A 72,089-nucleotide genomic window follows, 5' to 3' on the forward strand; every position below is an offset into this window, starting at 1 on the left:
TGGGTAAGAGGGTAGAGAATTCTGAGGATGCTGTTTCAGATAGGGTGATTAATATCTCCAAAACATAGCACAGTGCTTTGCATATGGTAGGGACTCAATATATGTTGAGTGAGTAAATTAACAATGAAAGATAGATAAGGAGAAAGAAATAAAGCATGGAAAAAAAGGAAGACTATTTCAAATCTCAAAACAGAACACAGGAAAGAGGGTACATTTCACTTACCAAGTGAGACTATGTTTCCTAAATTCTTCAGCATCATATCCCTGCACAGAGTCCTCTGGGAGGAGTAAAATTAACTCCATTCCTCCTCTTTAAAATACGAAGCCTTATCCTCAAACTTAACCCTGTCCTAAAACAGTAGGGACATAGCTTAATTACATAACAGAGGACAAAAGCTTCTATATTAATGAACAGTGGATGGTCAGGAAAGAGGTCACAGTCTCTAAATGTGCCTCATTCACAGAGGGAAAAGCCTACAGGAAGAGGCAGCACAGTGGAAAAATGCATACTCCTCAGTAGAGAGGCTTACCTTGTAGTGTTAATTTTCCCAGCTATGTCACACGGACACATTAGAACCAACGACAGTGAATGCACTTGGCTAACATAGAAATATCACTGTTAGGAAGACACCTAGGGAATAATCCATACATAGTCAACTCTGTAACAGGATGAAACTAGGTACCTAAGAGATAGAGCTGGGTCATGAGGACTCTGCAAGAAAGAGAGGCTGCAGAAAATAACAGGGCAAATTGTGGCTTCAAGGCTGGACTTGAGGAAAGGCAGAAGGAAAATTTGCTCACCTGGTGTCTGGCTTTCTGGAGCTCAGTAGCCTTCATTGTTACCAGTGCTCTTTTCAGAAGAAAGAAGGAAACTGCGGAGTAGGAAGAGCTGAAGTAGATAAAAACACACAATGAATAAAATCAGTGCTTCACTGAAGTTCCATGAATGGGCTTTTCTCTGTGCCAGTGCTGATTAGACATCACCAACAATGTCTGGACTTGAGATTCCTTTACCCCTCTAGCACTGGGGAATAATTTCTGATATAAATCCCACACAACCCCAAAGCTCCTCTTTGTATCTGGGATATGTGGAAGGCAGGTGGAGCCAGCATTGTTCATTTGGAGAAGCACTAGCCCTGTCTGGTCTTTATCTTTAAAACCTTGCTTCATCCAAGGGTAATTTGTCCTCCACTGATCAAAAACCCTATGGCCGAAGATGGCGGCATGAGTAGAGCAGCGGAAATCTCCTCCCCAAACCACATATATCTATGAAAATATAAAAAAGACAACACTTCTCAGCTATGGAGGTACTCTTTTCTGATAATATTCCTTTCTCTTAATTAAAAAAAAAAAAAAAGCAGTTACTGTGTGCTGACCTCCAATGAGTTCTGCACAGTGGTATAGAGGGCATGTCAAAGTGTGGGCAAAGGGTCTGTTTGTTTCTACGCAGAAGATCAAGGCCTAGCTTGGATACCCAGAAAATGAACTAAGATACGATATGAGGAGGAGCTTCCGGCATCAGCACTCTCTGGAGGACTCGTGCCGGGGGATGATCATCAAAAAGCCTCCACAGGGATCCGGACGATGCTGCGGTTGTGGCTGCATCCAGCCCACCGTCTCCTGGACTTGCCATAAGAAGGAGGAGGGAGATGTCTAGGCTGGCATGTGCATACAGTGAGACAACGAATTTGACTGGATCTGTACTGTTGGAACTCAACCAGGAGTTGGGAGGGGTGCAAGTTGTAGCACCCCAAAATCTCATGACTATAGACTATCTATGGTTAAAAGAACATATGGGATGTGAACAGATCCCAGAAATGGGCTGCTTTAATTTGTCTGATGGTTCAAGTACAGTTGGAAAATATCCATCATATCATAGATAAATTTTCACAAATGCCTAGGGTGCCTAAATGGTTTTCTTGGCTTCACTGGAGATGGCTGGTAATTATAGATTTGCTTTGTTTATGTCACCGTATTCCTATTATGTTAATATGTGTGTGCAAATTAGTTAGTAGTTTAAAACCTATACATACTTAAGGTACTATACAAGAAGATATGTCAAAGAAATAATCAATCCTCCCAAGTTTCCTTCATATGCTGCATCTATAGCTTTTCTTCTTCCTTCCTAATTACAAACCTTAAATAGAATTCGTGCCTCATATCGAATTTACCGAGTATCATAATTCCTCCAGGTGGTAAAGATACCTCGAGACAAGTGCTGGGCATAGAAGCCACAGGGCATAAATCTGCAAAGAAGTAAAAAGCTAACCTTTGCAAACAATATGGCTTCTCTCTCACTTACCAACTTTACATTTCCCTGTATGGCCCCGGAAGATGACTGGTTAGCCAGAGACGGGTAAGATTCCTCAAGGGAGGAACAACCTAAGACAGGCACAGTCGCAGGGGGGCCATCAGGTGAGAATTTGGGGATCAACAGAGGTGAGGCTCAGAACCTCACCCCCCCTGCCTGCTTTGAGAGAAATCTTCTGCATCCGTGGATGTCTTGCTGCCCTTGTCTAGCCTGGATTAATACTTAGTCCATAGGCACACACCTGATCATCTGATCATCTACATTTGCCTTCTTACAGCACTAAACTATGTTTTCTACCTTTATCTTGCATCTACCTACCACTTCAGCATTTTATTAAAAATAAAAATAATAATAATAATAGGAGAAATGTGGGATCAACATATAAATCAAGTACAAAAATCAAATGAATATTCATATTTGACCTGATGGTTTATAGGTCATATTGCATGATCAAAACCGAAAGTTTCTGTGATGAATGCCCTTGTACTGTTCACCATGTAAGAATTTATTCACTCTGTAAGAATTCGTTCACCATGTAAGAACTTGTTCGTTATGCTTCAGAAGATTGGAGACTGACGAGAATTAGGCTTGAGATGGATTAATGATTGTACATTGAGTATTGACCCCCCTATACTGAATTTTATTGTTGTTAACAACCATTTGATCAATAAATATGAGAGATGCCCTCTCAAAAAAAAAAAAAAAAAAAAAAGACAACACTTCCTAAAATAGAGACCACAGGACACAGGACAACATCCAGGCCACATCCACACCTGCGAGAAACCAGCACCTCACAAACGGGGTAAGATACAAGACCCAGCCCCATGGGACCCGAGAGCCGCTCCCCCCAACACCCAGCAGGAGGAGAGGAGTTGGACCGGGGAGGAAGAGGGAGCCCAGGACTGCTGAACACCCAGTCACAGTCATCTGCACCAGAGCGCAGGCACAGTGCATGTGTGGGGTCCTGGATACTAGGGAAACAGGACGGCAGGACCGGTGAGTGGGTGCTTGAGGACGATGCCGGAGAACAAAGAAACAGGACCGGCCATTTTTTTTTCCTCTTTTTTTTTGGTGTGTGCTTTTTGAAGTCTTAAAGGGACAGGGAGCCCAATACTAGGGAAACAGGACAGCAAGACCGGTGACCGGGTGCCTGAGGCAGGTGCCTGAGGACAAAGAAAATCGTGCGTTTCTAATTTTTTAATTATTTAATTTTCATTGTTGTTGTTATTGTTGTTGTTTTGATTTGGCGAGTGCATTTGGAAGTTTTAAAGGGACAGGGCAGGACACTTAGTCCAGAGGCAGGGAATCTGGGGATCTCTGGGCACTCTAAACCCCTGGGCAGCAGGGAGCATGGAGGCCCCTTACGGAGATAAATAGCCTCTTAGCCACACCACTCCAATGGGGCTCCACCAATTTGGAGCAACAGCCTGAGCCAGGCCATGCCCAGAGCAACAGTGGAGATAAACTCCATAGCAGCCGGGCAGGAAACAGAAGCCCTGTCTGCGAGCCCCTGTCTACGCGAAGCTGCCCAGCACAAGCCAATAGAGGTCGCTGTTCTCCCAGGAGAAGAAGGCCACAAACAAACAAGAAGGAAAGCTCTTCCAGCCATCACTCATACCAGCTCTGCAAACTATCTATATCACCATGAAAAGGAAAAATTACAGGCAGACAAAGATCACAGAGTCAACACCTGAGAAGGAGACAGACCTAAACAGTCTTCCTGAAAAAGAATTCAAAATAAAAATCATGAATATGCTGTGGGAGCTGCAGAGAAAAATGCAAGAGCAATGGGATGAAGTCCGGAGGGAGATCATAGATGCCAGAAAGGAGATTACAGAAGTGAAACAAACCCTGGAAGGATTTATAAGCAGAATGGATAAGATGCAAGAGGCCATTGATGGAATAGAAACCAGAGAACAGGAACGTATAGAAGCTGACATAGAGAGATAAAAGGATCTCCAGTTATGAAACAATGCTAAGAGAACTGTGTGACCAATCCAAAGGAAGAATATCCATATTATAGGGGTACCAGAAGAAGAAGAGAGAGGAAAAGGGAAAGAAAGTGTCTTTGAAGAAATAATTGCTGAAAACTTCCCCAAACTGGGGGAGGAAATAATCGAACAGACCACGGAAATACACAGAACCCCCAACAGAAAGGATCCAAGGAGGACAACACCAAGACACATAATAATTAAAACAGCAAGGATCAAGGACAAGGAAAGAGTTTTAAAGGCAGCTAGAGAGAAAAAGGTCACCTATAAAGGAAAACCCATCAGGCTAACATCAGACTTCTCGACAGAAACCCTACAGACCAGAAGAGAATGGCATGATATATTTAATACAATGAAACAGAAGGGCCTTGAACCAAGGATACTGTATCCAGCACGACTATCATTTAAATATGATGGTAGGATTAAACAATTCGAAGACAAGCAAAAGCTGAGGGAATTTGCTTCCCACAAACCACCTCTACAGGGCATCTTACAGGGACTGCTCTAGATGGGAGTGCTCCTAAAAAGAGCACAGAAAAAAACACCCAAAATATGAAGAAAGGCAGAGGAGGAATAAGAAGAGAGAGAAGAAAAGAATCTCCAGACAGTGTAGCTCAATAAGCAAGCTAAGTTAGGCAGTAAGATACTAAAGAGGCTAACCTTGAACCTTTGGTAACTACAAATTTAAAGACTGCAATGGCAATAAGTACATATCTCTCAATAGTCACCCTAAATGTAAATGGACTGAATGCACCAATCAAAAGACAGAGTGTAATACACTGGATAAAAAAGCAAGACCCATCTATATGCTGCTTACAAGAAACTCACCTCAAACACAAACACATATACAGACTAAAAATCAAGGGAAGGAAAAACATATTTCAGGCAAACAACAGTGAGAAGAAAGCAGGGGTTGCAGTACTAATATCAGACAAAATAGACTTCAAAACAAAGAAAATAACAAGAGATAAAGAAGGACACTACATAATGATAAAGGGCTCAGTCCAACAAGAGGACATAACCATTCTAAATATATATGCACCCAATACAGGAGCACCAGCATATGTGAAGCAAATACTAACAGAACTAAAGAGGGAAATAGACTGCAATGCATTCATTTTAGGAGACTTCAACACACCAATCACCCCACAGGATAGAACCACCGGGCAGAAAATAAGTAAGGACACAGGGGCACTGAACAACACACTTGAACAGATGGACCTAATAGACATTTATAGAACTCTACATCCAAAAGCAACAGCAAATATATTTTTCTCAACTGCACATGGAATATTCTACAGAATAGACCACATACTAGCTCACAAAAAGAGCCTCAGTAAATTCCAAAGTATTGAAATTCTACCAACCAATTTTTCAGAACACAAAGGTTATAAAACTAGAAATAAATTCTATAAAGAAAACAAAAAGGCTCACAAACACATGGAGGCTTAACAACATGCATCTAAATAATCAATGGATCAATGAACAAATCAAAATAGAGATCAAGGAATATATAGAAACAAATGACAACCACACAAAGCCCCAACTTCTGTGGGACGCAGCGAAAGCAGTCTTAAGAGGAAAGTATATAGCGATCCAGGCACACTTGAAGAAGGAAGAACAATCCCAAATGAATAGTCGAACATCACAATTATCAAAACTGGAAAAAGAAGAGCAAATGAGGCCTAAAGTCAGCAGAAGGAGGGACATAATAAAGATCAGAGAAGAAATAAACAAAATTGAGAAGAAAAACAATAGCAAAAGTCAATGAAACCAAGAGCTGGTTCTTTGAGAAAATAAACAAAATAGATAAGCCTCTGGCTAAACTTATTATGAGAAAAAAAGAATCAACACAACTCAACAGAATCAGAAATGAGAACGTTAAAATCACCAGAGACTCCACAGAAATAGAAAGAATTACTAAAGACTACTATGAAAACCTACATGCCAAGAAGCTGGAAAACCTAGAAAAAATGGGCAACTTCCTAGAAAAACACAACCTTCCAAGACTGACCAAGGAAGAAACACAAAAGTTAAACAAAACAATTATGAGCAAAGAAATTGAAACGGTAATCAAAAAACTACCCAGAAACAAAACCCCCGGGCCGGACGGATTTACCTCAGAATTTTATCAGACACACAGACAAGACATAATACCCATTCTCCTTGAAGTGTTCCAAAAAATAGGAGACGAGGGAATACTCCCAAACTCATTCTATGAAGCCAACATCACCCTAATACCAAAACCAGGCAAAGACCCCACCAAAAAAGAAAATTACAGACCAATATCCCTGATGAATGTAGATGCAAAAATACTTAATAAAATATTAGCACACATAATTCAACAGTATATCAAAAGGATCATACACCATGACCAAGTGGTATTCATCACAGGGATGCCAGGATGTTACAACATTCGAAAATCCATCAACATCATCCCCCACATCAACAAAAAGAAAGACAAAAATCACATGATCATCTCCATAGACGCTGAAAAAGCATTTGACAAAATTCAACATCCATTCATGATAAAAACTCTCAGCAAAGTGGGAATGGAGGGCAAGTACCTCAACATAATAAAGGCCATATATCATAAACACACAGCCAACATTATAATGAACAGCGAGAAGCTGAAAGCTTTTCCTCTGAGATCAGGAACTAGACAGGGATGCCCACTCTCCCCACTGCTATTTAATATAGTACTGGAGGTCCTAGCCATGGCAATCAGACAAAACAGAAATACAAGGAATCCAGATTGGTAAAGAAGAAGTTAAACTGTCACTATTTGCAGATGACATGATATTGTACATAGAAAACCCTAAACACTCCACTCCAAAACTACCAGAACTGATATCAGAATACAGCAAAGTTGCAGGATACAAAATTAACACACAGAAATCTGTAGCTTTCCTATACACTAACAATGAACCAATAGAAAGAGAAATCAGGAAAACAATTCCATTCACAAGTGCATCAAAAAGAATAAAATACCTATGAATAAATCTAACCAAAGAAGTGAATGACCTATACTGTGAAAACTACAAGTCACTCTTAAGAGAAATTAAAGGGGACACTAACAAATGGAAACTCATCCCATGCTCGTGGTTAGGAAGAATCAATATCGTCAAAATGGCCATCCTGCATAAAGCAATATAGAGATTTGATTGAATCCCTATCAAATTACCAGCAACATTCTTCAATGAACTGCAACAAATAATTCGAAAATTCATATGGAAACACCAAAAATCCCGAATACACAAAGCAATCCTGAGAAAGAAGAATAAAGTAGAGGGGATCTCACCCCCAACTTCAAGCACTGCTACAAAGCCATAGTAATCAAGACAATTTGGTACTGGCACAAGAACAGAGCCACAGACCAGTGGAACAGATTAGAGACTCCAGATATTAACCCAAATATATATGGTCAATTAATATTTGATAAAGGAGCCATGGACATACAATGGTGAAATGACAGTCTCTTCAACAGATGGTGCTGGCAAAACTAGACAGCTACATGTAGGAGAATGAAACTGGACCATTGTCTAACCCCATACTCATAAGTAAATTCAAAATGGATCAAAGACGTGAATGTAAGTCATGAAACCATAAAACTCTTAGAAAAAAACATAAGCAAAAACCGTTTAGACATAAACATGAGTGACCTCTTCTTGAACATATCTCCCTGGCAAGGAAAAGAGCAGCAAAAATGAACAAGTGGGACTATATTAAACTGAAAAGCTTCTGTACAGCAAAAGACACCATCAATAGAACAAAAAGGAACCCTACAGTATGGGAGAATATATTTGTAATGACAGATCCGATAAAGGCTTGACGTCCAAAATATATAAAGAGCTCACATGCCTCTACAAACAAAAAACAAATAATCCAATTAAAAAATGGGCAGAGGAACTGAACAGACAGTTCTCCAAAAAAGAAATAATGATGGACAACAGACACATGAAAAGATGCTCCACATCGCTAATTATCAGAGAAATGCAAATTAAAACTACAATGAGGTATCACCTCACACCAGTAAGGATGGCTGCCATCCAAAAGACAAACAACAACAAATGTTGGCGAGGCTGTGGAGAAAGGGGAACCCTCCTACACTGCTGGTGGGAATGTAAATGAGTTCAACCATTGTGGAAAGCAGTATGGAGGTTCATCAAAATGCTCAAAACAGAATTACCATTTGACCCAGTAATTCCACTCCTAGGAATTTACCCTAAGAATGCAGCAATCAAGTTTGATAAAGACAGATGCACCCTCATGTTTATCACAGCACTATTTACAATAGCCAATAAGTGGAAGCAACCTAAATGAGCATCGGTAGATGAATGGATAAAGAAGATGTGCTACATATACACAATGGAATACTACTCAGCCATAAGAAGAGGGCAAATCCTACCATTTGCAGCAACATGGATGGAGCTGCAGGGTATTATGCTCAGTGAAATAAGCGAAGTGGAGAAAGAGAAATACCAAATGATTTTACTCATCTGTGGAGTGTAAGAACAAAGGAAAAACTGAAAGAACAAAACAGCAGCAGAATCACAGAACCCAAGAATGGACTAACAGGTACCAAAGGGAAAGGGACTGGGGAGAATGGGTGGGTAGGGTGGGATAAGGGGGGGGAGAGAAAGGGCGTTATTAGGATTAGCATGCATGGGGGGGGTGGGAGAAAGGGGAGGGCTGTACAACACAGAGAAGACAAGTAGTGATTCTACAACATTTTCCTCTGCTGATGGACAGTGACTGTAAAGTGGTTTATAGGGGGGAACTAGTATAGGGGAGAGCCTAGTAAACATAATATTCTTCATGTAAGTGTAGATTAATGATAAAAAAAGAAAGAAAGAAAAGGAGGATTACTCCCTGATAGGGTAAAACTAACTGTAAATCAATGATTAATGCATGCTTTAAATATCCTTAATTTTGATCACTTAAAGAGTGTCAGATGATCGGCTATGGATGTACACTTTTCTGATAATATTCCTTTCTCTTAAAAAAAAAGAAAAGCATTTCCTGTGAGTTCTACACAATGGTATAAAGGGCATATCAAAGTGTGGGCAAAGGGTCTGTTTGTATTTATACAGAGGATCAAAGCCTAATTTGGCTACCCAGAAAATCAACTAAGATACGATATGAAGAACTTCCAACATTAGCACTCTCTGGAAGAGTGATCATCAGAAAACCTCAACAAAGATCCAGGCGATGCTGAAGTCGTAGCTGCATTCATCCCACTGGTTCCTGGACTTGCCATTGGAATGAAGAAGGAGATATCTAAGCTGGCCTGTGCATACAGTAAAACAGCAAATTTGACTGGATCTATACTTTTGGAACTCAACCAAGAATTAGGAGAAGTGCAAGTTGTAGCACTCCAAAATCTTACAAGTACAGACTATCTACTGTTAAAAGAACATATGGTATGTGAAAAGTCCCCAGGAATGGGTTGTTTTAATTTGTCTGATTTCTCTCAGACTGCTCAAGCTCAGTTGGACAATATCCACCATATCATAGATAAGTTTTTACAAATGCCTAGGGTGCCTAAGTGGTTTTCTTGGTTTCACTGGAGATGGCTGGTAATTATAGGTTTGCTTTGGTTATGTAACTGTATTCCTATTATGTTAATGTGTGTATGCAATTTAATTAGTAGTTTAAAACCTATACATGCTTAAGTTACTCTACAAGAAGATATGTCAAAAAAATAATCAATCTTCCCATGTTATCTTCCATCTGCTACTCCTATAGCTTTTCTTCTTCCTTCCTAATTACAACCCTGAAATAGAATTCGTGCCTCATATCAAATTTACCGAGTATCATAATTCTTCCAAGTGGTAAATATACCTCAAGACAAATACTGGGCATAAAAGCCACAGGGCATATATCTTCAAAGTAGTAAAAAACTAAACTTTTCAAACAATATTGCCTCTCTCTCACTTATCAACTTTACATTTCCCTGTATGGCCCCGGAAGATGACTGGTTAGCCAGAAATGGTTAAGATTCCTCAAGGAAGGAACAACCTAAGACAGGCACAGTCACAGGGGGGCCATCAGGTGAGAATTTGGGGATCAACAGAGGTGAGGCTTAGAAGCTTACCCTCCCCTGTTTTGAGAGAAATCTTCTGTATCCGTGTATGTTTTATTGCCCTTGTCTAGCTCGGATTAACACTTAGTCTACATGCACACACCTGATCATCTAAATTTGCTCTCTTACAGCACTAAAGTATGTTTTCTACCTTTATCTTGCATCTATCTACCACTTCAGCATTTTATTAAAAAGAAATAATAATAGTAATAATAATAATAAGGGAGAAATGTGGGATTCACATATAAATCAAGTATAAAAATCAAACAAATATTCATATTTGACCTAATTCTTTATAGTTCATAATGTGTGATCAAAACTGAAAGTTTCTGTGATGACTGCCCTTGTACTGTTCACCATGTAAGTACTTATTCACTATGTAAGAACTTTTTCACAATGTAAGAACTTGTTCGTTATGCTTCAGAAGATTGGAGACTGATGAGAATTAGGCTTGGGGTGGATTGATGATTGTATATTGAGCATTGAGTCCCCTATACAGAATTTTATTGTTGTTAACAACCATTTGATCAATAAATATAATGGATGCCCTCTCAAAAAAAAATACAAACCCTAGGGCCATTTTAAGCCAATTGATTCAACATAAATTGAGCACCTACTTAAATTCAGATCAAGGATAAAAGACAAAAGACTCAGTCCCATCCTCAAAGAGATCACAATCTAATGCAGAGATCTCAGCTTCTTATGTACAGAAATGCTATGCCCTACTTCTAGACATCTTAATTCAATTAGTCTAGGGTAGGGACTATGTATACTCATATTTTAAAATCTTCACAGGTGATTTTAATTTAGAACCAGGATTGAAAACTATTGGTCTTGTGCTGTGGTTCTTCAAGTGTGGTCACCAAAGCAGCAGCATCAGTATCATATGAGAACCTGATTAAAAAATGCAAATTCGGACCACCTCTCAAAATATTGAATGAGAAACTATAAAGAGGAGCTCAGAAATATGTATTTTAATTAGTCCTCCAAATGATTCTGATGGACACTTAAGTTTATATTACATTGCTATATTGACTTTTTTTAAAATTAGGACCCACAGTAAAAAGTACATTTTACATTATAAAGCAGTAAATATATACATTATGAATTTAAAATTTCATAAAACAAAACCTAACTTCACTACATGCAATGCACCAATACTTACTATGCTATTCCATTATATTCTAATTTTTAAAAATAAGTCTTAGTGGTAGGTCAACATCATTCACAGTGGATTTGGTGGGAAGGAAAGGACTCGACTCGGTGTCGCAGGGAAGTCAGATACAATGAGATGAGAGACCAAAGTCAAGAACAAAGTAAATTTTAATACACTCTGCATAGTGTAACAGAGCAGGCCTGCCTAAGATAAGACAGGCAGGCCTGAATGCCCTTTCTGAAGCTTCTTTTCTGTGGTTTTTGGCAGGGCAGAGAGGTCCTTAATTGACAGCTGTCAGCTCTCTAGGCTTGTTCTGATTGGTGAAGTGGGGACAGGGGCTGTGCTGTGCCTATGCCTCTAATAATTTCTTATCTCGGGGATGCTGGACATTTTCTGAGTCACTCTTGGACCCTGTGGCTTCATCTGATGAACTCTTTGGGTCATTTCTGGCTTTCTGGTCCTATTTAATCAATTCCCTGAATCATTTTTGGGAGGGCCCTTTCTCCTTTACATCCCGCTCATTTCTGTCTCTCTGCCTAACAGATTGAGTACCTCAGTGAACATATTCTTCCATAGAAACAACGAAATTCCTATCAAAATAACTAAAATCCGTAATTTCAGAACTCTGAAAATAAGCCAACCCCACAGAACAAATAAAAAATTCATCTATCCAAGAGAAACTACTGAACTTCAGTAAGGCAGCAGGAACTGTGTTGTTTTAACTTTAGGCTATTCCCATGTTCTCTCCCTTTGCAGATCAAGAAAGAAACTAAATAAACAGCAGCAAGAAAGATGAAAATAAAGTAAAGAAAAACAAGCACTGGAAAATGGGGGTCTGACACCATAACTGTTACAATATGTTTTCTAAAATATCCAGTTTTCAACAAAAAAGTTATATACAAGTTATAAGAATATAGTAATTTATCCTCAATTTACCACATGGTCCCAAGCACATAAGCCCATGAGAATTATGCCTGGGGCTTGCCTGGGCTTGCCTGGGCTTGCCCCACCTAATTTCTAAACATTCTGACCCTCCCCCAAGGCAACTGGGCAGCCACTTTCTCTTTCAGATAACAAAATCTCTTGCGTGGGCCCATGTCTCCTGAGTCATTCTGGGTAAGGAGGGTCATGGCGAGATACCCTTTCACAAGTGTGGATAAAATGAGGGTTCCTGTGGCCAGGATTCTCACCAGGCCCTGGATGACTAGCTCACTGTACACCTGTGGGCAATACATGGCTGTTGACTCTATATAAAGAGCTCCACCCAGTGCTCTGTGCACAACATGGTGGCAGGGCTGCAAGGCAGGAGGAGAGCAGAGCAGAGGCTGGAGTGGTAGCAGTGCGGAGGACAGAAGCTCAGAGGATGGCTGTGCAAGCAGAGGGACCCAGAGGCAGAGACCAGCTTGATGCATGCAGACTCGCTCTGACTGAACGGGATTTTAGTGACTGAACTGCCACCTGGAAATAAAATTGGGTATAACCCTTGCACCCGGAGAAAATTTTGCTGTCATTTTCTTTGGTCACGTTGAATCCACAGTGAATTTGCCTGGGGCTGAAACCCATTGGCAAGACAAGTAAAGAAACATATGATATATATGGAACATAGGGGGGAAACCAACGGAAAATATGCCTAAGGGGATCTGAATGTTGAACTTAGTAGACAAAAACTTTAAATCATTTATTATTAATGTTGGAGGAGAGTTGTGTATTTTCCTCTGTCCTTGTCCCCACCACAACAAAGAATTGAAGGACAGAGACACAGTAGTGAAGCAGAGTAACAGTTTTATTTAAAGTTACTTAAAGAGAAGAAGTGCAGCAGGCAACCTCAGCAAGGAGAGGTGCCCTGAAAGGTTGGAGAAAGTTTAAGATTAGAAGTCTACACACTTAGAAAGTGCAGGTGACCTCAGAGGAGCACCCCCTGAAAGGTTGAAAAGAGAAAGTTTAAAGGTAAAAGGTTTCGCACTTAAAAATGTGGGCAACCTCAGAGAGTGGAGCACCCCAAAAGGGTTCTTCCTTTTAAGAATTCTTTAGGAATGTGTCTAAGAGCTAGGAGTGCAGACTCATTAAGTGGTCTTTGAATACTTAGAATTAACTTAACACAAGGAAATTCTTGCTCTGATTTCTCCCTGAGATTCCAGGGTTTTGGTCTGGGAGCTGAAGGGCCCCCACCAGTAAGATGGCAAACTTCCGGCTTCTCTTTGGGGTCCTCAGTTCCCGCTGGCGCCACCTGAAGCCCAATCACCTCTCGTCCCCCTCCCAATCCCAGCACCTAGCCAACAGCCACCAGCCCCGTAGAAGTGACACCTCAATCAATTCATGCCCCTTCCTATATAACCCAGCACCTTTCCCTAATAAAGCAGAATTCTCAGGTGAATTGCTGCTGTGTGTCTCTCCTTTCCTTTCATTGGTGCCGAAACCCGGGAGACAGGACACCCCAACTGGGCCCCGTCTTCACCCTGACACCAGCAGCAGCTTGACCTCATCCTCCTTTTCCGGTGCTGGCTCATCACACTCACCACTCCTCTCTGGCCTTTAGGTAAATTTTCCCCCTGGAGTGGTCCACTCTTCCCTGAGCTATCGCAGTGCCATTGACCGTGATCGTCCTGCAAGGCTCTGACGCTTGGAGACGAGGAGGGAACTCTCCCTGCCTCAGGCCTTGATGGCTGCGGCAGACCCTCAGGCCCCCCTCCAACAGCCATAAATGAGGTGACTCCTTTTCGGATGAGAACGCTCACTTTTCCCCCCCTCCTCCTTCTGTTCCATCCGCCGAAAACTGTTCTGTCTGCCAAAAATTCCTAGTGCTAGGTACCTCGTGACTCCGGCACTCTGCCTTCTTAGAGAAGTCTGGGTGACAATCCACACTTCCTAAGAAATTCCGACTCGTATACGAGTTTCCGCAGACCACCAAGGATCATCGGGGATGCCGTTTGTCTCCTTGCGGTCTGCTCCCAGTCAGAGGATCTCCTTTCATCTTCCCCTGTTTGTCTCCTTCTCTGTCCTTTAGCCATGGGAGCCTCCTCATCCCTCCCTGAAAGTTCACCTCTTGAATGCCTGCTTAAGCATCTGGCTACCCTCTCCCTGACGCCTGATATAAAACCAAAACTTCTCCGTAAATATTGCTCCCAAGATTGGCCGACATACCCCATAGACAATAACAACCAATGGCCCACAGGGGGAACTCTTGATCCTAACATCAATCGCAATCTCTTTAACTACTGCCAGTGCCTGAAAAAAATGGAAGGAGATTCCCTATATCGAAGCTTTCCACCTCCTCCTCCCCCCGCCCCCTCCCAAGTTCTCCTAGCCTGCAAGCCACCACCCCTGCAGAAGCCTCCCGTTCACTCCCTTCCCCTTCTTCTCCTACAACAGCCCTTCTCCCTTCCTCCCCCACCATCTACTCCCCCATCTCACCTCCTCTGCCTTCATCACCCGCAGATTAAGCCTGAGCCTTTCAGCCCGCCTTTAACTAGGTCCCAGGGGCCTCCTCCATCTTTGCCCTGATCACCTGTTTCTCCCCTGTTAGGGACTGCCTTTGTCTTCTCACATGTTTGTAGGGAGAATGAGAAAGCACCTTCCCCCATGTCTGAATGCAGCATGGGAAAGCACAAGCTAGAGAACAACCAGTGCAGTCCTTGGAAGTTATCTGTCCACAAAAACATATCTAGTCCTCGAAGATGAGCCAAGACTCCTCACTCTGAAAATAGAGAGACCTTGAAGATGTGTACAAACACTGCCCTGCTTTGAGCTATGCCCTTCCCCCACTTGCCGATGTGGCAGGAATGGAGAACAAACAACATTCTGTTTATGCATTCCATAAGCAATTAACTGGAGCCCTGCTGTAGCTCAGTTAGTAGAGCATGGGACTCTTACCCTCAGAGTCATGAGTTCAAGCCCAACTAGAGCAGCAGAGGTAAGCAGCTGGGCTGCTGGCTGGTGACATGTGAGTCCGATTCTATCTTTCTTTATTTTCTTTGCCGCCTTCCACACTTCAGGACCTGCTCGACTAGGCATGGCTAGACCGTGTCACTCCCCCACAGACTGAGCCAGAACCCTTCAGTCCCCCTCAGACTCGGACTCAAGGGCCTCCCAAAATTATCGACCCCCTCTTGGAGGTAGCAGGATCAAAAGGCATCGTGCACGTTCATGTCCCTTTCTCCTTAGGAGATTTAGCCCAACTAGAGAAACACCTAGGTTCCTTTTCCACTGATCCCACGACATACATCAGGGAGTATCAATGGACCCTCCAGTCTTACAGCCTCACACATCATGACATTTTCATGATCCTGGCCAATACTCTCCTCCCTGAAGAGCGTAGACGAGTTTGGGACTTCGCCAAAATGCATGCTACCGAAATCCACAGGACTGACCCCACCTATCCCCCTGGCCCCACTGCTGTCCCTGAACAAGACCCACACTGGGATTATAACACCTCCGTGGGTCTCCGCTCTCGAGATATTTTTGCCTCCTGCTTAATAGCAGGTCTGAAAAAGGCAGCTAGTAAAGTAGTCAATTTTCAAAAGCTCCAAGACATAATTCAAAAGAAAGACGAAACCCTCTCCGACTTCTTGGACAGACTCACTCAAGCCCTATTACAGTATACCAACCTGGACCCAGAAACACCTGAAGGAAGACATGTCCTTATGACATACTTCCTAGCTCAAAGCTACCCCGACATTAAAGCTAAACTCAAAAAGTTAGAACAGGGCCCCGCTACCCCACAGACTGAGATCCTAACAGTGGCCTTTAAAGTCTTTCATAACCGGGAGGTGGAGAAAGAATGCCATAAACAAAAGGCTGATCAGGCCAATTTCCAAATGTTGGCCCAGCTGATAAAACCACAACCTGGGCGCCCCTCTACAACCAAGCCCCTCTCAGGAGCTTGTTTCAAGTGTGGAAAAGAGGGACATTGGTCAAGGGCATGCCCCTCCCCCAGATCTCCTACCACCCCATGCCCCAGATGCCACAAAAAGGGCCACTGGGGGTCTGATTGCCCAACCACCCGAAGGGGAGGCTGGACGAACAACACCCATCCTAAGCCCGCTGTAGTGGGGCTGGCAGAAGAAGATTGATGGGGCCCGGGGGCTTCTCGCCCAACCATTTCCATCACCAAACAGGAGCCCAGGGTTACTTTAACAGTAGATGGTCGCCCCATCTCCTTCCTCCTAGATACAGGAGCACCTTCACAGTCTTGCAAGAATACCAGGACCCTACCATACCAGCCATTACTCCTATAGTCGGGGTAAGAGGTAAACAGATTTTCCCATTAAAACCCCACCCCTTTTATGCACAATCCAAGACAATCCCATACCTTTCTCCCACTCCTTCCTGGTTATTCCCCAGTGTCCCATCCCTTTACTAGGACGGGACATCCTTTCTCTCCTCCACGTTTCCATAACTATATCCACTCCCACAGCCCCCAGTACTCCCTTTCTGATGGCCCTCATAGCCGACGACCCCCCTCTACCCAATGAAAGCTCCGGTTCCGCCCTCATACACTCGTAAATCCCAAAGTTTGGGACATTACAAGCCCCTCCATGGCCCTATGTCCCCCTGCCTCTATCAAATTACATGACCCCTCTCAGTATATCTGTCAGGCCCAATACCCCCTAACCACTTCAGCCCTCACAGGCCTCCAATCCATCATTCAAGATCTCTGGAACAAAAATTACCTCAGACCCACTCACTCCCCCTTTAATACCCCCATATTTGCTGTTAAAAAAACCAACAGATCTTTCCGCCTTGTCCAAGACCTTCGCCTCATCAACATGGCCGTTGTCCCTATCCATCCCTTAGTTCCAAATCCGTACACCCTTTAATCGCAAATCCCTGCCTCAGCCTCCCACTTCTCAGCCCTAGATCTCAAGGACGCATTTTTCTTATCCCTCTGGACCTCTCCTCCCAAGATTTTTTGCCTTCACCTGGACGGACCCATACACAAGACATTCTGAACAACTCACTTGGATAGTTTTGCCACAAAGCTTCTGAGATAGTCCCCATATTTTAAGACAGGTCCTAGCTCAAGACCTCAAAAAGTTTCATCATGATCACTCCAAGTCCACCTTATTACAATACATGGACAATCTTCTACTCTGCAGTCCCTCGTGGGAACAGTCTCAAGTTGACACTGCCTCCCTACTTAACCTTATAGCTTCCAGAGGTTACCGAGTATCCCCCGTCAAAGCTCAAATCACTTCCCCTCCTGTCACTTACCTCAGATTCCTTCTATCTCAACAAAGAAAGTCCATTACCTTAGACAGAAAACGGCTCCTCTCTGACCTGCCTGTTCCCAAAACCAAGACAGAAATCCTTTCCTTTCTAGGCCTGGCTAGATATTTTAGAGCATAGATCCCTAACTTCTCCCTGTTGGCAAGACCCCTATACGACCTCAGCAAGGGCCCCCCTAAAGAACCATTATCCTCCTCACCCCGACACTCCTTCATTAAGCTCCGTCAACCCCTTGTGGAAGCCCCAGCTCTCCATCTTCCTGATTTGTTGAAGCCCTTCTCATTCTACATTCATGAGAGGTCCAGTCAAGCTCTAGGATTCCTAGGCCCATCCTTTGCCCCAGTAACTTATCTCTCCAAGCAATTAGACCCCACAGTTCGGAGATGGGACCCCTGCCTACGAGCATTAGCCGCTAGACAGCTCTTGCAGAAAGAAGCTAATAAACTGACATTCAGGGCACCCCTTACCATTCTGTCCCCACATCACCTAAAAGATCTCTTAACCTACAAAAGTTTACAGACTTTCCCTCCCTCCAGACTCCTGACCTTACTGTCCTATTTCCTCCAAAATCCCATTCACCCCTTTTGCCATCCATACCCGAATCATGACTTTTTCCTCCTTTACTGCTCTCTCGCTTTTTTCCTCATTCCTATTGTCTTCCGACCCCAGCCTCCTTTGTATGGTGATTCAAAGTCAGACAGACTTACACACAGCATCAAACAAAAGTTACTGCCCTCATTGCCACACCAGACTGCCCTCTGAAAAGCTGCTCTGAGCCTTTATACCTCCACTTTCCTCCCTCCACCGAAGTGTTCACTAGCAGCTACCCTTATTCTGCCTACCTCTGCTTCCTCTATGACCCAAAACAAGCCTATTGCAGGCAATGGCCAGACGTCTACAGGAGATATTCCTACTGGTCTTGCACCATTCACTACATGAGTAACTTCCAGTACCCACAGTATTAGTCCTCCAACCATTTCATGAAATATCCCAACGGCTCATTTTCCTTATCAATCCCAGATCCCTGGGACTCTCGATGGGCTGCCAGAGTCACAGCCTCAGTTTACTACAGAGGGTCCTCGACCCCCACGGTACCCTTCATATCTCTCAAAAGTATGTTCCCTCTCATTCCCAGATCTCTCAAGTTGCATCAGATATCAGACATTCCGAAAAAGTCATTATCCAAACTCTTGACGGCGCCTCTTCATCTTCTTATCCCCGCCCCTCTTCCCATTTCTCCTACTCTTAGTTACAGCTCATTCAGGACACCACCATCTTTCTCAACCACACCCTTAACACCGCCAATTGTTTCTTGTGCGCATCACTACAGCGCCCACTGCTGGCCGCCATACCCCTTAATATTTCCAACTACTCCTTCCATGCAGAAAGACAACCCCTCTGCCCCCTGGCAGACATACCCCTACGAGAACCAGAATACGCAGATAATCTCACCATCCACCACTGTGTAGGCCCAACTCCACCCTCCTCCAGCGCACTTCACTGCCTCCCAACTCCAGCACACCCTGCGTTCTCGTCACCCTAATCCCACAGCTTACACTTTACAGCATGGCAGAATTCTTTGAGGTCCAACCTCCCTTGCCCTCATGCACAAAAGGGGCTGCTTTCCTTCCCATCATGGTCGGTATATCTTTGATCACCTCAGCCACTGGGGCAGGGTTTTTGGGAGAAGCCTTGGGTCACTCTCTATGGGCAGTTAGAGATCTCAACGCCAAACTTGAGGGAGCCCTGACATCCACTGCCGATTCCCTAGCCTCTCTCCAAAGACAGGTCACTTCGCTAACTAAAGTCACCCTTCAAAACCGGCGGGCCTTAGATCTGCTTACAGCCAAGAAGGGCGGCACCTGCGTCTTCCTCCGGGAAGAGTGCTGCTATTACATCAACGAATCTGGCATTGTAGAAACTGACATTACCAAACTCACTGACCTTGCCTCCAGCCTCCACTCTGCTTCCAATTCCAACCCATTCTCTTCAATACTAACAAACCCCCTCCTCACCTGGCTCTGGCCCATTGCAGGCCCCATAATAATCATTCTTCTCGCCTGTCTCTTCTTACCCTGTATAATAAAGTTCATCAAATCCCAAGTCAGAAAAATCTCTAATCAAGCTTTCAACCAGCTTTACTCAGGAACTACCAGCTTCTGGCCACAGGAGATCCCTCACCCTCACGTGACCTCCTCACCACACGCTGAGATGGACCCCTCTCTCCGCTGGAAACTTCCTGGAAACAATGGCCGCAGACACCTGGCTCCTGACACCCATATCCTCTAGGCACCATTGGAATCAACAGGTCCTCGACCTATGGTTACAGGGAACCTTCATTGATTTCCAACCTGAAGAAGTCCACATCTACTCGTCCTTCCTGTAGGGAGTCCTATCAACCCTTTCCTCCCGATCCTCAAGCCCTCACTCCCTTCTCCACCCCCGTTCAGCAGGAAGCAGCCAGAGAGAAAGCAACGTCCACAACCCCATAGAGGAGAAAGGGGGGAATGAAGGGCCCCCACCAGTAAAATGGCAAACTTCCGGCTTCTCTTCGGGGTCCTTGGTTCCCGCCAGCGCCACCTGAAGCCCAGTCACCTCTTGCCCCCCTCCCAATCCCAGCACCTAGCCAACAGCCACCAGCCCCGTAGATGTGACACCTCTATCAACTCATGCCCCTTCCTATATAACCCAGCACTTTTCCCTAATAAAGCGGAATTCTCCGGTGAATTACTTCTGTGTGTCACTCCTTTCCTTTCAGGAGCATATCAAATAGGCAACCTGCCCAGCCTCCAAGGTGGGCTGAGTTATTATCTGTTAACTTCCTGGGTATTAAAATACGATATTTAAGATGGAATCCTCCCTGCTTTTCACAATGTTGTTTACAGGTGGGCCTGCATGCTAAATAATGTTGTTTAGGTTACAAACTACTTAATTAGGGCCAGAAGGAGAGAAAAACAGCATATAGGTAAAGGTAAAATAATAAGCTGGGCCTACATGTTTAACGCAATAAAGACATGGGCTATGCTGAGGTACCCTCCTTTATCTGGGGAATATTCAAACATTCGAGGCCAAGTTGCTCCCGGTTTTTTTAGCTTTAATTGATTAATTTTGGGTCTTTTTTAGTGGCCTTTTTGGCCTTTTTCTCTTTCCACCCCGCTCATATCTATTTTCCTGCCTAACATTAATACGTTCAAAACACATATGGATAAAGAATTTAAAGAAAGTATGATAAGTATGTCTCACTAAAATAGTGAATAACAACAAAAAGATTTTCAAAAAATAACCTGAAACGATTTAGATACAAATTCTGCAGTTAAAAGGTACAATAAATTAAACAAAAATTTCACTGAGGGACTCCACAGCAGATTTGAGCTGTCAGAAGAAAAAATCAGCAAACTCAGGATAGCTCGACTGAGACACAGTCTCAGGAAGAGAATGAAAAAAATTAAGAAAATAAAGAAAGCCTCAAAAACCTGTGATACATCAAGTGTACCAACACACACAAAATGGAAATTCAAGGGGAAGACAAAATAGGGGAGAAAGTATATTTAACGAAAAATTTCCCACATTTGATGTAAAGTGTTTATTTGCACATTACAGTATTCAATAAAAATCAAAATAGAATAAAGTGAAAGAGATACAAACCTAGATGTATCACCGATAAACTTTAGAATGCCAAAGACAATGAGACAAATTTGAAAAAGAAAGAGAAAAATGATGATATGTTAGAAATCTTCAATAAGATTAACAACTGGCTTCTCATCAAGAAAGAAAACCAGTAAGGAGAATCAGTGACACCCAAAAATTATTTGAAAAGTTAAAAAAAATTTGACAAACGTTTCAAGTAGACTGACCAAGAAACAAAAGAGAGGACAATTACTAAAATCAGGAATGAAAGAGGGACCATTGACAAACTGTTATGCAGAAAGACAATAATGAGCAGGATGGAAAGGAAAAAGGGCCCCCCAAAGATGACTCAGGGAGTTGATCCAATAGATCCAGAAAGCCAGAAATGACCCAAAAAGTTAATCAGATGAAGCCACAGGGTCCAAGAGTGACTCAGAAAATGTCCAGGGTCTCCACAGATAAGAAACATCAGAGGCACAGGCACAGCACAGCCCCTGTCCCCATTTCACCAATCATAACAAGCCTAGAGAGCTGACAGCTGTCAATCAAGGACCTCTCTGCCCTGCCAAAAACCACATAAAAGAAGCCTCAGAATGAGCATCCAGGCCTGCTTGTCTTATTTTAGGCAAGCCTGCTGTTACTCCATGCAGAGTGTATTAAAACTTACTTTGCTTTCCTAACTTTGGTCTCTCATCTCACTGTATCTGACTTCCCTGCGACACCGAGCCGAGTACTTTCCTTCTCAACAAAACCTTACAAAAATTTTAAAATATGTGTTATAAAGAGATACAATGAAGAAATGTATGCCAACAAATTATTTAAAGTATATGTAACAAACATATTACATAAAGAAACAGTGAAACTATCAAAACTAACTCAAAAATAAATACAAAATTTATATTTTGTAAAGAGACTCACTGGATTAGTAGTCAAAACACTTCTCAGAAAAAAAAAACTAGGATCAGGTGGCTTAACCTAATTCTACAAAATTGTATAAAGATAAATTAATACTAATCCTTCACAAACACTTCCAAAAAATAGAACAGGAAGAAACATTTTGCAATTCATTATAGAAGGCCGGGATTTCTCTGGTACCATAAGCAAAGATAACAAGGGGAAAAATTATAGATCAATATTCCTTATGAATATCAACATAAATAGTTCCAACTAAAGTATTTAGTAATTAGTAAAACTACTCCAGCCAGATATAAGAAAGACTGTACACCATGATCAAGTGGAATAAATACCAGGAATGAAAAGATGTTTTAACATCTAAAACTTAATTTATGCAATATATTTATAGAATAAAGGCCAAAAAAACATAATTACTTCAGTAGTTTAAAAAATCACTTTTAAAATCCAACACCTGGAGGGGGAGGAGCCAAAATGGTGACATAAGTAGAGCAGCAGAAATATCCTCCCAAAACCATTTATATTTTTGAAATACAACAAATACAACTATCCCTAAAAGAGAGACCAGAAGAAATAGGACAAAAGCCAGGCTACATATACACCTGCGAGAACCCAGCACTTCACAAAGGGGATAAGATACAAGCCGCGGCCAGGCAGAACCCAAGCGCTACTCATGCCAGCTCCCAGCAGGAGGAGAGGAGTCAGAGTGGGGAGGGAGAGGGAGCCCAGGACTGCTAAATACCCAGCCCTAGCCATCCACACTGGGAGCACAGACACACAGTGGGTGGTGTGATGGATACTAGGGAACCGGAAGAGTAAAACTTGCGAGCGGGTCCCCACAGCCCGCGCCCCTGGGACAAAGAAAAGCAAGTGCTTTTTAAAAGTCTTAAAGGGACAGGGACCACACAGTTGGACGGAAGCATCCCGAGACACTCAGCCCAGTGGCTGGGAATCCCGGGGAACATGGGGCACCCTAACCAGCTGGGCAGCAGTGCAGCTCTGAGGCCCCTCACAGAGATAAACAGCCTCCTGCCCGATCCCCCTCTGGCATAGCTCAGCCACAGTGGAGCAGCAGCCTGACAGCAGCCATAACCACAGTAACCACAGAGCTTACTCCACAGAGGCTGGCCAAGAATCAGAGACCACATTTGTGTGCAGCTTCCCAGCACAAGCTGCTAGGGATCACCATTCTCCCAGGAGAGAAAGGCCACAAACTAGGAAAAAGGGACATTCTCACAGCCAACACACATACCACCTCCCCACAACTAACTCTATCACCATGAAAAGGCAGAAGAATTTGATCCAGACCAAACTCACAGAGACAACCCCTGAGAAAGAGCTTGGAGAGATAGACGTAACCAATCTCCCTGAAAAAGAATTCAAAATAAAGGTCATAACCATGCTGATGGAGCTGCAAAGAAAAATGCAAGAGCTAACAGACAAAATAGGGAGGGAGAATACAGAAATAAAACAATCTCCAGAAGGATTTAAAAGCAGAAGGGATGAGATGCCAGAGGTCATTTATGGAATAGAAACCAGAGAACAGGAACGCATAGAAGCTGACACAGAGAGAGATAAAAGGATCTCCAGGAATGAAACAATATTAAGAGAACTGTGAGACCAATCCAAAAGGAACAATATCCGCATTATAGGGGCACCAGAAGAAGAAGAGAGAGAAAAAGAGATAGAAAGTGTATTTGAAGAAATAATTGCTGAAAACTTCCCCAAACTGGGGGAGAAAATAGTCGCTCAGACCACAGAAGTACACAGAACTCCAAACATAAGGGACCCAAGGAGGACAAAACCAAAACACATAATAATTAAAATGGCAAAGATAAAGGATAAGGACAGAGTTTTAAAGGCAGCTAGAGTGAGGAAAAAGGTCACCTAAAAAGGAAAACCCATCAGGCTATCATCAAATTTCTCAACAAAAACATTACAGGCCAGAAGAAATGGCATGATATATTTAATGCAATGAAACAGAAGGTCCTTGAACCAAGAATACTATATCCAGCACAATTATAATTTAAATATGAAGGAGGGATTTAACAATTCCCCAACAAGCAAAAATTGAGGGAATTTGCCTCCCACAAACCACCCCTACAGGGTACTTTAGAGGGACTGCTCTAGATGGGAGCACCTCTAAGGTGAAATTTATGTCACCACAGAAAATAAAATCACAGCAAAGAAAGCAGACCAATCAAATACTAACTAAAGGCAAAAAATAAAATCAACTACCCACAAAACCAGTCAAAGGAACACAAAGGATAATAAAACACCCAACATAAAAAGAATGGAAGAGGAGGAATAAGAAGGGAGAGAAATAATCATCAGACTATGTTTAAATAGCTCAATAAGTGAGTTAAGTTAAACAGTAATGTAGTAAAGAAGCTAACCTTGAACCTTTGGTAACCACGAATCTAAAGCCTACAATGGCAATAACTACATATCTTTCAATAATCACCAAAAATGTAAATGGACTGAATACACCAATTAAAAGACACAGAGTAACAGAATGGATAAAAAAGCAAGACCCACATATATGCTGCTTACTAGAGACTCACCTCAAACCCAAAGACATGCACAGAGTAAAAATCAAGGGATGGAAAAAGCTATTTCATGCAAACAACAAGGAGAAAAAGCAGGTATTGCAATACTAGTAGTTAAAATAGACTTCAAAACAAAGAAAGTAACAAGAGATAAAAGAAGGACACTACATAATGATAAAGGGGTCAGTCCAACAAGAGGATATAACCATTATAAGTATATATGCACCCAATACAGGAGCATCAATATACGTGAAACAAATACTAAGGAATTAAAGGAGGAAAAAGAATGCAATGCATAAATTTTAGGAGACTTCAACACACCACTCACTCCAAAGGATAGATCCACCAGACAGAAAATAAATAAAGACACAGAGGCACTGAACAACACACTAGAACAGATGGATATAATAGACATCTATAGAACTCTACATCCAAAAGCAACAGGATACACATTCTTCTCAAGTGCACATAGAACATTATACACAACAGACCACATACTAGGCCACAAAAAGAGCCTCAGTAAATTCAAAAAGATTGAATTCTACCAACCCAATTCTCAGAACACAAAGGTATAAAACTAGAAATAAATTGTACAAAGAAAACAAAAAGGCTCACAAACACATGGAGGTTTAACAACATGCTCCTAAATAATCAATGGATCAATAACCAAATTAAAATAGAGATCAAGCAATATATGGAAACAAATTACAACAACAATACAAACCCCCACTTCTGTGGGATGCAGCAAAAGCAGTTTTAAGAGGAAAGTATTTAGAAATCCAGGCTTATTTAAAGAAGGAAGAACATTCACAAATGAATAGTCTAAAGTCAAAATTATCAAAATTAGACAAAGAAGAACAAATGAGGCCTAAAGTCAGCAGAAGGAGTGACATAATAAAGATCAGAGAAGAAATAAATAAAACTGAGAAGAATAAAACAATAGAAAAAAATTAATGAAACCAAGAGCTGGTTCTTTGAGAAAATAAACAAAAGACATAAGCCTCCAGCCAGACTTATTAAGAGAAAAAGAGAATCAACACACACCAACAGAATCAGAAATGAGAAAGGAAAAATCACGACAGACCCCACAGAAATACCAAGAATTATTAGAGAATACTAATACTATGAAAACCTATATGCTAAGAAGCTGGAAAAACTAGAAGAAATGGACAACTTCCTAGAAAAATACAACCTTCCAGGACTGACCAAGGAAGAAACACAAAATCTAAACAAACCAATTACAAGCAAAGAAATATAATTGGTAATCAAAAAACTGCGCAAAAACAAAACCCCCGGGTCAGATGGATTTACCTTGGAATTTTATCAGACATACAGAGAAGACATAACACCCATTCTCCTTAAAGCTTTCCAAAAAATAGAAGAGGAGGGAATACTCCCAAACTCATTCTATGAAGCCAACAACATCACCCTAATACCAAAACCAGGCAAAGACCCCACTGAAAAAGAAAATTACAGACCAATATCCCTGATCAATATAGATGCAAAAATACTCAAGAAAATATTAGCAAACCGAATTCAAAAATACATCAAAAGGATCATACACCATGACCAAGTGGGACTCATCCCAGGGATGCAAGGATGTTACAACATTTGAAAATCCATCAACATCATCCACCATGTAAATAAAAGAACAAAAACCACATAATCATCTCCATATATGCTGAAAATCCATTCGACAAAATTCAACATCCATTCATAATAAAAATTCTCAACAAAATGGGCACAGAGTGCAAGTATCTCAACATAATAAAGGCCATATATGATAAACCCACAGCCAACATCATACTGAACAGTGAGAAGCTAAAAGCTTTTCCTCCAAGAATGGGTACCAAACAGGGATGCCCACTCTCCCCACTCTTATTCAATATAGTACTGGAGTTCCTCAACACAGCAATTAGACAAAACAAAGAAATACAAGGAATCCAGATTGGTAAAGAAGAAGTTAAACTGTCACTATTTGCAGATGATATGATATTGTACATAAAAAACCCTAAAGACTCCACTCCAAAACAACTAGAACTAATATCAGGATTCAGCAAAGTTGCAGGATACAAAATTAACACACAGAAATCTGTGGCTTTCCTATACACTAACAATGAACTAATAGAAAGAGAAATCAGGCAAACAATTCCATTCACAATGGCATCAAAAAGAATAGAATACCTAGGAATAAACCTAACCAAGGTAGTGAAAGACCTATACCCAAAAAATACAAGACACTCTTAAGTGAAATTAAAGAGGACTCTAACAAATGGAAACTCACCGCATGCTCTTCTAGGAAGAATTAATATCATCAAAATGCCCATCTTGCCCAAAGTAATATACATATTTCATGCAATCCCTATCAAATTACCAACAGCATTCTTCAATGAACTAGAACAAATAGTTCAAAAATTCATATGGAAACACCAAAGACCTCGAATAGCCAAATCAATCCTGGGGAGGAAAAATAAGTGGGGGGGGGATCTCGCTCCCCAAATTCAAGCTCTACTACAAAGCCATAGTAATCAAGAAAATTTGGTACTGGCACAAGAACAGAGCCACAGACCAGTGGAACAGAATAGAGACTCCAGACATTAACCCAAACATATATGGTCAATTAATATACGATAAAGGAGCCATTGACATACAATGGGAAAAAGACAGTCTTTTCAACAGATGGTGCTGGCAAAACTGGACAGCTACATGTAAGAGAATGAAACTGGATTACTGTCTAATCCCATACACAAAAGTAAATTCAAAATGCATCAAAAACCTGAATGTAAGTCATGAAACCATAAAACTCCTAGAAAAAAACACAGGCAAAAATCTCTTGGACATAAACATGAGTGACTTCTTCATGAGCATATCTCCCCGGGCAAGGGAAACAAAAGCAAAAATGAACAGGTGAGACTATATCAAGATGAAAAACTTCTGTACAGCAAAGGACACCATCAATAAAACAAAAAGATATCCTACAGTATGGGAGAATGTATTCATAAATGACAGATCCTATAAAGGCTTGATATCCAAAATATACAAAGAGCTCACATATCTCAACAAACAAAAAACAAATATTACAATTAAATGGGTAGAGGAGCTGAATAGACAGCTCTCTAAAGAAGAAATTCAGATGGCCAACAGACACATGAAAATATGCTGCACATGGTTTGTCATCAGAGAAATGCAAATTAAACCACTATGAGATATCCCCTCACACCAGTAAGGATTGCCACCATCCAAAAGACACACAACAACAAATGTTGGCGAGGTTGTGGAGAAAGAGGAACCCTCCTACACTGCTAGTGGGAATGTAAATTAGTTCAGCCATTGTTGAAAGCATTATGGACATTCCTCAAAAAACTCAAAATAGAAATACCATTTGACCCAGGAATTCCACTCCTAGGAATTTACCCTAAGAATGCAGCAGCCCAGTTTGAAAAAGACAGATGCACCCCTATGTTTATTGCAGCACTAATTACAATAGTCAAGATATGGAAGCAACCTGAGTGTCCATCAGTAGATTACTGGATAAAGAAGATGTGGTACATATACACAATGGAATACTATTTAGCCATAGGAAGAAAACAAATCCTACCATTTGCAACAACATGGATGGAGCTAGAGGGTATTATGCTCAGTGAAATAAGCCAGGTGGAGAAAGACAAGTATCAAATGATTTCACTCATATGTGGAGTATAAGTACAAAGAAAAATGAAGGAACAAAACAGCAGCAGAATCACAGAACCCAAGAATGGACTAATAGTTACCAAAGGGAAAGGGATTGGGGAGGATGGGTGGGAAGGGAGGGATAAGGGTGTGGAAAAAGAAAGGGGGCATTATAATTAGCATGTATAATGTGGAGGGGTGGCATGGGAAGGGCTGTGCAACACAGAGAAGACAAGTGGTGATTCTACAGCATCTTACTATGCTGATGGACAGTGACTCTAATGGGGTTTGTGGGGGGGGGGGACTTCGTGAAGGGGGGAGCCTAGTAAACATAATGTTGTTCATGTAATTGTAGACTAATGATAACAAAAGTTTTTTAAAAATCCAACACCTTTTCATGATAAAAAAACTGGCAACACATTTGCAACGGAAACCAACGTTCTCAACCTGATAAAAGCACCCATCTACCATATTCAAATGTGAAAGACTGGGTGTTCTCCCTCTAATGAAAAAAGATATTGATATCTGCTCTCTCCACTTCTATTGAGCATTGTATTGGAAGTTCCAGCAATGGAAATTTTCTTTTGGTTTCACACTTTAGGCAAATTGGTGTGGTGTGGTTTGGTGTGGTGTGGTTTCAGGCCTTCATTTGCCAGAGTTGAAAGTTAAGAATTTTAGCAGTCTTTATTGTAGGTGACTCATCTGGGGTGCAAGTAATCAGGTTTGCCAAACTGGCTAAATCTGGAGTGGACGGTTTCCCATCCCATTGTGGTCCTTCTAACTGAAAAAAAAAAAAGAAAGATCCTGGCTCAGCCCATTATAGAGTTAGTGTTAAATGCTTCCCAGGTGGATTCAACATCTAAAAGAAGACCAGAATTTTCCTTGAAAACAATCTGAAGTCAGTTGTAATAGTTGATAGGCTGGGGTCCTTGTTCACGAAGCCAAAGAATGAGCTTCACAAATACTCAAGGTAGGAGGGCAAGGTACAGGCTTATATTTAGAGATAAAGTGAGAGGAAAGAGCTCCTGGCTCACACCAGGAGGGGACAAGAGAGACTGGGGTGGTGTGTTGTCTAGGGGATTTATAGGCAATTGAGGACTTTTGGGAACTGAGGGCTTAGGGTGTGGACTTGTACCACCTACCCTGCCCCCAGGGTGGGCTGGGTTGTTGTCTGTTTGCTAGGGTTGTTTACAGTGAAGTCACCAGTTATGCTGAGATACCCTTGGGGAATACTCAAACATTCCAGGCCAAGTTGCTCCTGGCCTTTTGACCTTTAACTGATCTCACTGAGGATGTCTATATTCCTAGTCTATTATCTTTACCCTAGAGAATTACTGTGACCTTGACTTTGCATAATGCTGAACACAGAGTTTCAATAGGGACTTTACATTGTTACATTGCTTTGACTGTAAATATCTTGCCTTGCTTTTTCAGGAGGCGCTTACCCTACTCTGTTTAAGCCCATGGTCCCTGTCTCATAGTTATGAACAGGTTCATCACCCTTTGTGTGTAAGCTTGAATTTTATTCCAATTAACAGGCTTAGGAAAAAGCTGCTGTAATTGCTCAGTGGAGATGTGCAACCAGTGGTCTAGCATTTTGCCAAAAGTTAGGGATCTCCTTCTGTACATCCCTATCAGGATGATGCTATTGAGCCAGTTTCACCCAGTGCTTGTCCTGGCCCTCACCAACAAGCAGGTGACTTAACTGATATAAGTCTGTGAAACCAAGTTGGTACATTTGAGTAACTATGTTAAATTCTTCAGCAAACCTGTATGGATCTTAGGTCACATTTAGAAACTCCAACTAGAGTTCACAATTCAGCCTTAGTCCAGGGAACATAAGAAATCTGGGACTTTTTTGGATCCTCAGAAAACTTAATTTTAAAGGGACAGGTTTTAACAGGTTCCAGAGAGGAGGAAGCAGAGAGCAGTTTGGAGGGAAAGGGAAGTTCAGCAAAAGGATTGGAATGAGGGAGTGGAGAGTGTAGAGGAGGTGGGGCAGTACAGAGGGATAGAGGAAAGTGTCTGGGGAAGTGGGGCCTGAGCACACAGGTGGCTGCCTAGTATCTGGAGACAAAGAAGAGGAGAAAGGGGAAAAAGAGACCTCAGAACCCATTTTGGCCTCTTTCAATTGTTTGTCACAGTTAATTTAGAAGTACTATTCTGTGAAGAGGCAAACTTAGAATCTTGAAAACAGTTGGAAGCTTCAAGGCATCAATTAAAATAGGCTTCTGTTAGGCAGGAAAATAGATATGAGCAGGGTGGAAAGAGAAAAAGGCCAAAAAGTCCACTAAAAAAGACCCCAAATTAATCAATTAAAGCTCAAAAAGCCAGGAGCAACTTGGCTTGGAATGTTTGAATATTCCCCAGACAAAGGAGGGTCTCTCAGCATAGCTAATTTCATTGTGTTAATCATGCAGGCCGAGCCTTAAACAACATAGTAAAAGGCAGGAAGGATTCCACCTTAAAGACTGTATTTTAATACCCAGGAAGTTAAAAATGTAAGATTCTTAACTTACTCTTTAGCAAAAAGACAATAACTCAGCCCACCTTGGAGACTGGGCAGGCAGTCTGATATGCTCCCAGACCATGCCACAGGTATCCCAGGGAGAAATCAGAGCAAGAAGTTCCTTCTGTTAAGTTAATTCTAAGTATTCAAAGAACACTTAATGAGTCTGCACTCCCAGCCCTTAATCACATTCCTAAGGAATCCGTAAAAGGGGGAACCCTTTCGGGGTGCTCATCTCTCTGAGATCACCCGCACCTTCTAAGTATGTAACCTTTCTGTTAGGCTGCAGGCATCAGGGGAAAGGGTGAGCCTGATGGACAAGCTCAGGCCTCACCAAAGGAGGCAAAGAGACCAACAGGTTCTGGTCTCACAACATTCCAGAGCCTGATCAGATAACCCTCCCAACTACAGCCCTTCCCCCAAGCTAAAGGATTAGTGGTAACTTTCCAGTACCTGGCTAAAGGCCAATGAGAGACCCCCACATACCCTAAATGAGCCAATCCTCGTGCCACTGTACACCTTTGCTCTCCCTCCCCCTGCCTTCTTTAAAAACTTGCTGCCTGCCCTGCTGGGTGTGACTTCCCTGGCCTGTGTTTCAGACCACAGAACATCACCCAGGGGTGGCATTCAAATAAACTACCTGGCCCTTTGTTGCCTCTCTTCACCTGCTTCCTTCAGTTGAAATTTATTGGAATTTCTCTGACATATGGTGCCAAAAACCCAGAAAGGAATGTGAGCACGGAGCCCCGACTGGCCACTGGTGGCTCCTCCCCCTCCTTCCCCGACCTGGGACCTCAGCCTGCTCTCTTCTGCATGGACTATTTTCCTGTGAGTCCCTCAGTTTCCCCCAGTCTGTTTCCCTCCCTAACTCCATTTCACCTGGTCCGTTAGAAATTGTACATATGTCCAGGTGGCCCACCCTCTGCAGGCATCCGGCCTGCCCCTGGCCCTGCGGTACGGGAGACGTCCCTACCCCAGGCCCCAGGATGTCTGTGGGCATCCGGCCCACCCCTGGACCTGTAGTGGGGAAGACGTCCCTCACCCAGGCTCCCAGGACGTCTCCCCTGACTTGGCACGCTTGGGACACTGGGTGCTCCTCTCAGTAGGATTAATTGGGGAGTGATGCAGACATAGGGAACCAGCCCTCAAAAGCAGAGGCTCAGACCCCACTGTGGTGTCTCATTTCTAATTTGGCTACTCTATATTTGTCCCGGGAAGTTTGCAAATAGAAGCTAGTCTTTCTTTGCTCTGAGGCCGGGCCTCAGTATCCGTTGGACAATCAATCTCGCTGGCCCCCTGAGGTAACTTTGAATTTTAGCCTCCTCACCACCTTAATTAATTATTGCCACTGGAGCGGAGAGTAGAGTGAAATCCCATATGTGCAGGCTTTTTGGACTTTGCACTCCCGTCCAGACCTTTATGTTGTATTCAATGACTCAGGTTCTCCTGGCCTGATCTCCAGTTAAAGATTGTCAGCCTCTTACTCTGCTCAGTCCTTCCTTTTCAGATACGCCAGAAAACCTCAGTCGCCTGCCTCCCTCAGTTCGTGATTCCCTCCCTCTCTCTCCACCACCATCTTTAAGACATTCTCAACCATGCCATTGTCCTGCTCTCCTCTTCAGTAGCTGCACCACCCACTCCCCCTCTCCTTCCACCTTCACCACCCTCTTCCCCCACCAGAACACGCTCCTCCCACCCTCTAGTTCCAGAAGCCACAGACAAGAAGCTGAGAAGAGGGAAGGCAATTGAATATCAGTGACTCAAGTCTTTACATCAGTTTGTCTGTCTGTGTATATGTTTTTGTGTGGGGGATGTTGCTGACTGTAGTCGTTGTATCTCAGTTTGTACGTTTGTGTGTCTAGGTGTATAGATGAAAAATATTCTATTTAAAAGCAAGTGCTTGTGAAAATTGGGCATTCTAAAACTTTCAGAAAATCTGATAAAAATGTTAAGCATTAATGCCAATTTGGGTTTGGCTGAGGCAGGCATGTCCTTGTTGTTATCAGCTGCCTAAGTTTACCTAAAGTCATTTAAGTCAATGTTATCTGCTAAATCTTTTAAGAATAAAATGCTTAAAGGCTTGGCTTTGTCTAACATTCAGTAAAGGTTTTGTAAGTAATCTAGCATAGTTGCTAAAAATAAGTAAACACGCATAGCAAATAAATATCTTAATAATAATCCTGTATTAATGTATAACAGAATATATATATATGCAAACAGCCTGAGAATTTTTGTAGTAACCAAAATTCTTAAAGTTTGCTAAGTTATATAGACATATTTTGTGCCTAGTAAGAAATTGTGCTATAAAGCACATTTCCAAAAATGATAATATACGTTCATAAATGTATCAATCTGAAGAATGCTAGTGTAACAGTTTACAGTAGCCTATTTTTCAGTGTTCACTGAAGGTTAAAGTAATAGTTTTAAGTTCTAATCAAAACTACTTAAAGTAGTAAGAAAAACATTTCTGCACGCTAAAAAATGTCTTTTGATAAGAGAAAGTAACTTTGTTCTAAAGTACAGCTGTTTATTAAGAGAGATCTAAATGTAAAAAGAAAGTTGTAAAGAGTTTGTAGAAGAATTTAATATGGTCATGCTATAAAAAATTTAAGCAAATGAGTCTCAGTATCAAGTACACAGCAAAATTAGAATTTTGTTTTCAATTAAAAAGACAAAGTTTTCTTAACTGTTAGTCTGCTCTTAATATTGAAAGATTGCAGAAAGTTCTTCTAATTGTTTTATCAAAGCAGGTTCTTATGCTTAAAGTCTCAGTGAATTGTCGGAGTCTTTAAGAAAATGAGATCTTAATATTAAAAGGACTAAAAGCTAAATTTTGATAACAACTGTGTAACCTTCTTTATTTGCCTTTGAAGTACTTTGTTGTCATTATAGTTAATTGGATAAGTATTGCTTCATAGCAACCTATAATCCTATTTAAGCAAGTGCCTTAAAACTTTTAACAGCTTCCCAAAATCAAATTCAAAAAGGTGCTTTTACCTCTAGTTAACTCTGATATTTTCCAGAGGGCCCCTGGAACATGTCAGAAAAACTTTTTCTCATTGGAGAAAGTATTTGGCTAATTTAGCTTATTTATCTGATATATAATTACCTGCTTAATTACCTAGAAAGCACTGTCAAAAAGAATAATGCTAAACTTTGTTACTGAATGTTTTGTGTTACAGAAATATCAGAATTTCATTATGTCAACTGTCTTACAGTAAGCTCTCATCAAATCTTTAACCATTGACATTTGTAAGTCTTTTATTATTTATAGTCACTGCTTTATTACTCTTAAGCTAGTAAAGAACTAGATTTCAGCAGAACAAGTATTAGTTACATAAGATTAAGTAAACGAAAGAAGATGATTTTGTAGCTTTTTGTTTCAAATGTTACTGATAAAGTGTTTTAAGCTTTTTCTCTTAAGCTGACAACAGTTTAGTAAATGACTGCCTTTATAAGCAGAATTGAAACTTTATCTTTCTCTCTACCTCACCCCTCCAGAATTTAAAAACTCTCAGTGACTATTTTTATATTTCATGGTAGTATGTTTATTTGCTCAAGTTCAATAAGAATTTGCTTTCCTTGTAAGAGGACCAATTAAAAACACTGGTTATATTACCAAGGCTTTGACTGGAACATCATACCTGAGAGACACGTGTATAAACTCAGATATGAGCAGACAGCTTTAAGGAACTAAGATTGCCTTTATAAAGCCAACAAAGCCCCTTAGAAGAACTGGCCTGGTACCTTGCTTACAGAATTCCCAGCAGCCTTACCAGGTGAGTAAAGAAGGTCACTTCCTGGCAGGTGCAGGAACCTCAGAAAAGAGAGGAATTCACCCAAATGTACAGGTACTGCAGGTACAACCTGAGGGCAAGTCTAGCTTGGCTTTCAGGCCTCAAGAAGCCTTTAAAAGTCCAATCTGAAATTCCTTATAAAAAGTTCCAGCAAAGCATATTTAAAAGAGCCTATGTAATCAATTGCTCTTCTTGCTGCACTTATGCAAATAATCAAGCCAACCATTAATTATTTTCTTAATCTGGCTACTTCTAATAAAAATGAGGTTGATTTTAGAGAAAAGTATTGTTTCAATAATGCAGTCTTATCTATACTAAATCCCAATACTAGTCATTGAGATATAAACTCGATCCAGAATTCCAGTCCCCCATAATGGCCTGGCTAATGCCCCTACTGGGCCCCTTAATAACAGTTTGTAGTTTACTCTTAGTTGCCCCTTGTGTCCCCAGGTTCCTCCAACAGCAGCTAACCCAGATGACCTGGGTCGCCACCAACCAGATGTTACTTCACCATTACCCACCTCTTCCCACTGAGCCCCTTCCTTCGGCCTAATACCAGCCTCAAACCCCCATGATGCCCCTTGTCAGCCAGAAGTAGCCAGATTGAGTCATTGCCCATTATGACCAAAAGTCTAGAATGTTAGGCTGCAGGCATCAGGGGAAAGGGTGAGCCTGATGGACAAGCTCAGGCCTCACCAAAGGAGGCAAAGAGACCAACAGGTTCTGGTCTCACAACATTCCAGAGCCTGATCAGATAACCCTCCCAACTACAGCCCTTCCCCCAAGCTAAAGGATTAGTGGTAACTTTCCAGTACCTGGCTAAAGGCCAATGAGAGACCCCCACGTACCCTAAATGAGCCAATCCTCGCGCCACTGTACACCTTTGCTCTCCCTCCCCCTGCCTTCTTTAAAAACTTGCTGCCTGCTGTGCTGGGTGTGACTTCCCTGGCCTGTGTTTCAGACCACAGAACATCACCCAGGGGGTGGCATTCAAATAAACTACCTGGCCCTTTGTTGCCTCTCTTTGCCTGCTTACTTCGGTTGAAATTTATTGGAATTTAACTTACACTTTCAATCTTAAACTTTCTCTCTCCAACCTTTCAGGGCACCTCTCCTTGCTGAGGTTGCCTGCTGCACTTCTCTCTTTAAGTAACTTTGAATAAAACTTTTACTCTGCTTCACTACTGTGTCTCTGTCCTTCAATTCTTTGTTGTGGCGGGGACAAGGATGGAGCAAAATATACAACGCTCCCCCAACACACCCAGTTCGGTTTTTATTGTTATTGTTTGAGCTGTGGCTAATTTAATTTTGAGCAAAACAATGTTGGGGAGATCAACATTTCCCCATAATGGCTATTTGTGTTTTAAATTACTCTTGATTAAGTTGGTCCATTTAGTTAGAAATGCACATGAGGAGGGACCAGTTTGTAAACAGAAAACTGGCCAGAGTCCAGAAGGGAGGGTATCCTCAAAGCATTTTGATCACTGAAATCTCATTTCTTAAGAGTTTTTCTCTAAGGAGAAAAATCCCTAAACAGCAGAGTTTCAAAAGGAATGTCTGATTCCAAAAGGAAACACACCAAAAGTCAGCACAACTGTGGTACAAATGATAGGGAAAAACTTAGAAAGACAGCAGTCTAGTGCAGGTGGTTCCCTTCTGCTGCTCTTCTTAGCAAAGACAACAGAAACTCCCTTAACTTCCCCCTCCCCTTCACTCCCCAACCCTGCCAGGCACTTATTCCCTAAACTCCCTCCCCCTTGCTTGCTCATTTGCTGTGCACATAGAAATGTTGCAGACAGGGAAGCAGAAAGATATATATTGCTCTGCTTGCCTTTGTTCGGGGCTCATACCTTGGGAGATTACTCCCCTCTGAGCCCACCGGTGTAAAATAAACCCTCAACACTCAAGACTTCTGAGTGCCACTTGGTTCTTCCATCAGTAATCCAGTCCAAGATTTTCCAGTATTTTCTGTAACATTTGGTTCCCTGACCAGGAAACCCAATGGCACTGGCCCTTTGTTGTCACCAGTTTGGGGCAACAGCAAGGCAGTGACAGAAGGGGAGATTGCAATGGAGAAGACGTGCCCTGCCTGATCTTTCTACAGTCTCCCACCCGGTAGCCCTGGACCAGCCCCACTCCACTGTTCCCGCTGGACTCAAGGAGGCTTGGCAGGTGAGGACCTGGTTCAAACGTCGAATCTGGTAAGGCCCTAGGGCCCCTGACCCAGCCAGTTCCCACCTGTTGTGCTGGAAGGAGAGCCTGATTACCTCCCAGAGACTTCTTAGAAGTCTCACAGGTAGACATTCCCAGGGGGGGAATGTTTAAACTCTGGTCTGAGTGAGTGAGTGTGCAGGGCAGCTGAAGCCATTCACTCTGCACTGAATCTGTGATTCCACGACCTGCGTACAGAATTTGAGTGGGCCCTCATCTGCATTCGTGGTCGGCTGCCATGACATAACGGTGACTCAGCTTCGGCTGACCTGGCCTGGAACTTATACGGGTGCACCTTACTCAAGGCTGATCAAAGTCTCCGAGAGGAGCACGAACAGACAGGCATCTGATTGGTCTCCTCTCTAGAGGAAGCACCCCTCCCTTGTCTGTTGTTGCAGCACCATTACACAGATACACAGACAAATCAGGGGTCAGGACACAGCAAACCCACAGTTCTTGACACCATGATCAAAAATTTGAGGAAGGGATTTTCAAAAGACAAAAGAGTAAAATTAACCCTCAGCAGGTTAAAAACCCTGTGTGAATCTGAATAGCCCACCTTTAGTGCAGGATGGCCTCCGGAAGGGGCCCTAGATGTCCCAATAGTCTGCCAGGTCTGGCGGGTCATCACTGAAGATCCAGGTCATCCTGAACATTTCTCATATATTAATGGTTAGGAATCACCCAGACCCTTCCTCTTTGGGTGCAATTTGCTTGCAACAGGCAGGGACAGGGTAGGGTCTTAGTTGCCTCAACAAAGAAGCCTATATAGAATCCACAGAAGCCTGAGCCTCTGCAAATTCTTGCTGGTGACCTAAAGGAAGAGCTAATATTGCCCCCACCTTATGCGCCCCCAAGGCCATCAGCACCCAGCCCCCGGTCCCTAATACCCCGCCACAGTCAGCCTCCCTGCCAACTCCAGAACCAATGAACACACTCTCCCCTGGACCAGCAGCCAGACTGCACCCTCAGCCAGGAGCAGGCACCCTTCAGATGCCAGTGCAAGAGATGCGGGAGCCTGAAAGAAATAATAAATATGAGACTATCCAGCCCAGCTAGTCCATGTTTTACTATCAACCCTTCTCCACAACTGACACTCCATCAGAAAAGCCAAAAGCCCTGATTGATCTCATGGAATCCCTCTACCAAATCCATCAGCCAACCTAAAAAAAACTGTCAACAACTTCTTTGCACCCGGTTCACAGTGGAAGAGAGGAGGCAGCCGGGGTCCTTGGTCGGGGCGCATAGGCTGAAATTGCTGTCCCCAAGGAGCACTCCAAGTGGGACTTCACCACCCCTGAGGGACAGCACCAGATCTGCCGATATCAGGATGCCCTCCTCCAGGGGATCAAAGCCAGGGCCAAAAAGCCGATGAACATGACCAAAGTTTCTTCAGTCACTCAATAACCAGTAGAGTCTCCTGGGGACTATTATGAAAGACTGTGAAGCTTATCACATCTACATACCCTTCAATCCTGAGTCACCAAAGAGCCAATAAATGGTCAACACCTCATTCATAGCTCAAGCCACCCCAGACATCAGAAGAAAGCTCCAAAAACTTGAAGGCTTTGCCAGGATGAATATCTCTCAGCTGATTAAAATTGCCAACAAGGTATACCTAAACAGAGAAGTTCAGGCTGACAGAGAGGCTGAAAGAGAAATGAAGAAAAGGCCAGCCTCCTGGCAGCCGCCGTAAAACAAAGAGAGATGACCAAAAGGCAGAGAAAAGCTGGCCACCAAGAGGGGGGAGGCCTAGAACCTCCCCGCCCCCAGCCAGTGATCAGTGTGCTTAGAGTAAAGAGAAAGGGCATTAGAAGAATGAATGCCCCAACCGAGGCAAAGCCCTGAAGCCCAGTCGCTACTGGGAGGAGCCGCACAGGGAAAGGCTCACTGGCCTGGCAGGAACAGACATAGATTGACAAGGACCAGGCTCTCTCACTCTCAGCCCCCATGAGCCCATGGTCAGAATGAAAGTGGGGGGCCAAAACATGACTTTTATGGTTGACACAGGGGCAGAACACTCTGTGGTCACCCTCCCTGTAGACCCCTTCAGTGAAAGACTGCAACTATTCTCGGAGCCACAAAGACAGCAGCAGTATCCCTCTCACAAGAGGGGAGAGCAGGCATCCAGGAACACCTGATCAGACTGAGAGAGGCAGGCATTCTAATAGAGTGTCAATCACCCTGGAACACCCCACTTCTACCAGTCAAAAAGCCAGGAGGAGGGTACTGGCCTGTTCAAGACCTGCGAGCCATTAACAAAGTGACTGTTCCTTTACACCCAGTGGCCCCAAATCCATAAACCCTCCTCAGCCAGATCCCAGGGTCTCCCAAATAGTTCACTTGCCTAGACTTAAAGATGCCTTTTTCTGCCTCTGGCTGGCCCCTCAAAGCCAGTTCTTATTTGCCTTTGAATGGACTGAACTGGATATGGGGCGGCAGATGCAGTTAACATGGACGTGGCTTCCACAAGAGTTCAAGAACTCACCCACTCTGTTTGGAGAGGCATTGGCTACAGACCTTGCCAGCTTTCCAAGGGATACCATGTGCTGCACCCTCCTGCAGTATGTAGATGACCTCCTCCTTGCCAGTGACACCCAGGAAAATTATGCAAAAGGCACAAATTTACCAGCAGTGAATCCAGTAATTGGGCTTCCTCTTCATCCAGGAAGAAAGGGCACTAGGGCCAGAGAGGGAAAAGGTCATTAACTCCTTACCCCAGCCCCAGATGAGAAGGGCATATGAGAATTCCTGGGGGCCACCAGGTTCTTGCAGAATCTGGATTCCCAGATTCTCAGCAATGGCAAGACCCCTCTACAGCCTCCTGTGGAGGGGGCAGACTGAAAGCCCCCTGTCTGGAAAAAAGAGGCAAGAGCCACCTTCCTGGAAATAAAAGCTGCTTCAGAACAGGCACCAGCCCTAGGCCTGCCAAATATAAAAAGGCCTTTCAATCTCTTTGTACATAAAAAGGTAGCAATTCTGCACTGCAAAGAACATAAAAAAGAAAACAACCCTATAACACAGGGGAACCAGCTAGAAAATAAAGCAGCTAAAACAGTAGTCAATAAAAAACAGATAGCTCCTTCCCTCACTATGGCCCTAACACCCCCACTGGAGGCCCCTCCACCCAAGCAAACTAAAAAAAAAAAAAAAGGCAATACTACATCAGCCAGTTGCCAGCACTATGCTAAGCAGTCCAAGCAGTAAGTGAGCAGTGCATGACTTGTGCCAGAAATAATGCTCCATCTGCACCACGACCCCCACCCAGTGTCCAAAGCAGGAGTTGCCCCCTTTGAAGACCTTGAGATAGACTTCACAGATGTCCAGCCAAGCAGAAGGCTCAGATACCTCCTAGTGATAGTGTGTAAATACTCTGGGTGGGTCAAACCCTTCCCAACCAGGACAGAATGAATCCAGGAGGTAGCCAAAGTCATCTTGAGAAAAATTGTGCCCCAGTTTAGCCTATCGTCTACAATTCACAGTGACAATGGACCTGCCTTTGTAGCAGATACAGTAAATCTCAACATTACCTGAAAACTCCACACTGCATACAGGCCACAAAGTTCAGGGAAACTGAAGCGAATGAATTACACCCTCAAGGGAACCCTAGCTAAGTTTTGCCAAGAAACTGGCTTCCTATGGCTGGACCTACTGCCCCTAGCTCTCCTGCGTGTTCACCTCACACCTAGGACTCAAGGCTTTTCTCCTTTTGAATTAGTGTATGGACACCCTCCCCCATGTCTAGGAAGCCTCCCAGGGCACCTACACCAGATAGGAAATAAGGGAGTAAGAGAACAGCTCCAAGCCTTGGCAGTCACCCTAAATAAACTGCAACAATATATCAAAGAAAGAGCTCTGATCTCCTTAGGGACCCCAGCATATTCCTTCCAGGCTAGGGACTCAGTCTGGGTCAAAGATTAAAAAAGGGACCCCCTCAAACCTCAGTGGACTGGCCCCCACATTGTTGCTCTAACCAGGCATCACTCCATGGGTTCATCATTCCAAAGTGAAAAAGGTCCATAATCCAGACGAAAAAAAAATACATCAGTAGAAGGCACAGTCAGACCTTCAGAATCCTCTCCGCCTCCACATCCAACGATTACCCTCTGACTAATAAACACCTGCGTACCGTGGATCCTGGCTGTCGCTGGAGTTGTATCTTTCATCCTGGGCATTGAACTCTCTGCTGTTGTTCCCACCGATTCCCCCCCGCCCCCGCTGCCCCAGACTGGACTATTCCTCAAAAAGTTGCCCTATCTATTGTCTATTGGGTAATTGTAGGTTGTTTTGCTGTGCTTACCTGTTTCTCCTAAACTATACTCAAGCCTCAGCCTGCATCTCCCCACTACCTCTGTAATGTTATTTTTATACCTTCTTTCCCTTCCCTTCCTCCCCCTCACTCCTGGGGAACCTCGGTGTGGTTGCATAGTCAGACAAATGGGGGACGGGGTTCAGTGCCTACACCTACATGCCTACTAAATGTTATGATAAGAACAGCACCACCCTTTGCCTTAAAGGTACTAAACTAAAACAATAATTAAAGAGACCCAGACTGTGCAATTAGGGGAAGAAAGAAATTCACTGTCTGCTGGACCTACCTCACCCACATTGGAATATCTGATAGGGGGGAGTCCAGAACCAAGCATAAAGGGACAGGGATGAAAAGGTCAAGCAGGCCATAAAGGCACTAACTAAAGGGCCAGTTTACTGGAAAATATTGACTTCTCAAGTTTTTCAGTAACAGATTAAGCAGCTTAGTACTACAGTGTCTGCCTTCAGTCCCTTGAGTGTCCTCAGCTCCCACTGCACAAAGCTGGTAGAGAGCTGTGCTAAAGAAGTGCACCAAGGAGGACTGGGGCAGGGGGCGGGGAGGAGGGGGGTGGGGGATCACTTTCCCACTCCTTTCTAATTCTAATAGGCCCTTGAAAAAGGTGCCCATCCCCTTCAATTCCGCTACTCCCACTCTGACATCTGCACTTTCCAAGCTGCAAAAGTTAAAATAGATTCTATGGCTAACAACTCTTTTAACTGGCCTTGCTGGGCCAGCAGTGCTGTTACTCCTTGAACTATTACTAAAACACTGCATCTTAAACTAGCTAATTAACTTTACCAGGGAATGCATTTCCTCCATACAGCTTATGTATATGCAGAGCCCTTATGACCCTATCATAAACCAAGGAGATAATGCCCCCTAAAATGATGTGTTTAAAGGGGCATCAGAGGGGGGAGTGATAGGGAAAAATTTACAAGGACAGCAGTCTAGTGCAGGTGGTTCACTTCTGCTGCTCTTCTTAGCAAAGACAACAGAAACTCCCTTAACTTCCCCAACCTCTTCACTCCCCGCTCTGTCAGGGACTTACCACTAAACTTACTCCCCCTTGCTTGTTTGTTTGCTGTGCACATAGAAGTGTTGCAGATAGGGAAGCAGAAAGATATATATTGCTCCCCTTGCCTTTGTTTGGGCCTCAGACCTTGGGAGATTACTACCCCCTGAGCCCACCAGTGTAAAATAAACCCACAACACTCCAAGACTTCTGAGTGCCACTTGGTTCTTCCATCAGTAATCCAGTCCAGGTTTCTACAGTATTTTCTGTAACAGGAATAGCCAGTTTCCAAAGGTATAACACTGAAGACTAGCACAGTTCCAACAAGAACAGTCCAATCCCCAGAAGGATATGGACTGAAGGCCAAACACGTATCCTCAGAAAGGACAAGGCCTTAAAACAGATCCCAAATAAAGCCTGGAGAGCTCAAAAATGCAGACTGCAGAACTCAAAATCCAGAAGAAAACTTACCTCAAACTCCAGGATCAGCAAGAAAGCAGTGAGCTCAAGGGGCTCTATGGGGATTGACACCGTTTGCTCACCAGCCTCAAAGCTGTTCGAGGTCTTCTCTGAATCCTGCTTCTCATCACCAAGTAATGTGAACCTTAAAAATAAAACTGTCAGGACTTTCGGGTGGAGCCAGGATGGCGGCGTGAGTAAAGCAGCAGAAATCTCCTCCCAAAACCACATATATATATATGAAAATATAACAAAGACAACTCTTCCTAGAATAAAGACCAGAGGACACAAGACAACATCCAGACCACATCCACACCTGTGAGAACCCAGCGCCTCACAAAGGGGGTAAGATACAAGCCCCAGCCCAGCGGGTCCCGAGCACCACTCCCCCCAGCTCCTGGCAGGAGGAGAGAGGTCTGAGAAGGAGGGAGAAGGAGTCTAGGACTGCTAAACACCCAGCCCCAGCCATCCGGAACAGAGTGCAGACAAAGTGCATGCGCGGGGCCCTGGATACTAGGGAAACAGGGCAGCAAGAATGGTGAGCGGGTACCAGAGGCCGGCGCCAGAGAACAAAAGACAAGCGAGTGCCCATCTTTTTTTTTTTTTGCTGTTGTTTTGTTGTGGTGAGTACTTTTTGGAAGTCGTAAAGGGACAGGGACCCCATTACTAGGGAAACAGTGCAGGAAGACCGGCGAGCAGGTATCGGTGACTGGCGCAGGAGAACAAAAGAAATGCAAACGGCCACCTTTTTTCTTTTCTTTTTTTTTTTTTTTTTGTTGTGGCGAGTGCTTTTTGTAAGTCTTAAAGGGGACAGGGACCCCAATACTAGGGAAACAGGGCAGCAAAGTCTGGTGAGAGGGTGCCTGAGGCTGGCACCAGAGAATAAAGATAAACGAGCGGCCATTTTTTAATTTTTATTTATTTATTTATTTATTTAAATATTTTTTATTTTTTTTATTTTTATTTTTTTTGTTTCTTTTGTTTTTGTGGTCATTGTTTTGTTTTGGCGGGTGCTTTTTGTAAGTTTTAAAGGGGCAGGGTGGGACACTTAGTCCAGAGTTAGGGAATCCGGGGATCTCTGGGCACTCTACTCCCCTGGGTTGCAGGGAGCTCGGAGGCCCCCCCCCTTACAGAGATAAATAGCCTCCCAGCTGCTCCCCCTCCAATGTAACTCCACCACTTTGGAGCAGCAGCTTGAGCCAGCCATGGCAACAACAACAGCCAAGATGAACTCCATAGCAGCTGGGCAGGAAGCAGAAGCTCTGTCTGTGTGCAGTTACCCAGCACAAGCCACTAGAGGACGCTATTCTCCCAGGAGAGGAAGGCCATAAACCAACAAGAAGGGAAGTTCTTCCAGCAGTCACTAGTCCCAGATCTGCAAACTATTCCTATCACCACGAAAAGACAAAATTACAGGCAAACGAAGATCACAGAGACAGCAGAGAAGGAGACAGACCTAACCAGTCTTCCTGACAAAGAATTCAAAATAAAAATCATAAACATGCTGACAGAGATGCAGAGAAAAGTGCAAGAGAAATGGGATGAAGTCCGGAGGGAGATCACAGATGCCAGGAAGGAGATCACAGAAATGAAACAAACTCTGGAAGGATTTATAAGCAGAATGGATAAGATGCAAGAGGACATTGAAGGAATTAAAACCAGAGAACAGGAATGCATAGAAGCTGACATAGAGAGGGATAAAAGGATCTCAAGGAATGAAACAATATTAAGAGAACTGGGTGACCAATCCAAAAGGAAGAATATCCATATAATAGGGGTACCAGAAGAAGAAGAAAGAGGAAAAGGGATGGAAAGTATCTTGGAAGAAATAATTGCTGAAAACTTCCCCAAACTGGGGGAGGAAATAATGAAACAGACCATGGAAATACACAGAATCCCCAACAGAAAGGATCCAAGGAGGACAACACCAAGACACATAATAATTAAAATGGCAAAGAGCAAGGACAAGGAAAGAGTTTTAAAGGCAGCTAGAGAGAAAAAGGTCACCTATAAAGGAAAACCCATCAGGCTAACATCAGACTTCTCGACAGAAACCCTACAGGCCAGAAAAGAATGGCATGATATATTTAATACAATGAAACAGAAGGGCCTTGAACCAAGGACACTGTATCCAGCAAGACTATCATTTAAATACGATGGCAGGATTAAACAATTCCCAGACAAGCAAAAGCTGAGGGAATTTGCTTCCCACAAACCACCTCTACAGGGCATCTTACAGGGACTGCTCTAGATGGGAGCACTCCTAGAAAGAGCACAGAACAAAACAACCAACATATGAAGAAAGGAGGAGGAGGAATAAGAAGGGAGAGAAGAAAAGAATCTCCAGACAGTGTATATAACAGCTCAGTAAGTGAGCTAAATTAGGCAGTAAGATACTGAAGTGGTGAAACTTGAACCTTTGGTAACCACGAATTTAAAGCCTGCAATGGCAATAAGTACATATCTTTCAGTAGTCACCATAAATGTAAATGGACTGAATGCACCAATCAAAAGACACAGTGTAATACACTGGATAAAAAAGCAAGACCCATCTATATGCTGCTTACAAAAAACTCACCTCAAACACAAAGACATGTACAGACTAAAAGTCAAGGCATGGAAAAATATATTTCAGGCACACAACAGCGAGAAGAAAGCAGGGGTTGCAGTACTAATATCGAAAAAATAGACTTCAAAACAAAAAAAGTAACAAGAGATAAAGAAGGACACTACATAATGATAAAGGGCTCAGTCCAACAAGAGGATATAACCATTCTAAATATATATACTCCCAACACAGCAGCACCAGCATATGTGAAACAATTACTAACAGAACTAAAGGGGGAAATAGACTGCAATGCATTCATTTTGGGAGATTTCAACACACCACACACCCCAAAGGGTAGATCCACTGAGCAGAAAATAAGTAAGGACATGGAAGCACTGAACAACACAGTAGAGCAGATGGACCTAATAGAGACGTATAGAACTCTACATCCAAAAGCAACAGGATATACATTCTTTTCAAGTGCACATGGAACATTCTCCAGAATAGACCACATTCGAGCCCACAAAAAGAGCCTCAGTGAATTCCAAAATATAGAAATTCTACCAACCAATTTTTCAGACCACAGAGGTATAAAACTACAAATAAATTCCAAAGAAAACAAAAAGTCTCACAAACATATGGAGGCTTAACAAAATGCTCCTAAATAATGAATGGATCAATGAACAAATTAAAATAGAGATCAAGGAATATATAGAAACAAATGAAAACAACAACACAAAGCCCCAACTTCTGTGGGACGCAGCAAAAGCAGTCCTAAGAGGATAGTATATACCGATCCAGGCACACTTGAAGAAGGAAGAACAATCCCAAATGAATAGTCTAACATCACAATTATTGAAACTGTAAAAAGAAGAACAAATGAGGCCTAAAGTCAGTAGAAGGAGGGACATAATAAAGATCAGAGAAGAAATAAACAAAATTGAAAAGAATAAAACAATAGCAAAAATCAACGAAACCAAGAGCTGGTTCTTTGAGAAAATAAACAAAATAGATAAGCCTCTGGCCAAACTTACTAAGAGAAAAAGAGAATGAACACAGATCAACAGAATCAGAAATGAGAATAGAAAAGTAACAGCAAACTCCACAAAAATACAAAGAATTATTAAGGACTACTATGAAAACCTATATGCCAACAAACTGGAAAACCTAGAACAAATGGATAACTTCCTAGAAAAATACAACCTTTTAAGACTGACCAAGGAAGAAACACAAAAGTTAAACAAACCAATTACGAGCAAAGAAATTGAAATGGTAATCAAAAAACTACCCAAGAACATTGCACCGGGGCCAGACGGATTTACCTCGGCATGAAATCAGACATGCAGAGAAGACATAATACCTATTCTCCTTGAAGTTTTCCAAAAAATAGAAGAGGAGGGAATACTCCCAAACTCATTCTATGAAGCCAACAGCACCCTAATACCAAAACCAGGCAAAGACATCACCAAAAAAGAAAATTACAGACCAATATCCCTGATCAATGTAAATGCAAACATACTCAGTGAAATATTAGCAAACAGAATTCAACAGTATATCAAAAGGTTCATACACCATGACAAAGTGGGATTCATCCCAGGGATGCAAGGATGGCACAACATTTGAAAATTCATCAACATCATCCACCATATCAACAAACAAAATGACAAAAACCACATGATCATCTCCATAGATGCTGAAAAAGCATTTGACAAAATTCAACATCCATGATAAAAACTCTCAGCAAAATGGGAATAGAGGGCAAGTGCATCAACATAATAAAGGCCATATATCACATACCCACAGCCAACATTGTACTGAACAGTGAGAAGCTGAAAGTTTTTCCTCTGAAATCAGAAACTAGACAGGGATGCCCACTCGCCCCACTGTTATTTAACATAGTACTGGAGGTTCTAGCCACGGCAATCATACAAAACAAAGAAATACAAGGAATCCAGATTGGTAAAGAAGAAGTTAGACTGTCACTATTTGCAGATGACATGATATTTTACATAAAAAACCCTAAAGACTCCATCCCAAAACTATGAGAACTGATATTGGAATACTGCAAAGTTGCAGGATACAAAATTAACACACAGAAATCTGTAGCTTTCCTATACACTAACAATGGACCATTAGAAAGAGAAATCAGGAAAACAATTCCATTCACAAGTGCATCAAAAAGAATAAAATACCTACGAATAAATCAAACCAAAGAAGTGAATGACCTATACTCTGAAAACTACAAGTCACTCTTAAGAGAAATTAAAGGGGACACTAACAAATGGAAACTCTTCCCATGCTCGTGGCTAGAAAGAATCAATATCATCAAAATGGCCATCCTGCCCAAAGCAATATACAGATTTGATGCAATCCCTATCAAACTACCAGCAACATTCTTCACTGCACTGGATCAAATAATTCAAAAATCCATATGGAAACACCAAAGACCCCGAATAACCAAAGCAATCCTGAGAAATAAGAATAAAGTAGGGGGGATCTCACTCCCCAAATTCAAGCTCTACTATAAAGCCATAGTAATGAAGACAATTTGGTACTGGCACAAGAACAGAGCCACAGACCAGTGGAACAGACTAGAGACTCCAGACATTAACCCAAACATATATGGTCAATTAATATTTGATAAAGGAGCCATGGATATACAATGGCAAAATAGTCTCTTCAGCAGATGGTGCTGGCAAATTTAGACAGCTACATGTAGGAGAATGAAACTGTACCATTGTCTAACCCCATATAAAAAAGTATATTCAAAATGGATCAAAGATCTGAATGTAAGTCATGAAACCATTAAACTCTTGGAAAAAAACATAGGCAAAAACCTTTTAGACATAAACATGAGTGATCGCATCTTGAACATATCTCCCCAGGCAAGGAAAGCAACAGCAAAAATGAAAAAGTGGAACCATATTAAGCTGAAAAGCTTCTGTGCAGCAAAAGACACCTTCAATAGAACAAAAAGGAACCCTACAGTATGGGAGAATATATTTGTGAATGACAGATCTGATAAAGGCTTGATGTCCAAAATATATAAAGAGCTTGCACACCTCAACAAACAAAAAATCAAATAATCAAATTAAAAAATGGGCAGAGGAACTGAACAGACAGTTCTCTAAAAAAAGAAATACAGATGGCCAACAGACACATGAAAAGATGCTCCACATCACTAATTATCAGAGAAATGCAAATTAAAACTACAATGAGGTATCACCTCAAACCAGTAAGGATGGCTGCCATTCAAAAGACAAACAACAACAAATGTTGGCGAGGCTGTGGAGAAAGGGGAACCCTCGTACACTGCTGGTGGGAATGTAAATGAGTTCAACCATTGTGGAAAGCAGTATGGAGGTTCATCAAAATGCTCAAAACAGACCTACCATTTGACCCAGGAATTCCACTCCTAGGAATTTACCCTAAGAATGCAGCAAACAAGTTTGAGAAAGACAGATGCCCCCCTATGTTTATCGCAGCACTATTTACAATAGCCAAGAATTGGAAGCAACCTAAATGTCCATAGATAGATGAATGGATAAAGAAGATGTGGTACATATACACAATGGAATACTACTCAGCCATAAGAGGAGGGCAAATCTCACCATTTGCAGCAACATGGATGTACCTGGAGGGTATTATGCTCAGTGAAATAACCAAGCAGAGAAAGAGAAATCACAAATGATTTCACTCATCTGAGAAGTATAAGAACAAAGGAAAATCTGAAGGAACAAAACAGCAGCGGAATCACAGAACCCAAGAATGGACTAACAGGTACCAAAGGGAAAGGGACTTGGGAGGATGGGTGGGTAGGGAGGGATAAGGGGTGGGGAGAAGAAGAGGGGTATTAAGATTAGCATGCATAAGGGGGGGTGGGAGAAAGGGGAGGGTTATGCAAGACAGAGAGGACAAGTAGTGATTCTATCGCATTTTGCTCTGCTGATGGATAGTGACTGTAGGGGGGTTTATGAGGGGGGACCTGGTATAGGGGAGAGCCTAGTAAACATAATATTCTTCATGTAAGTGTAGATTAAATATAACAAAAATTAAGAATGAAAGAGAAGGGGAATTACTCCCTGATAGGATAAAACTAACTGTAAATCAATGACTAATGCATGCTTTAAATATTCTTAATTTTGATTACTTTAAAGGTTGTCAGATGATTGGCTATGGAGGTACACTGTTCTGATAATATTCCTTTCTCTTAAAAAAAAAAGCAGTTCCTGTGTGGTGACCTCCAATGAGTTCTACACAATGGTATAAAGGGCATATCAAAGTGTGGGCAAAGGATCTGTTTGTGTTTATACAGAAGATCAAAGCCTAATTTAGCTACCCAGAAAATGAACTAAGATACGATTTGAAGAAGAACTTCTAAAATCAGCACTCTCTGGAAGAATCATACCAGAAGATGATCATCAAAACACCTCAACAAAGATCCAGCCGATGCTGCATCCATCCCACTGGTTCCCTGGACTTGCCATTGGAATGAAGAAGGAGATATCTAAACTGGCCTGTGCTTTCAGTAAAACAACAAATTTGACTGGATCTATACTGTTGGAACTCAACCAAGAATTAGGAGAAGTGCAAGTTGTAGTGCTCCAAAATCTTACAACTACAGACTATCTACTGTTAAAAGAACATATGGGATGTGAACAGTTCCCAGGAATGGGTTGTTTTAATTTGTCTGATTTCTCTCAGACTGTTCAAGTACAGTTGGACAATATCCATCATATCATAGACAAATTTTCACAAATGCCTAGGGTCCCTAACTGGTTTTCTTGGCTTCACTGGAGATAGCTGGTAATTATTGGTCTGCTTTGGTTATGTAACTGTATTCCTATTATGTTAATATGTGTGCACAATTTAATTAGTAGTTTAAAACCTATACATGCTTAAGTTACTCGCAAGAAGATATGTCAAAGAAATAATCAATCCTCCCATGTTTTCTTCCGTCTGCTACTTCTATAGCTTTTCTTCTTCCTTCCTAATTACAACCCTTAAATAGAATTCGTGCCTCAAATCAAATTTACCGAGTATCATGATTCCTTCAAGTGGTAAAGATACCTCAAGACAAATGCTGGGCATAGAAGCCACAGGGCATAAATCTGCAAAGAAGTAAAAAGCTAACCTTTTCAAACAATACAGCTTCTCTCTCACTTACCAACTTTACATCTCCCTGTATGGCCCTGGAAGATGACTGGTTAGCCAGAGACGGGTAAGATTCCTCAAGGGAGGAACAACCTAAGACAGGCACAGTCACAGGGGGGCCATCAGGTGAGAAATTGGGGATCAACAGTGGTGAGGCTTAGAACCTCACCCACCCTGTTTTGAGAGAAATCTTCTGCATCCATGGATGTTTTAATGCCCTTGTCTAGCTTGCATTAACACATAGTCTACTGGCACACACCTGATCACCTACATTTGCTCTCTTACAGCACTAAACTATATTTCCTACCTTTATCTTGCATCTACCTACCACTTCAGCATTTTTTTAAAAAAAATAATAACAATAATAATAAAGGGAAGAATGTGGGATTCACATATAAATCAAGTATAAAAATCAAACAAATATTCATATTTGACCTGATTGTTTATAGTTCATAATGAGTGATCAAAACCGAAATTTTTTGTGATGACTGCCCTTGTACTGTTCACCATGTAAGAACTTATTCACTATGTAAGAATTTGTTCATGTAAAAACTTGTTCGTTATGCTTCAGAAGATTGGAGACTGACGAGAATTAGGCTTGGAGTGGATTAATGATTGTGCATTGAGCATTGACTCCCCTATACAGAATTTTATTGTTGTTAACAACCATTTGATCAATAAATATGAGATATGTATGCCCTCTCATAAAAAATAAAAAAATAAAAAAATAAAACTGTCAGTTATTTTACCAGCAAAAATGGGTTTACTCAGGAATATCAGAGAACTGCAATTAAGGACTTGTGAGCTACAGCAAAGCCATAGGCACATTTGGAGAACAAAAGAGAGAAGAGCTCTTTAGTGAGAAAAGGACAGAGCTGGGAATGAGGCAGAAACCTTCCTTCCTTCTGTTGGGGAGTAAAGTAGCTAAAATAGTATGACTTACAAAGTGTCCCTCTCTTCCTTGAGATGTGGTCTGCAATTAGCAAGGAATGGTGAGCCTGACAGCTCCCCAGGTAGCCTCCCAACTCCACTTTAAGAAGGGTCCCTTTCTTAAATTTCACAATGAGAACACCCTGTACTTTCCGCTAAATTTTGTTGTGAGCCTAAAATTGCCCTAAAAAATAAAGTCAACTTTTAAAAAGTAGTGCGATACTTTTACACGAAACACTATAAAGCATTGTTGTAAGAAATTAAAGATTTAAATACATTAAAAATATCTGATGTTCATGAACCAGAAGACTTAATATTGTTAAGATGGCAATACTCCACAGATCAATAAACAGATTCAATGCAATTCATATCAAATCCTATGTGGCTTTTTAAATGGAAACTCATCCTAAAACTCATCCATGACAAACTGCTCCTATACTTCATATAGAAATATAAGAGACAAAGAATAACCAAAGTTATCTTGAAAAAGAAGAACAAAGTTGGAGAATTCACTCCTACTGTCTGATTTCAAACTTACTACAAAGCTAAGGTAGTCAAGACAATGTTGCACTGGCATAAGGACTGACATATAGATCAATGAAGCAGAATTAATAGTATGGAAATGAACCCTTATATTTATGGTCAATTGATTTTTAACAAGGGTATCAAGAAAAATCAATGGGGAAAGAACAGTCTTTTCAACAAATGATAAGGGACAACTGGCAATTGGATAACCACATACAAAAGAGTAAATTGGACTCCTACCTCAGAACACATATAAAAATTAACTCAAAGTTGATCAGAGACTTAAATGTAAGACTCAAAACCATAAAAATCTTATAAGAAAACATAAGAGCTTCTTCATGACCTTGTGTTAAGCAAAGGCTTCTTCCATATGACACCAAAGCACAAGTGGGAAAAGAAAAAAAGAAAAATTGGACTGAATCAAATTTAAAAACCTTTATTCCTCAACAGACAAAATCAAGGAAGTGAAAAGACAACAAGAGAAAAAAATCTGCAAGTCAAATATGTGACAGTAGACATAACCAGAATATATAATAAACTATTTTAACTCAATAATAAAAAAGATAAATAACTTAATTTTTTACATGGGCAAAGAGTCTGAATAGACATTTTGTCAAAGAAGTTATACAAATGTCCAATAAGCATATGAAAGATGCTCATCACTATTAGTCATCAGGGAGATACAAATCAAAACACAATGAGATACCACTTCACACCCACTAGAATGACTATAATAAAAAAGACAGGCAATAATAATTGTTGACATGGATGTGGAGGAATCAGAACCCTCATATATTGTTAGTGGGAATATAAAATAGTACAGCCTCTTTTAAAACAGTCCGGCAGTTACTCAAAACTTGAAACATAGAGTTTCCATATGATCCAGTAAGCTCAGTCGTAGAAATGAAACTTACATCCAAGGTAAGAGAAATGAAAACATACATCCAAACACTTGTACACAAATATCCATAGCATCATTTTTCATAGTGGCCAAGGTTGTATGTGACCCAAGCATCTATGAGTTGATGAATGGATGGAGGGAATGTGGCACCTTCATTCAGTGCAGTATTGCTTGGCAATAAAAAGGAATAAATTGTTGATACATACAATAATATGGATGAACTTTGAAAGCATTATGCTGAGTGAAAGAAGCCAATTACAAAAGACCACATATTATATGGTTCCATTTGTATGTAATGTTCAAAATAGGCAAATCCACGGAGTCAGAAATTTGATTTGTGTTTGCCTAGGGAAGGAGTAGGGGATGGGAAGTGACTAATGGGTATGGGTTTTCTTTTGAGATTAAAACAATCTAAAATTGGATTGTAGTGATGATTGCACAACTCTGTGAACAATACTAAAAACATTAAATTGTACACTTTAAATGGGTGAAGTTTATGGTATGTGAATTATGTGTTGATAGTTTTTTTTAAAGAAGTATTTATTGTCCACTGATTTGTAGACTTTTGGAAAACACTGGAAAACTGGTCTATTTGGAGAGATTAAACAAAAATCAGCAGTAGTACAGTAAGGCAAGAGCTGTGACCACTGTGAATCTTGGTTACCTCATTTTTAAAGGTAATTATACCTACTTTGTCATGATAATGTGAAAATTAAGTTAAACAACATATATGAAACATCCAGTTGTCTGACACTAATAGGTATTTCAGAAAAGGCAAACCTCATATTATTTGTCAGAGTGGGGGGAGTTTTCTTTAAAAGAGGAAATTTTTTAAAACTGTATTGAGTTTTAATGTCAACTATGTCAACTTTCTGGCTCTAGAGAACAACGCTCAAGGTGTTTGTGACTTGGTACTATGCTAACTGCAACCATTCTGGAGTTATAACTGGGTTCAAGACCTGGCTCCCACTTACTATGTGACCACAGAAACGTGACTAAAATTTTCATTTCAGTTGCCTCATCTCTGCACAACAGGGATAAGGCTACCTTCCCTGGAAGACTGTTCTGAAAATGAGAGATTAGAAGGATAAAAATTGTTTGATTCTCTCTCTCCAACATTTTCACTTTTTCCCTTTTTAATGCCTCCTTCTTCTTTATTCAACAAAATGTGTTCAAGTATTCCCCATCCTAAACAACCTTCCCTTGCATCCTGCATCTAACTATGAAACTCTCCTCATTTCCTTTCAAATGAAGTACCGTCAAACAACATAGCCTTCCCTTCCTCTCATTTAATTCAGTCTGTCTTCATTCCCTATAGGCCCCAGCTGCTCCAGCTGACACAGCTCTCAATAACAAGGATGTCCTAATTAATGCATCCCAAAGGACTCTTAGTTCTCATTTGACCTAAACTCCCTGTAACATCATCACCGTCCCTTTCCTTTGTGTCTGTGATTCTATTCTTTTTCAATGGTTACTTTCCTGTGCCTCTGAACTTTCTTTTTCAATCTCCTAGTATTCCCTAGATTACAACCTTGGCCATCAGCTCTTTACATGCTGTATTTCCTACATCTTTGGATGAATTCAAACTCATGGCTTCATCTGATAGTGACAGTTGAGGTGACTTCCAAATACATATTTCTGGTCTGTAGCATATTCCTGACCACCAAACTAAAATGTCCAATTGCATTGTTCATTATGGGTGTTTTCACAAGCACCTCAAACTTATATCTCATCTCAATGCACTCCCCTCACCTGATAATGTGTGCACACCTCTGTATTCAATTCTTCATTTAAGGGCACTAGCAGTACTTAGGCACACAACTTAGAAACTTTCCCATATCAAAGACTGGATGACCTTGGCCTGCTGTCAAGAAGAGGCAGGCTGCTGGTAAAAAATCAGATGAGCAGAGAAACCAGTACCTTTATAATCATAGACATCAAGCTTCACCAAGCCCTATACAGGGTCCAGTAAACTTACCATATATTTTCAATCAGCTCTCTCTGCAATTATCAGTAATGATGATTTCAAACTTAAAAACTTCAAACACCTGATCTCCTTCCTTCTCACTCTCAGAAGCCAACCATACCTTCTATTTTACTGAGAAAATAAACGTCCTCAGGAGGGACTATCTCAACTTCCTACCACCAAATCTAAAAATATAACCCACACCTACATCATTAATTGTTACCCTCCTTCCAGTTACAATAGAAATATCTCTTACCTGTTTCAAGCCTACTTGATATTGCCTTTTGGTTGATTCTAAGGCACCTCAAAGTCAGCATGACATGGTTTTCACTGCCCCCCTCCCAACCTGGTCCTCCTCTGGTCTTAACAGATGGTATCACTATCTACCTAATTGTACAGGCCAGCCCTGGGAGTCATTTCTGACATCCTCTGCAACATTAAGTTATGCTAACTTTAGCTCTTAAATATCTCTTATCTCTCCACATTTCTCCATCTTTATTAACACTAGTCAAGTAAAAGTGACCACCATGCCATACCTGAAATACTACAATACTATCCTCACATGAGCCCTGTTCTTCCATCTGTTTCAGTGTAAACCGAATTTTCTGAAAAACTGATATCATGCTCTAATTTAAAATTATTGACTGTTCTTAGATAAAAACACCAAAATCCATAATGTGACCCATAAGTGCCACGTGGCCCAACTACAGAGGCTTCTTGCAATCTCTCAAGTTGGTCAAGGTCTCTGCCCTTCACCAGGGCCTTTATAACTGCTGTTATTTCTGGAATGTTGTGCATTGGTGGTTTCCAGCTCCACTCCTTTTCTCCCCTAGTTAAAGCCTACTTTTCCTTCAAATCATACTGCAAATTACTTTCCTTGGGGAGGTCTTCTCTGACCCCTCAGACTAGGTTAGATCACCCTGTTATAGCATTAGGTGCCTTCCCTTCATATCACATACTACAATAAATTAAAACATATAAAACAATTCGAATGGTGCTTGACATACAAGAGCTCGAAAAAAATCTATTATTATAGTTTAAACATATAACTGTCATTCTTTCAACTATTATTTCATTCATTTAATAAAATTAGAGCTATTATGGGTTTTAAAGCCGGGAACAAAAAACTCAGATATTATTTTTGAATAAAATGCGTGTTCTCTCCTGGGTGTAAGATAACGTGATGGTAGGGTCTGACGCTGATTCCTTGCAGGTCCTCAGAACCTACCAGAGTGCCATTGCTAAATGCAAACTGAAAGGGCTCTGACAGACCCATTTTATTTATTTTATTTTATTTTATTATTTTATTTTATTTTATTTTATTTTATTTTATTTTATTTATTTTATTTTATTTTATTTTATTTTATTTTATATTTTATTTTATTTTATTTTATTTTATATTTATTTTTTCACTCTAACCTTTTAAAAGTTTTATTTACCTTTGACCCCATTCATATCTTCTCTCAGTTGTCTAAATGAACTTTTTCTTTTTTTGACAGGGTATCTCTCATATTTATTGATCAAATGGTTGCTAACAACAATAAAATTATGTATAGGGGGATCAATGCTCAGTGCACAATCATTAATCCATCTCAAGCCTAATTCTCGTCAGTCTCCAATCTTCTGAAGCATAACGAACAAGTTCTTACATGGTGAACGAATTCTTACATAGTGAATAAGTTCTTACATGGTGAACAGTACAAGGGCATTCATCACAGAAACTTTCGGTTTTGATCATGCATTATGAATTATAGACAATCAGGTCAAATATGAATATTCGTTTCATTTTTATACTTGATTTATATGTGGATCCCACATTTCTCCCTTTATTATTATTATTATTATTATTTTTATTTTTAATAAACTGCTGAAGTGGTAGGTAGATGCAAGATAAAGGTAGAAAACATAGGTTAGTATTGTAAGAGAGCAAATGTAGGTGATCAGGTGTGTGCCTGTAGACTATGTGTTAATCCAAGCTAGACAAGGACATTAAAACATCCACGGATGCAGAAGATTTCTCTCAAAACAGGGTGGGTGAGGTTCTAAGCCTCACCACTGTTGATCCCCAATTTCTCACCTGATAGCCCCCCTACGACTGTTCCTGTCTTAGGTTGTTCCTCCCTTGAGGAATCTTACTCGTCTCTGGCTAACCAGTCATCTTCCGGGGACATACAGGGAGATGTAAAATTGGTAAGTGAGAGAGAAGCCATATTGTTTGAAAAGGTTAGCTTTTTACTTCTTTACAGATTTATGCCCTGTGGCTTCTATGCCCAGCACTTGTCTCAAGGTATCTTTACCACCTGGAGGAATTATGATGCTCGGTAAATTCAATATGAGGCACGAATTCTATTTAAGGGTTGTAATTAGGAAGGAAGAAGAAAAGTTATAGAGGTAGCATATGGAAGAAAACATGGGAGGATTGATTATTTCTTTGACATATCTTCTTGTAGAGTACCTTAAGCATGTATATGTTTTAAACTACTAACTAACTTGCACACACATATTAACATAATAGGAATACGGTGACATAAACTAAGCAAAACTATAATTACCAGCCATCTCCAGTGAGGCCAAGGAAACCAGTTAGGCACCCTAGGCATTTGTGAGAATTTGTCTATGATATGATGGATATTGTCCAACTGTACTTGAACAGTCTGAGAGAAATCAGACAAATTAAAGCAACCCATTTCTGGGATCTGTTCACATCCCATATGTTCTTTTAACCGTAGTCTATAGTCGTAAGATTTTGGAGCGCTACAACTTGCACCCCTGCCAACTCCTGGTTGAGTTCCAACAGTACAGATCCACTAAAATTCGTTGTCTCACTGTATGCACATGCCAGCCTAGACATCTCCCTCCACATTCCAGTGGCAAGATCAGGAAACGGTGGGATGGACGCAGCCACAACTGCAGCATCGTCCAGATCCCTGTGGAGGCTTTTTGATGATCATACCCCGGCACGAGTCCTCCAGAGAGTGCTGATGCCGGAAGCTCCTCCTCATATCGTATCTTAGTTCATTTTCTGGGTAGCCAAGCTAGTCCTTGATCTTCTGCATAAAAACAAAACAGACCCTTTGCCCACACTTTGACATGCCCTCTATACCACTGTGTAGAACTCATTGGAGGTCAGCACACAGGAACTGCTTTTTTTTATTTTTTTTTATTTTTATTAAGAGAAAGGAACATTATTAGAAAAGAGTACCTCCATAGCTGATCAACTGACATCCTTTAAGTGATAAAAATTAAGGATATTTAATGCATGCGTTAATCTTTGATTTACCAATAGTTTTATCCTATCAAGGAGTAATCCCCCTTTTCTTTCTTTCTTTCTTTTTTTTCCTTTTTTTTAAATCTTTAATGTACACTTGCATGAAGAATACTATGTTTACTATGCTCTCCCCTATACCAAGTCCCCCCTAACAACCTCATTACAGTCACTGTCCATCAGCATAGCAAAATGTTGTAGAATCACTACTTGTCCTCTCTGTGTTGTACAGCCCTCCCTCCCCTTTCTCCCACCCCCGCTATGCATGCTAATCTTAATAACCCCTTTCTTCTTCCCCCCGCTTATCGCTCCCTGCCCACCCATCCTCCCCAGTTCCTTTCCCTTTGGTACCTGTTAGTCCATTTTTGGATTCTGTAATTCCACTGCTGTTTTATTCCTTCAGTTTTTCTTTTGTTCTTATACTCCTCAGATGAGTGAAATCATTTGGTATTTCTCTTTCTCCACTTGGCTTATTTCACTGAGCATAATACTCTCCAGCTCCATCCATGTTGCTGCAAATGGTAGGATTTTCCCTCTTCTTATGACTGAGTAGTATTCCATTGTGTATATGTACCACATCTTCTTTATCCATTCATCTACCAATGGACATTTAGGTTGCTTCCAATTTTTGGCTATTGTAAATAGTGCTGCGATAAACATAGGGGTGCATTTGTCTTTCTCAAACTAGATTGCTGCGTTCTTAGGGTAAATTCCTAGGAGTGGAATTCCTGGGTCAAATGTAGGTCTGTTTTGAGCATTTTGATGAACCTCCATACAGCTTTCCACAATGGTTGAACTAATTTACATTCCCACCAGCAGTGTACGAGGGTTCCCCTTTCTCCACAGCCTCGCCAACATTTGTTGTTGTTTGTCTTTTGGATGGCAGCCATCCTTACTGGTTTGAGGTGATACCTCATTGTAGTTTTAATTTGCATTTCTCTGATTATTAGTGATGTGGAGCATCTTTTCATGTGTCTGTTGGCCATCTGTATTTCTTTTTTATAGAACTATCTGGTCAGTTCCTCTGCCCATTTTTTAATTGGGTTATTTGTTTTTTGTTTGTTGAGGCATGTGAGCTCTTTATATATTCTGGATGTCAAGCCTTTATCGGATCTGTCATTTTCAAATATATTCTCCCATACTGTAGGGTTCCTTTTTGTTCTATTGATGGTGTCTTTCGCTGTACAGAAGCTTTTCAGCTTAATGTAGTCCCACTTGCTCATTTTTGCTGTAGTTTTCCTTGCCCGGGGAGATATGTTCAAGAAGAGATCACTCATGTTTATGTCTAAGAGGTTTTTGCCTATGTTTTTTTCCAAGAGTTTAATGGTTTCATGACTTACATTCAGGTCTTTGATCCATTTTGAGTTTACCTTTGTATACGGGGTTAGACAATGGTCCAGTTTCATTCTCCTACATGTAGCTGTTCAGTTTTGCCAGCACCATCTGTTGAAGAGACTGTCATTTTGCCATTGTATGTCCATGGCTCCTTTATCAAATATTAATTGACCATATATGTTTGGGCTAATTTCTGGAGTCTCTAATCTGTTCCACTGGTCTGTGGCTCTGCTCTTGTGCCAGTACCAAATTGTCTTGATTACTACGGCTTTGTAGTAGAGCCTGAAGTTGGGGAGTGATATCCCCCCTACTTTTTTCTTTTTTTTCAGGATTGCTTTGGCTATTCGGAGTCTTTGGTGTTTCCATATGAATTTTTGAATTATTTGTTCCAGTTCATTGAAGAATGTTGCTGGTAATTTGATAGGGATTGCATCAAATCTGTATATTACTTTGGGCAGGATGGCTATTTTGATGATATTAATTCTTCCTAGCCATGAGGATGGGATGAGTTTCCACTTGTTAGTGTCCCCTTTAATTTCTCTTAAGAGTGACTTGTAGTTTTCAGGGAATGGGTCTTTCACTTCTTTGGTTAGGTTTATTCCTAGGTATTTTATTCTTTTTGATGCAATGGTGAATGGAATTGTTTTGCTGATTTCTCTTTCTATTGATTCGTTGTTAGTGTATAGGAAAGCAACAGAGTTCTGTGTGTTAATTTTGTATCCTGCAACTTTGCTGTATTCCGATATCAGTTCTAGTAGTTTTGGAGTGGAGTCTTTAGGGTTTTTAATGTACAGTATCATATCATCTTCAAATAGTGACAGTTTAACTTCTTCTTTACCAATCTGGATTCCTTGTATTTCTTTGTTTTGTATGATTGCCGTGGCTAGGACCTCCAGTACTATGTTAAATAGCAGTGGGGAGAATGGGCATCCCTGTCTGGTTCCCGATCTCAGAGGGAATGCTTTCAGCTTCTCGCTGTTCAGTATAATGTTGGCTGTGGGTTTATGATATGTGGCCTTTATTATGTTGAGGTACTTGCCCTCTATTCCCATTTTGCTGAGAGTTTTTATCATGAATGGATGTTGAATTTTGTCAAATGCTTTTTCAGCATCTATGGAGATGATCATGTGGTTTTTGTCTTTCTTTTTCTTGATGTGGTGGATGATGTTGATGGATTTTCGAATGTTGTAACATCGTTGCATCACTGGGATGAATCCCGCTTGGTCATGGTGTATGATCCTTTTGATATACTGTTGAATTCTGTTTGCTAATATTTTATTGAGTATTTTTGCATCTACATTCATCAGGGATATTGTTCTGTAATTGTCTTTTTTGGTGGGGTCTTTGCCTGGTTTTGGTATTAGGGTGATGTTGGCTTCATAGAATGAGTTCAGGAGTATTCCCTCGTCTTCTATTTTTTGGAACACGTTAAGGAGAATGGGTATTATGTCTTCTCTGTGTGTCTAATAAAATTCCGAGGTAAATCCATCTGGCCCCGGAGTTTTGTTCTTGGGTAATTTTTTGATTACCGTTTCAATTTCTTTGCTCATAATTGGTTTGTTTAACTTTTGTGTTTCTTCCTTGGTCAGTCTTGGGAGGTTGTATTTTTCTAGGGAGTTGTCCATTTCTTCAAGGTTTTCCAGCTTGTTGGCATATAGGTTTTCATAGTAGTCTTTAATAATTCTTTGTATTTCTGTGGAGTCTGTCGTGATTATTCCGTTCTCATTTCTGATGCTGGTGATTTGTGTTGATTCTCTTTTTCTCTTAATAAGTTTGGCTAGAGGCTTATCTGTTTTGTTTATTTTCTCAAAGAACCAGCTCTTGGCTTTGTTGATTTTTGCTATTGTTTTATTCTTCTCAATTTTGTTTATTTCTTCTCTGATCTTTATTATGTCCCTCTTTCTGTTGACTTTAGGCCTCATTTCTTATGCTTTTTCCAGTTTCGATAATTGTGATGTTCGACTATTAATTTGGGATTGTTCTTCCTTCTTCAAGTGTGCCTGGATTGCTATACACTTTCCTCTTAAGGCGGCTTTCGCTGCATCCCACAGAAGTTGGGGCTTTGTGTTGTTGTTGTCATTTGTTTCTATATGTTCCTTGATCTCTATTTTTATTTGTTCATTGATCCATTGATTATTTAGAAGCATTTTGTTAAGCCTCCATGTGTTTGTGAGGCTTTTTGTTTTCTTTGTAGAATTTATTTCTAGTTTTATACCTTTGTGGTCTGAAAAATTGGTTGGTAGAATTTCAATATTTTGGAATTTACTGAGGCTCTTTTTGTGACCTAGTATGTGGTCTATTCTGGACAATGTTCCATGTGCACCTGAGAAGAATGTATATCCTCTTTATCCTGCTGCTTTTGGATGTGGAGTTCTATAGATGTCTGTTAGATCCATGTGTTCTAGTGTGTTGTTCAGTGCCTGTGTGTCTGTACTTACTTTCTACCTAGTGGATCTATCCTTTGGGGTGAGTGGTGTGTTGAAGTCTCCTAAAATGAGTGCATTGCAGTCTATTTCCCTCTTTAGTTCTGTTAGTATTTGTTTCACAAGTGCTGGTGCTCCTGTGTTGGGTGCATATATATTTAGAATGGTTATATCCTCTCGTTGGACTGAGCCCTTTATCATTATGTAGTGTCCTTCTTTATCTCTTGTTATTTTCTTTGTTTTGAAGTCTATTTTGTCTGATATTAGTACTGCGACCCCTGCTTTCTTCTCACTGTTGTTTGCCTGAAATATGTTTTTCCATCCCTTGATTTTTAGTCTGTATATGTGTTTGTGTTTGAGGTGAGTTTCTTGTAAGCAGCATATAGATGGGTCTTGCTTTTTTATCCAGTGTATTACACTGTGTCTTTTGATTGGTGCATTCAGTCCATTTACATTTAGGGTGACTATTGAGAGATATGTACTTATTGCCATTGCAGTCTTTAAATTTGTGGTTATCAAAGGTTCAAGGTTCACTTATTTAGTATCTTACTGCCTAACTTAGCTCACTTATTGAGCTGTTGTATACACTGTCCGGAGATCCTTTTCTTCTCTCCCTTCTTATTCCTCCTCCTCCATTCTTCATATGTTGTGTGTTTTGTTCTGTGCTCCCATCTAGAGCAGTCCCTGTAAGATGCCCTGTAGAGGTGGTTTGTGTGAATCAAATTCCCTCAGCTTTTGCTTGTCTGGGAATTGTTTAATCCCGCCATCATATTTAAATGATAGTCATGCTGGATACAGTATCCTTGGTTCAAGGCCCTTCTGTTTCATTGCATTAAATACATTATGCCATTCTCTTCTGGCCTGTAGGGTTTCTGTTGTGAAGTCTGATGTTAGCCTGATGGGTTTTCCTTTATAGGTGAACTTTTTCTCTCTAGCTGCCTTTAAAATGCTTTCCTTGTCCTTGATCCTTACTGTTTTAATTATTATGTGTCTTGGTGTTGTCCTCCTTGGATCCTTTCTATTGGGGTTCTGTGTATTTCTGTGGTCTGTTCGATTATTTCCTCCCCCAGTTTGGGGAAGTTTTCAGAAATTATTTCTTCAAAGAGGCTTTCTGTCCCTTTTCCTCTTTCTTCTTCTTCTGGTACCCCTATAATACGAATGTTATTCCTTTTGGATTGGTCACATAATTCTTTTAGTGTTGTTTTGTTCCTGGGGATCCTTTTATCTGTCCCTATGTCAGCTTCTATACGTTCCTGTTCTCTGGTTTCTATTCCTTCAATGGCCTCTTGCATTTTATGCATTCTGCTTATAAATCCTTCCAGGGTTTGTTTCACTTCTATGATCTCCTTCCTGACATCTGTGATCTCCCTCCGGACTTCATCTCATTGCTCTTGCATTTTTCTCTGCATCTCTGATAGACCCATTTTAGAAGCCGCCTTTTAAAATAGGACCCCCATCTGGACAGGTGTCCGTACTTCAGACCACAATTCAAAAAAGGCTCCGTGCGAACCCCTCCTTTCACTGTCGTCTCTCCCCTTTGATGTGAGTGAGTCTAGTGAAAAAAAATCTCCCTGCTTTATGGAATGGAATATAATTTTGCCCGTGAGCTTGTCGACCACCTGCTGGGGAATTAGAGAGCGTCCAGAGAAAACCTCCAAGTGTCCTTTGCCCACCCCCAACCCCTCACCCCAAACTCTAGACAAATCTCGGTCCTCCATCCCAGGTGTTAAAAAAAGAAAAACTTGTTGAAAACCTGCCAGGTCACCGCATCCAAAACTCACCAAAGCCTGAGGGAATGTGCACCACAGAGACACCACCGGAAGTGTAGCCTCTCCTTCCCACTGCCGCCAATTCAAAGAACTTCCAGTGTCCCTCTCAGATGCTGGGAGGTCTGGTTTTCTCCGTGCTCCTTTGGTAACCAAGATTTCCTAAGATAGCTAAGGTAAAGGAAGGATAGGCAGAATTGAAGGAATCAGAGAGGCTGAACTAAAATTCAACGGAAACAATTATGATTTACTGTAGTGGTTAAGGGCATAGGCTTTGGCATCACACTGGCTGTGGCATCATACCTGGCCTCTTAGATGCAGTGTGGCTTTAGCGAAATCACTTAACCTCACAAAGCTTCTGCTTTTGTATTTGTAGAATGGAGATAACAATCTCTCTACCACTAGACTGCTGTGAACATTCCATATTATAATGTATGCAAAGCATTTAGCACAATGCCTGGCACCAGAGTAAACTCTTAAAAAATAATGAAAACTTAAAATTGGCAAATTCTCTTTCTTGTTTTAAATAACCCTTCCTTTATCTTTTGAATGCTCCAAAAAGTACCTTTTCTCTTTCCCCCCATTCACAGCCAGACATCTGGAAAGAAATGGCTCTATTGCCATTATTCTGCCTGCTTTTTACCTATCAGCCTACATCTGACTTTTACTCCATCACTGCCTGCAATATCTTTCACTACTTAGTATAACCAATGACCTCTGGGTTGCTACCGGCAATGAAAAATTACCAATCTTCAATTCCTTGACCTTCCGCCCTCCTCTGATACGGGAGGAGCAGTCTTCCCTCCTAGAAACACCCTTTTCTTTTGACTTCAGTGTCACTAATTTCCTGGTGTTCATCTTACCTTTCTGGCCACTTATCTATCTCCATTGTAAAGCCATCCTCCTCTGCCTGGGCATTAAATATTTGAGTTTTGGGGGCTTGGTTCTACAGCCTCTTATTATCACACTATGCTCTCCCTAAGACAATGCCACTCATACCCTCATCTTTAGTCACCATCTATAAACTACCACGGACATTTATTTCTTAACTCACAGAGCTCCACACTAGAATAACTAACTTTCTATTCAATATATCCAAATGAGTGTCTTCCAGGCACCTCAAATGCCACATGAACAAGGACAAATGCATGCTTTTCCTACAAAATTTAGTTAACCTCCAGTGTTATCACCTTTTTTTTCAGTTGTATCACAGTCTATTCATTTGCACACAGCTGAAATTTAGGTGTCATCGTTGTCACCTCTTTCACCTTTGCCCTTTTACATGGTGTTCATTGCCAAGTCCTATAGATTTTATTCCTAGGGAGTTATCACAATTGTCCATATTTTTCTATCTCCACTACCACCATTTGTGTTCAAGTTCTCATCATGTCATACTTTGACTATATAAACTGCTTCCTAACTGGTCACTAGCCACATTGACACTAGCTTCCCTCCAATCTGTATTTTTCCAAATAATTATTTTTTAATCAAACACCAGAGCATGTCACATGCATACCTTATTCACTCCATCTGGATAAAACTCTCAAAAATCTTCCCTTGATCTCTCTCTAAGGGCCAGGACTAGGGTGAGACAAGACAGGCACCTGGAATTCTCTAAATTAGAGTAGCCCAAGAACAGGGTCAGCACCAAGAAGCGAGTGCCTCTTTCAGTTTTGCTGTTATTTCACCCTAGTCCCAGCCCTGCTATCCTTGCCTAACCACCATAGTCATAATAATAACAGGTAACATTCACTGAGTGTCATCTGTAATCAGTTTTTCTGGTCCTATGTTCTTTAAGGCATTATGTCACTGAATTCACATAAAAACCCTATAAGGCAGTTGTTAATCATGCCCAGGTATACAGGTAAGGCACTAAGGGGTTCAGGAACTTGCTCCCTGTTACACAGCTATAAGTGAGAGAGCTGAAGGCCAAATGCAAGTAGTCTGATTACACAAACCATAGCACTCAGCCACTATACATCTTTGCCTCCCCATCTCACAAAACTCTCCTACTTGTACTTTACACTCCATTCACATAAACCTTTGTCAGTTCCTCAAATCTGTTGTAATAACTCTGACTATAGGATCTTTCTACATGCAATACCCACAATCACAACTGACAGGCCCCATCCATTCTTCAGATTTCAGCTTCAGTACTACTCAGTTGTTCCCCACTGCTGAGTTTACAGCAGATTCCTCTTATCATGAACCCACAAGAAGTGTGCTTACCATCAAAGCAATTAAGTCATTTTGAATTATATATAGGCAATACCCAACTTATGATGATTCAACTTGACAGTTTTTTCCACTCTATGATGGTGCAAAACTAATATGCACTCAATAGAAACTGTACTTTGAACTTTGTATTTTAATGTTTTCCTGGGATAGTGATATGCTATAATATATTCTTTTGTGATATCATGGAGAGCAGTAGCAAGCCACAGCTCCAGGGTTAGCTATGCCATCATGTGAATAAACAAATTTTACACTAACAGCCATGCTGTAAACACATAACCACCTTATTTTCACTTTCAATACAGCATTCAAATAATTATATAAGATACTAAACACTTTACTATAAAATAAAATTTATATTAGATTATTTTCCCCAACTGCCCGCTGATGTAAGTGTTCTGAATGAGTCTAAGGTAGGCTGGGTTCAGCTAAGAAGTTTGGTAGTTTAGGTGTATTAAAAGCATTTCGAGCTTCAGAGTATTTTCAACTTAGAATGGGCTTATCAGAATGCAACCCCATAAAAAATGGAGAAAGATCTGTACTCATTAATATGATATTGGGTTAATTTCTATCTTATCTCTTAACCTTAATCAAAATGAGATACAGGTCAATATCTGGTTTTGCCCATCACTGCATTCCCTTTGACTAACACACTGCTTGACACTTGATCAACGTTTGACACTTATTTGTGAAATTAATTTGTTAATTGCTGGCAAAGTTAAGGAGGTTAGGAAAACAGTGTTCTACGCAGAGACGAGTAGTTGCAAAGTTACTATAGCAAGAAAGAATCTGTCATGTTTAATAACCTGAAACATCTGACATTCTCAATGCTTTGAAACCAAAGAGCACTAGGAAGAGAAATCTAGTTAATTAAGTGGCATTTACTACTCCCTGCAGTGAAGAAATGCATGATGTGGAAAAACGTGGCTGTGTTTCAGGAAGATCATGTAAGGAAAAGCAATTGTGGGATTTGAGTTTTGGTTGGGTGGTTTAGTTGTTTATATCCAAGGGGAGAAGAAAATGGCTTAGCAGTGAGTGGCAGGCCACGTTATCCGCAACACCGAGGCTTTGTTGTGTCAGGTAAGTGCCAGATGCCTTACACTACCTTTCTCCTCGGTATGACTAAAGAGCAGAGAGGTTTGGGGAGTGGCAAAAGGAGAGAGGTAGGCAGAGCCAGGCCATGCAGGGCCTGGAAGACCATGTTAGCAGACTTGGCCTTTATCCTAAAGCCAAAGGAAAACAGAGGAATGACATACTTAAGTCTGTGTGTCAAGGACAGCAGAGGGTCTGAGATATCATCCTACTTGCAAGCTTACAGGTTAATTTGCCACAGTTGGGTGGATGCTGACAGAAGAAAGACAGGACAGTCCTGGGTGAGAACAAAGGGCTTCATTAATTGCAGAAAAAGCAGTACCTGGAGCATCATCTTTGCCCTGGATCTCCAAGTCCTCTACGTCCCATGGGGGCAATGAGGGATGCCCGCACATGCAGAGGGTAGGGATACAGGAGGAGAACCCTGAGTTTGGGAGATTTAATGCTTTTATAGTGAGTGGAAGCAATACTAACTCATCCGTCAGCATCGCTCAAAATAAATACAATCCTGAGAAATCTCATCGGTAAAGAGTGGCAAGGGGTTTGAATTCTTGGCATACCCAGCCAAAACATGAAAGAACACTCAGGGCCCAAAGTGGAATTCCTCTGCCAATACTGTGTTTTCACAGAGATCAACATTTGGAGAACTGGCTGGTCACATGGAGAAAACTATCTCCCAATCACTGCCTCACACCATACCTGAGTGATTCCCATTAGCCTACAAACATGCTATAATTTCAGATGTGTTGACCCGCCCCCCCCCCATTCTCCTGCAGCTACTTCCCCCCATCACCCTATTAATGGGCAGGGGAAATGCAACATGCCTGGGGATAACTCTGATGGAAGGAGTATGTACAAGGATGGTGACAGTTTGATGAGTGTATTGCATTCTAATATTAATTCTTGTCCTATTTTAAGATTGTGACTCATGCTTTCTTTTTATTTTTTAATTATTTGCATTTGTCTGGGTAATCAGGGCACCTAGGCTAGGCTATACTGTGGTAACAAACAACCCCACTATAATTTTCCCTCATGGGTTGGCTATGATTCTACTCCATACCATGCTCATTACAGGATGCAGGTTCCACTGAAGATACAACTTGGAAATACTTTGGAGATAACAGAACACATTACATAGTAGTATATAGAAGACTTGAAACAAAGTGTATCTCCTATAGCAATACATGTGAATGGTACAATGTGACCTATTTTGAAAGACTTCCCATTTGGATTACATGTGTCATAGACCAAGGTAAGTCACATGGATATGCTTGAGTTCAACAAGGATGTACAAATACTCCCACTGGGGAAAGTCACTTCAGGGTGTGGTGGTGAACATTTTGTGGAATAGTACAAATTGCAAACACTTGGTGTAATGTGTCCTTATAAATGTTAATCCTTCAACATTTATGAATCATTTGAAATATATCTGTCTTGGGAATTCAGCATACAGTTGGGTTTTGCTTTGCAATCCAATAAGAAAATAGTGCCATTAATTCCTGACAGTACAGTGTTGAAGATCCCAACTATAACTGCGGATTTGTCTATTACTCCTTTCAGCTCTACCCGCTTTCATTTCATGTATTTCGAGGTTTGGTTCTGGATGCAAGCACATTTAGGACTGCTAGGACATCTTGCTGATTTATCCTTATGCTTTTATGTAACATGCCACCTGTGCCAATTTCATTGTTCTGAAATACACATTCTCTGATACTGATACAGCCACAACTGTTGTTAAAATAATGTTAGCATGACATAGTTTTTTCCGTCAACACTTTCTATCTACCTGTGTAGTTGTGTTTGAGATGCATTTCCTGCTGACTGAATATATTTGAGTCACTTTTCTTTCATCGGTTCTGCTCATCTCTGTCTTTAATTGGTGTACTTGGAAAACCTACATTTCAAGTAAGCGTTCATATGTTAGGGTTAAGTCTTCTATTTCATTTTTTGATTTTTTTATGTTCCATCTAATTCTCATTCCTGTGCTTCTTTCTTTCTTTTTTTTTTTTGATTCTTGCACTTGAATACAGTATCCTAGAGCTCCACTTTGATTCCTTTAGAATGTTTTTGAGATTATATCTCTTTGAATCTTTTTTTTAGTGATTGTTCTAAATATTATAATGTATATGTGAAACCACCAACTACAGTTATTGATGTTTTATGATTTTGCATGCAGAATCTTTAATTCCATCTGGGACATTAACTCTCGTAACTTTGAAATTGTAATTATCTCATATAGTTCCTTCACATTCATTGAGCATGAAAACAGATGTCCTAATTTTTGCTTTGACCATCACACATGATTTAAGAAGCTCCTGAAAAAAAACGATAGTTTATTTTATTTATACCTCTTGCTACCCATTTCATTTCTCTTCTTTCCTCTCTGAAGTTCCAAGCTTTCTTAAATGATCCTTCCCCCCACCCCACACTTCTTTTTTTTGGAGTGTTCCCTTAAACCACTGCCTGAGGGTACATCTGCAAATGACCAAGTATCATACTTTTTCTTGTTCTGAGTACGCCTTTATTCCCCTCATTCCTGAAGTATAGTGTCACCAGATACACAATTTAGGGTTGTCAGTTCTTTTCTCAAAACTCGAAACATATTGGTCAAAGGGCACAAATTTCACTTGTAAGTGAACATGTTCTCGGACCTGATGTACAGCATGGTGATTATAATTAATAATAGTTCATGTATATTTGAAAAATAGATCTTGGGTGTTCTTAACATGAAAAAAATGTTAATTATGTGAGGTGATGAATTTGTTAATTAACTTGATTGTGGTGATCATATCACTTTGCATATGTCTATTAATTAATTACCTTGTACACCTCCCCCCCAAAAAAACAGTAGAACTTGAAAAACTATCATGCCCTTTCCTTCTGTCCTCCATGGTTTGAGGTGAAAAGTCTAGTGTCACTAGAACTGGTTTTCTCCTATAAATAACATGCCATTTCTGTGTGCTTATTTCTTGATTATTTTCTTTGTTTTGAGCTTTCAGATATGATATTTCAGATATTTAGATATTTCAGACATTAACTCAAATATCTTGTTTTGACAAGGATTATTTTGGTTTATCATATTTGGAAATCCCTAATTTCCTCATATTTGTAGTTTTATGGCTGTTGGGTTTTTTTTCAAATTTGGGAAGCTACTTTTTAAAATATAATTTTAAGAAAATGACACTTTATAGCTTAAATAATTTCTGAGTACAGACACTCAAGATAACTGGCACTGCAGCAACGTGGTAGCAACATGTTTTTAAAAAATAAACCTCACATTTCAGAACAGTTTTAGATTTACAGAATTACTGTGAAGAGATAAAGACAGTTCCCAAATACCGCAGAGTCCCATTCTCCTATTATTATCATTTTATGTTAGTGTGGCACATTTAGCAGAGTAACAAACCGATATTGATACGTTATCATTGACTGAAGTCTCTAATCAGATTCCTTCGGCTTTTCGCTAGTATCCTTTTTGTGTTCTGAGAGCGCATCCAGGATACTAACTCACATTTAGTAGTCATGTCACCTTAGGCTTCTTGTGGTTGTGACAGTTCTGTAGATTTCTGTGATTCTTAATGCCCTGACAGTCTGAAATTAATAACTCCTCCAGAGTTCTTTTGCTTAGTGTGGTTTGGCATGTCTTTGTATCTTTACTTTGACTTAATCAGAATCCTTGTATTAAAAGGGATTCTTGGAGACAATATACACTTGCGAATTTTCAAAATCGACTCTGATTTTTTATTGGTGTTTATAGACCATTCACATTTAAAGTGATCATTGAAACAGTTGCATTAACATCAATCATGTTTGTAGACATGGTCTATTCATTATGAGAGGCCTTAATGTTTTAATTGAAAATGTTATATACAGCCAATACATTTTACTTCTTAGCATATTGATTATACTTGTTGAAAACATTAATGGTTTCCCTAGAGATTACATATACATTTTTAACTAATCTAGGACACTTTCAAATATCATTATTCCACCTCACAAGTTGAGCAGGTCACCTGTAACACAATATTCCTGTCCCTTTTTACATCACTGTCATTATTTTCACTTATCCATATGCTACAAAAACTTGATACACTTTACTTTTATTATTTAAAAAAACATATTTTATATCCATTAAGAATAATAAAAATAAAAGCTTATCCTACCTGGATTTATTCCTTCCCTAATATGATGTCTTTCTTTATGGATATCACAATTGCTGACCTATCTTGTTTTTCTTATTCCTGAATAAGATATTTTCCTATTTCTTGTGGGGTAGATCTAATGGTGATGATTTTATCAATTTTTCTTTACCTGACAGACAGTTTTTATTTACTCTGACCTACTAACAAATCATTTCTGTTGGATATATATCAATCCAAGGTTGGTGAATTATTTTTCTTTGGGCACATTAAAAATGTTGGTTACAGAGTTACTGACAAAACATCTACTGTAATTTTCTTGTTCTTATAGAGGTCAGAGGTACTTCTTTTTTCTGGCATCCTTCAAGATTTTCCTTTGTTTTTTCTCTGCTGCAGCTAGCATGTGATGTGCACGAGGCATCCACCAAGGCTGTGGGGGGAGGGCTAGGAGCTCCATGCCCGGGTCTCTCTCTGCCTCTGGGTGGGGTGTCAAAATACCATAGAACTAGTTCACGTTATGGGTGCAGGGTGGATGTCTGGGAACTGCCAGGCCTAGTGGTCTCCCGCCTTGGGTGGAGGGACTGCAAATGCCTCGCCTGGCTATCCTGCTGCAAAAAGGGATGTCATGAGCCACCATGTCTAGCTAGCCCATTTCTCTTGAGTGGAGGATGGGGAGACATGGGCTTGGATCAACTTCTGCCATAGAGTGACACCTAGGAGACATGGGGCCTGCTGAAGTCACCTGAACAGGTGGTGAGACACACCTGTGGTCAGCCTGAGATGGGCATGGGGTGGGTCAGCCCACTGACGGCCTGCTGCAGGTGCTGCTTTGGGGGCAACGCAGAGTGCTGTTTCCCTCATTTGAGGGCACAGAGTGGGCATTCCTGCCTGCCAGGCCAAGACTACCTCCTGAAAATGCTGCAGCTAGTCCCACTTGGTGCTTCTATTGGGTACCTGTCTTCTCCTTTGTGTCACTGTGGGGATT

This window comes from Manis javanica, chromosome X (assembly GCF_040802235.1).
Source record: "Manis javanica isolate MJ-LG chromosome X, MJ_LKY, whole genome shotgun sequence".
NCBI lineage: Eukaryota > Metazoa > Chordata > Mammalia > Pholidota > Manidae > Manis > Manis javanica.